This window comes from Apodemus sylvaticus, chromosome X (assembly GCF_947179515.1).
Source record: "Apodemus sylvaticus chromosome X, mApoSyl1.1, whole genome shotgun sequence".
Classification (NCBI taxonomy): domain Eukaryota; kingdom Metazoa; phylum Chordata; class Mammalia; order Rodentia; family Muridae; genus Apodemus; species Apodemus sylvaticus.
Window position 1 is genome coordinate 46,921,511 of NC_067495.1, and position 72,089 is coordinate 46,993,599.

Sequence of the window (72,089 nt, forward strand, 5' to 3'; positions counted from 1 at the left end):
TTCTTTCACTTTAATAATTGTTAACATGATTTGTATAACAAAAATCATTTATAAGAAATTCCTTATACTTCATTATCAGTACATTTGTAATTATCAGTAATGTTTGATATATATACCTAGATTACATACCTAGATTACACACACACACACCAGAGAGAGAGAGAGAGAGAGAGAGACAGAGAGAGAGAGAGAGAGAGAGAGACAGAGACAGAGACAGAGACAGAGACAGAGACATAAATTCCTAGGGAAAGGTAACATTTTCACACATAAAAGAGTCACATGTGGAAAATAATTTAAAAACTTTGTTTGCATGATGGTTCTTATAAAACTAAGTATATGTTGAAGTGGGAGATAGAATATAGGGAGAGGTTCAAGGTGAGTTTCTTAGTTCTTTATTACCAAGAATATCATGTGTAGAAATCATGTATGTGTACAAATCAGAGCATAACTTGAGGGAGGTGGTTTTCTCTTACTCCTGTGTGGGTCCATGTGATGAAATTCAACTCATCAGGCTCAGCAACAAGTGGCTTTACTTACTGAACCATATCACACCCCCTGAAGGACTCCATTTATCTTATACAAAATGTACAATGGGGAATTAATGGTACCGCTTTCCATAGTCTTTCTTTCTTTCTTTCTTTCTTTCTTTCTTTCTTTCTTTCTTTCTTTCTTTCTTTCTTTTTCTTCTTCTTCTTTTTTTGTTTTTTTTTAGATTTTGTTTTTCAAGACAGGGTTTCTCTGTGTAGCCCTGGCTGTCCTGTAGACCAGGCTGGCTTCGTACTCAGAAATCTGCCTGCCTCTGCCTCCCAGAGTAATGGGATTACAGCTGTGTGCCACCACCGCCCAGCTCTGATCCTTTTTATTGACATTCAAATTATAATGAGAAATCTTCCTATAGTCAAAGGTAATTATTTCCAGAATACAGAATTTCATTTCTTAATCATTGAAATTCCTTCAGGATCTACATTCTTTCTATACTAAGGTTAAACTAATTTATCTGCAAGCAAAAATAAGAGAGCATTTTTAAAAGATTTTTTTACCATATATTGCACTTGTGTGCTTGCTTGCATGTATGCGCGATGCACACAGAGGCCACAAGAGGGCACTGGTGGTTACAGGTGCTTATGAGCTGCCATGTGAAAGCTGGGAACCAAACTTTGGCCCTCTGCATGAATAAAAACCACTCTTAACTGCACAGCCATCTCTCTACTTCCCCTCTTTATAAAAAATTAATACATACATAACACTTACATATTCATGAAAACTGATCTAAAGGCATTAAAAAGAGACACTGAAAGGCTAAATAATTTATTCAAAATCTGTAACAAATAGTAGTACAGCCAGGATTCAAGCAAAAAGTGTTTGGTTCTTTGATCATATACTTTAAATGCAGCATTTTCCTCTCTAGATGTTATGAGGTAAATATTCTCCATGAATTGTACTTTTTTTTAACTTATAAAATATCACAGATTTATCATCTGCATTTTTTCTTTGGTAAAAAGCATCTTGGCCTATTTCTATTGTAAAGGCATAGTACTATAGACTTTATTTTGGCTTGGGATTTTGGTTAACAGTATAAGGGCTACATGGAGTGTGTGTGTGTGTGTGTGTGTGTGTGTGTGTGTATGTGTGTGTGTGTCTAAGAGAGAGAGAGAGAGAGAGAGAGAGAGAGAGAGAGACCTTTTCTCAGAAAGCCATTAGTAGTTAATTACAGAATCTTTACCTTGATGATCTTATCTAATCAAAGGCTGCATCTTTAAAACAGCTGTAAAACATCTTTTAAACATTCATGGATCACTCAACAGTGACCCCGAGTCCGAAGTGTTTCAGATCACAGAATTCACCACAGCCTCACTGCAAGAAAGGTTTATTTCAAAAGTTGAAGAAGTCTTGAATGACTGGAAACTGATTGGACACTTTCTGGGGAAACCACGGGAAAAGGCTCCTGGTTTCTGTCTGTACCCGGAGCTGATCCTCTGTCATAGTCATCCTTACCCTAATACCACCTGGAGAAAGTAGGTCTCTCAGGAGTGCTGACAAGCCTGTGAGCACAGGTCAGACCGCCACATCAGCTTACAGGGTCACACCCAGAACCCTCAGATTTTAGGAACCCAAAAGCAGCCTGGGACAGGATCATTCCGGTTTCCATCTGTACCCGGGGCTGGTCTGTGCCACAGCTCTCCATTCCCAAATACCTTCAGGAGAGACAGCTGGTCTCCCTGGAGTGTGCTGACTCTCCTGTGAGCACATACAGGAAGCCTACAGAACTCCAAACAGACTGGACCTGAACAGAAATACCACCCGTCAAAACCCCAAATGCACCAAACAAAGAAAGAATATTAAAGGCAGTAAGAGAAAAAGGCCAAGTAACATATCAAGGAAGACCTATCAGAATCACAGCAGACTTCTCACCTGAGACTATGAAAGCTAGAAGATCCTGGGCAGATCTCATGCAGACTCTAAGAGAACACAAATGCCAGCCAAAACTACTATATTCAGCAAAACTCTCAATCACCATAGATGGAGAAACTAAGATATTCCATGACAAAACCAAGTTTACCCAATATCTATCCACAATCCCAGCCCTACAAAGGATCATAGGAGGAAAACACCAATACAAGGAGGGAAATTTCTTATTGTTCCTAACCCTTTTCTTTTTTTTTATTAGATATATTCTTTATTTACATTTCAAATGACTTCCCCTTTCCTGGAATCCTTTAAGAATATTTTTGAGAATATATCTGCTCCTATAGGAAAAGAAGTATAGAAAACCAAAGCCATAAATAACATACAAATTTATTGTACTTCTATTAGCTCTTAATGCACTTTTCTGTTAGCTTCAGTGGTCTAAGGAAAACTTGGCATGTTAACACAACCATTTGTCCTCATAATGCATGGGTTGGCTGAGATGCCTATGCTTCATACTGTAGGTTGACTGGCACCAAAGTGTGCCTGGATTTTTTTTTAATTTATGAAAATAGTGACAATAGCTTAACACTTTAATATACAAAGCTATTACAAGCTCCATCAAAAGCACAGTTGGTCAAAACAAATCACAGCTCTGAGCCCAAAGATAATAATATGGTAATTACCATCTTCCCATTGCTTGCTCATGACAAGTACAAGCATGCAAAGAGGGTAAAGAATTTGAGCCATTAATTTAATCTATCAAAATGCATTTCACTCATCAATGTGTGTGTGTGTGTGTGTTTGAGTTTGGTTCCCAGTACATCTGAATACTAGCCTGGAAAGGCAGCTCATAGACCAGCCAGATTACCTTGGATTCTATCTCAAAAATTAAGGTGCAATGTGATTAGGGAAAAGATTCAACATCAACATCTGACCAACAATCACACATGCATATGTAATAACAAGTATATATGCATACACATAAGCATGTACGCACACAGAGACCATCTCTCATACAAAATTCTAAGAAGAAAACCATTTCTGAGAAAAAAGTAAGGCTGTTTTTCAAAGTTCTTTATACACAGAAACAGTCTCACATTTTTCTTTGACTACTGTTAAATAATATTTTAAACATTTTATAGTTTATATACAATAATTGATCATTGTTTCATTTGTTTATTATTAGGATGAAATTTATTTAAATTCTTACTTTCCTATTTCATGAATTTTCTATTTCTTGGACCCTTATAACATGAGTTTCTTTAAATAGATCATATATAATTAAGATTATAAATGGTCTTAACAGTCACCCTGTCTCCTTGCCTTCCATGCTGGTGAGTCACTCTTAGATATCCCTTATCTACTAACTTAACTACTAAGTACTAATTATTCATCTTAGAAATGTAGATGTTAGTTCTACATTCCTGGGTTTGGAAATAGCAAACTTCTGTGGTCAGGCTTGGTATCGAGCATCTTCACCACTGAACTACCTCACTGGGCTCTAAACAAATTTTTATAGTACAGAGTTAAGAAATTAACTCCTTTCTTACTAAAGATTCTTATAAGATTGAAAAACTCTTAAAATGCAGAGGGGAATGTAATGCATACAGTCTTGCTTAAGAAAACTGGATGCTGTTTGTAAATAGTGTTATTTATAAAGTTAGTGAACAATGCATCTCATAATGTAATATAAATGGAAATACATATTATATACACATAATACATATTTTACAAGACAGGGAATCACACTGTAGCTGAAGCTGGATTGGAACTAACTGTGTGGCCTCCCAACTCTTGGCCATCTGCCTACTTTAACTTCCTAAGTATTGAGTGGCATGTGCCACTGTATCTGGATTTATGAAAAATATCATTCTGAACATACACTACCTTTTGTTTATGAGGTTTAACACTGTATGTTGTCTCTTGAAATCATTGGAAGAATATTTGCTTCCAAATATGATTAAAGATGAGGAACAATCCTTACCGTCACACCAGAAACAATAGCATCAATACTAGGTAAAATATATGAAAAGCTCTATGCGTATGACTCTATTTGAATGATTACTGAAACTCGGGTCCAAGCCATTTAAAATAAATAGGGGTTTCTGGGAGCAAAATGACAGAATTAAAATTTCTTCCGTATAATTCTGAATGGAAAGTTAGGTGTGACTGTGAATCTTATTGCTATTATGACTGGATTTATAGTCACCTAGGTGACAAACCTTTGGGAATTTTGAGGTTATTTCCAAAAAGGTTTAAATGAAGTAGGAAAACCCACACTGAAAGTGGGTAGCATTAGTCACAAGAATAGGGGTCCTATACTGATGAAAAGTTGGCAAAAAAAAAAAAAAAGGAAAAAGTGGGCTAAGCACCAGAATTTACCTTTGTGGACTGCAGACATATTCTACAATTGCTCTAAATTTTCTTACCACAGTGGAGTCTGTGTAGTCCCAAGGGGAGACTGGTGCAGTGCTTAAAAGACTGTCAAGCCTAAAGACACCAAGGAAGTATCCCCATTGGTTTTCCTAGAGGATGAAATCTTGCCTAGGATGCTGCTTCTTCTTGGCTTCAATCGCCAGTGCCAAAGAAATGCCAAGACCACCTGATCCCATCCCTCTAAAGGCATCTGCCTCACATTCTGCTCACCAACCTCTTCCAGCTGGCCAGGTGTGCTATACTCAATAACTACCTGGGGACATTCACCAGACCCTGGTCAGCTATGTTTGGGTGTGTTCCAGGGACAAGCCCATTCCAATGTGTTCATTAAGGGGAGTGCTAGATCCTTCTCTCATCCAAGATGTCAGCTATGCAATTTAGCCACATACTTGCCTGAAGAGGAGGGCAAGCCCCTCCATGATTGAAGAGAAATTAATTATAAAAGACATTTTCTCTTCAGAGTCAGACTGCTGCCCAATTCAGATACAGCAACTGATGGCTGCTGAAGCCAAAAAGGAGAATAGCTCTGCACATCAAGAGATTCAAAGCAGCAATATATTAAGGAAAAAGACTGCTTATGTTATGGGGCAAAGAAACTGAAACAGAGAACAAATCCTCTAGCTCACAGAAACTGGTTGCTCTCCCCAAGACCTCCAGTGGGGAGGAGGAGCGGTTGTGGCAATGATGCACTTCCAGGCTGACATAGAAATTCAAGTACAGAGTACCTCAGAGAAAACCAATTGGCAGACCAGGCTGCCAAACAAGTTGCCTCTATCCTCCCATTACTCCCTCCCCTCGAAAATAAGTTTTATACTTCAAGGACTTTATAGAGCTCTTCTCATATACACCGAAAGAAAGGGAAAGAGCAACTCATAAAACAACTACTGAGAGCTTGCAAACTGGTACAAACACTTAGGAAATCAGTCTGGCAGTTCCTCAGAAAATTGGACGTAAAACTGGACATGAGGGCCCAGCTATACCACTCCTGGGCATATATCCAGAAGATGTTCCAACATGTAATAAGGACACATGCTCCACTATGTTCATAGCAGCCTTATGTATAATAGCCAGAAGCTGGAAAGAACCCAGATTTCCTTCAACAGAAAGGGGAATGGATACAGAAAATGTGGTACATTTATACAATGGAATAATACTCACCTGTGGAAAACAATGAATTCATGAAATTTTCAGGCAAATGCCTAGAACTAGAAAATAGTCTCAGTGAGGTAACTCAGTCACAAAAGAACACACACAGTATGCACTCACTGTCAAGTGGATATTAGCCCAAAACTTCTGAATACCCAAGATTAAATTCACAGACCACATGAAGCCCAAAAAGAAGGAAGATCAAAGTGTGGATGCTTCAGTGCTTCTTAGAAGGGTGGACAAAATACTCACAGGAGGAAATATAGACAAAGTGTGGAGTGGAGACTGAAGGAAAGGCCATTCAGAGGCTGTTCCACCTGGGGGATCCCTGCCATATACAGTTACCAACCCCGGACACTATTGCGGATGCTGGGAAGTGCTTGCTGACAGGAGCCTGATATGGATGTGTCCTGAGAGGCACTGCCAGAGCCTGACAAACACAGACGTGAATGTTCTCAGCCAACCATTGGACTGAGCAAAGGGTCCCAGATGGGGGAGTTGGAGAAGGGACTGAAGGAGCTGAGGGGGTTTGCAGCCCCATGGAAGGAGCAAAAGTGTCAACTGGCCAGACCTCCTGGAGATCCCGGGGAGTGGACCACCAACCGAAGAGTACATACGGAGGGACACGTGGCTCTGGCCGCATATGTGGTAGAGGATGTCCTTGTTGAATATCAGTAGGAGGAGAGGCCCTTGGGCCTGAGGGGGTTCAATGCTCCAGTGTAGGGGAAGTCCAGGGCAGAAAGGCAGCAGTGGGTGGGTGGGGAGAGGAGCACCCTCATAGAGGCAGGGGGAGGGAGGATGGGATAAGGGGTTTCTGAAGGGGAAACCTAGAAAGGGGAAAACATTTGAAATGTAAATAAAGAAAATATCCAATATAAAAGCAGGAAAAAAAAAACAACTACTGAGAATCAGGAGAACAGGCTGGTTAGCACAGATAGGGAAATAATAATTCCAGAGATGACAGCTCCTAACAGCTCTGGCCAGCTCATGAAATAACCCAACTGAAAAAAAAATAATGCCCTAACAGAATTATTAACAAGATATTTGGTAGTCTGGAGGTTTCCAATATTGGTCCAACAGGCCAGCAAAGCCTGTCAGCAGTGTGGCCAGAAGAATCCCAAGTAGGTACTCAAGACCCCCATGCTTATATAAAAACAGAGATCCCACTCATTTAAACATTTATAAGTGTACTTCACACACATTCAACTCAGAAGAGGGTACAGATACTTGCTGGTTATGTTGTGCACTTTTCTGCACTGGGTAGAAGCTTTTTGTTGTCTGCAAAGAAATTAACTTGGAACTTACAAACATGGGTACAACACCCAATTTTCAGGCCTCACTGAGAAAATAAACAGAACTATATAAACAACAATGGCCAAACACGGACAATAAAGCAAGCCTCCCTTGATGAGAAATTCTCTCACTTGTACTGTCTAGGGTGCACTGCATGTCCTGTAAATGTGGTTAGTCTCCTGCTGTGATCAAGTTTGGCTACCCACCTCCACTACTCCCAACGTTCTCAAGAGACCTCAGAAACTATGGACACACCTGCCTCCTGCTATTCTTGAAAGACTTGGCTGACACCACACAAAACTTGTTCCCTCTTCACCATTCCCTCGGTTCTTAAAGGCTGCAGACGTCAAGCAGTAGCTATACCACACCCACAATAAGGCCTCAGGGGACCTGAGCCAGGAGTGGGCCATGAAATCCAGCATGGATGAGCCTAGGACTTCAGAATGGGAAATGACATCTCTGCTTCTGTTCTGATGTCCTTCCCGGTCTCACAGATGTGTACCAGAGCCAGTCTGGAGAGCAACCTTGTCCCACCGCAACTTCAATTCCTGTATACTTATCAATGTAGCTTCCCCTCAGAGGGGTTATGCGCTTCAGGTGGTGGCAGGAATTAGCCATCCATAGATCATCCCCCAGACCCTCATCATGCTGTGACAGTACTGCCCATGCCAGAGAAGCAGACTGTGGTTCCTTTTGGAGGGGAACCTAGCTAGTGACAGTCTAATTTTGGCCAGGAGACACAGGAATGATTGTTGTGAACCTGGGAGAAATAATATGGGAACTACCTATTTCATGTGAAAAAGCCAGGTCTCAAAATTCTGGCTTTAGTAAGTGCTGATCATGTGTCCCTTAAGCTAGGTCACACCTGTGCAACTGGGTTACTTCTACTGCAGCAAGCTGGCAGTTACACATGCTAATAACACTCTGGCTATAAGAGCAATAGCTCCTAACAGCACATATTTCACTGGCCCCAGTGATATCCATTACCCAGGAGAAAATTGCAGTCTGGTGCCCCCCCCCCCCCAATTTAGGTATGCTCCTAAGAATCAGGATCAAACAATATTTACATTTTTTTTAAAACAATAAGAACTCCTACACTTAGACCAGTTTTCCTAGTAACAGTCCTGAACAGAGTTCATGATCACTGGTGCCTGTATATTAGGCCCCTTACAAGTTCAATAGAGCCAGATGAAGAAGAAATTGATGACCAGGAAAGCATAGTTAACCTTCAGAAACCAATAGATTCACTGGCAGTAATGGTCCAAAACTACAGCGGCTAAATTGATTCCTACTGAAATCTGATTACTACCGAGGAAGGCCTATCATGGTTTTAAATGTAGAATGCCTTGTTTATGTTAATCAGTCAGAATAATATGAGAACATGCTGAACAGCTATTAGAGGACTGCCGTGTCTCGTCTCATTTCGGGAAGATCCACCTATTCCTGTAGAGATTTTATGTCCCAGGGAAGGGGGTTGCTGGGGGTGGTGAAGTGGGCATGAGTGGGTGAATGAGAGGGGGTAGGTGGGTGGAGGGTGGAGGAGGTGAAGAACTTTGGGAGGGGGAACTGGGAAGGTGGGCAAAATTTGAAATGTAAATAAATAAAATAATTTAATAAAAAAAGGATTAAAGCTGTGAGTACAACTGAGAGCTAATAAAACACAATGCGGATGACACACCAAGAGTACCAACTCATTTCTTTAAGATAGATTCACAAAGTGTTATGAAAAGGAGATAATGAAGTAGAATAAGGTTAAAAAAACACCAATTATTAGATACTGGCATATTGATTGATTGGTTCACTGATTTGCCTAAAGCACTGCTTGTGTTGCCTATTTGCCAAGCATGACTTCGCTTTCTTATGTGGAACAGAGTGGGCTGGAGAAATAGCTGAAAGAAAGGCCATTGCCCTGAACCTGCTGACTGCCATGTGCATTTCTGTAAAATATCCCTGGCTTACCTTACCTTGTGGCTTTAAGCTATAAAATGAGAATATAAATTCGATCCAGGATTGAGGCTTTTCAGAAACTATTCTGACTTCCAGTGACATCTTCTCTTTTCCACTTACATTGGTGTCAGAATGCTTATTCCCACAAGCCTTCCTCTCTGCCTCTGTGGCTCACTGCCAGGCAGGCCTGGGAGCTCTAAGAGAGGTCAGCTGGCCATTTCAGCTCTGTGCCTTTGTCCTTCATTCATGACACTTTACTACAGAACAGGTTCAGAAATCGGAGACGAGAAGGTAGAATGGCGCGCTTACTCTGCTCCTCTCTCCAGCACAGAACTGAGGATTGTTCGCACTCCACCTCTCTGATGAACTCGGAGCAGATGTCTCGCTTGTCTCTGGCCCTTTCTTGTAATCAGTCTGCCTACTCTGATTATCCTTCAGCTTCAAACTGTAAACACCTACTGAGGCATATCCCAAACCTATTCATAGCAACTCTTTAGGCTCATATACCTGTACCCTATCCTTCTGTTGCTGTATATACTTTACACTGAACTTTACATCCAGGATTTTAAACACTAACTTCTTTGGGATCCTTCAATTTCAGCTAGTAGTCTGCTCATGGAGTCTGGAAATTGCTACCCACTCTCAAATCCCCCAGATGTTCACCACTACTTGAGATGGTTCTATGCAGAGCTAGTTGCTGGCACAAGGTAATTGTAGCCATATCTCTGCATTTCAAAGCAAAAGAGGTTTTGAGTACATTTTGGAATATTAAGGCATATATAGAAGAATTCTGTTATTAAAACGTCACTGCAGAAATCTAACCTTATGTAGGTGATGTATAGATTCAGTTAATTTTATACTCACCCTACTTAGGAAACAACAATATTAATTATAATAATGGTGATATAATATTCACCCTCAAATGAAAAAAACTTGAGAAAATAATGCTGTAAGACTATAACATAACACCACAGTTTAATTTGTGGAAAATAGTTGGTACTGCAGGACTAGGGGTGTGGCCCAGTTAGTAGAATGCTTGCCTAGTATGTATGCATAAAACCCTGGGTTTGATTCTTTCAGCACAAAATAAACTGGAAACTGGGCCACACCTGTAACTCCTACATTGCAGAGATGGAAGCAAGAGTCAGAAATTCAATGTTATTCTTCTTAGGGCTACCTACAAAGTTCAAGACAAGTCTGGAATATTTAATCAAAAAAATCATAGAATTTTATGGGCAAATTTTAACAATACTTATAAAAGTATAATACCTATAAAATCTCACCAATATGACTGGCCAAGTATGAGCTGAAAAATGGAAATAGCAATGAATATTCTAAAGTGGGTGGGGGAAAACAGAGGGTCTCAACTCCACACAAAGAACTACAGGCACCTGGGGAAAGTTGGGAGTGGGAGAGGGTAGTTCTTCCCCAGGGAAATGAATATCAATTGATTTTCCACTGACAAATGGTCAGTCCTGAAAGCACACATACAAGTATCACTATATGGGCTGATCAGGTTATACTTAGGAATATATATTTTGTGTGTCAACTTGACACAGGCTGGAGTTATCACAGAGAAAGGAGCTTCAGTTGGGGAAGTGCTTCCATGAGATCCAGCTGTGGGGCATTTTCTCAATTAGTGATCAAGGGGGGAGGGCCCCTTGTGGGTGGTACCATCCCTGGGCTGGTGCTCTTGGGTTCTATAAGAGAGCAAGCTGAGCAAGCCAGGGGAATCAAGCCAGTAGGAAACATCCCTCCATGGCCTCTGTATCAGCTCCTGCTTCCTGATCTGCTTGAGGTCCAGTCCTGACTTCCTTTAGTGATGAACTGCAACGTGGAAGTGTAAGGTCAATAAACCCTTTCCTCCCCAACTTGCTTCTTGTTCATGATGTTTATGCAGGAAGAGAAACCCTGACTAAGACAATATGTGTCTTAGGATTTCTACTGCTGTGAAGAGACACTATGACAAGGTAAACTTTCATAAAGGAAAGAACTTAATTAGGTCTGGCCTACAGTTCAGAGGCTTAGTCCATCATGGCAGAAAGCATGGCGGCATACAAGCAGACATGGTACTGGAGTAGGAGGTGAGAGTTCTACATCTGGATTCACAGGCGAGAGAGAAGGTGGGGAAAGGGAGAGGGAGAGAGAGAGAGAGAGGAGGGAGAGAGAGAGACAGAGACAGAGAGAAGACAGAGAGACAGAGACAGAGAGACAGAAAGACATTAACATTCTTCCAAAAATTTGCATAGCATATCTATTAATGAATAAGCCTTAAATGATTGTGTACTTTTGAAAAGGGGGATGAATTTTTGGAAGAATGTTGCAAAGAAAAAGGACTGTGATCAATTTGTGTTGAGATTTCTATGACAAGGATAGAGACACTATTAGCTTTGCCGGTAAAATATTGAAATAGGCCTAACAAAATACCAGTTGTCTAATACTGAGAAAACCGATACAACAGGAATAAAAGAAATGAAATACAGACATTTTAAATAACAACACTTTAATTCTTGCCCACACTAAACCTGATGTGGTTTATCAAGGCTATCTGGTATTGTGGACCCAGAATGGTCTATTGTGTGGCTTCACTGTCCAAAATGAGTCATCTGTATTTCCTACTGAGCAGAATAAAATATATAGAGATCACTGAATAACTCTTTAGAGTATTGTCATAGAAGTGACAAGCTTGTTTCAGTGACAAGAGTTTGTCACATGACACCTTATAACTATAAGTAAGCAGGGAATGTATTTTCTTGCTATGGACAGGAATAACATAGTACAAAGCAAGGGAGCAAATACTGTTGAATAGTAAGTGCTCAAAATTGATTTTGAGCCTTCATCCCTACTGATGAAGTGTTCATGGTACTGAAATGTACTCTGCATTGCTACTGGAGAAGAAAGATAAATAACAAACCAACTACAAATGCTTTGCTCTACAATGGTGATCTGACTGCAAAATACATTGCTACAATAGTGGCACAAAAGTTGTGGTGAGGCAGGAGTGGGTAGGTGGGTGGGAGAGCACCCTCTTAGAGGGAAAAAAGGGGGATGGGATAGGGGGGTTGTGGAGGGGAGACTGGGGAAGGGAACAGCATTTTAAATGTAAATACATAAAATAACCAATTAAAAAAATTACCACTACTGACACTCTGCTGTACATGCAGATCAGTGCCTTCCTCAGCCATCATCAGAGAAGCTCCCCACTTCAGCAGATGGGAACAAATACAGAGACCTACAATTAAACAATGTGCAGAGAATAAGAAACCTTGGAACACTCAGTGTAGGGTTGTGGGTCCTGCATCCGCTCCATCACAGGGCACAGCCGCTTGGGAAGACAGGGTCCTCAGGAAGTGTCATGCCCAGTTTTCTGAGGAACCGCCAGACTGATTTCCAAATTGGTTGTACCAGCTTGCAACCCCACCAGCAGTGGAGGAGTGTTCCTCTTTCTCCACATCCTCGCCAACACCTGCTGTCTCCTGAATTTTTAATCTTAGCCATTCTGTCTGGTGTGAGGGGAAATCTCAGGGATGTTTTGATTTGCATTTCCCTAATGACTAATGATGTTGAGCACTTCTTAAGGTGCTTCTCGGCCATCCGAATGAAAATTCTTGTGTAATTTTTGTGTAACCAGGTGAAAATTCTTTGTGTAGATCTGCACCCCATTTTTAATAGGGTTATTTGGTTCCCTGGAGTCTAACTTCTTGAGTTCTTTGTATATATTGCATATTAGCCCTCTCAGCAATTAAAAACAATGAATTCACGAAATTCTTAGGCAAATGGTTTGATCTGGAAAATATCATCCTAAGTGAGGTAACCCAATCACAAAAGAATATACATGGAATGCAATCTCTGATAAGTGGATATTAACTAGCCCAGAAGCCCTGAATACCCAAGGCACAATTAGCATAACAAATGACTCCCATGAAGATGTAAGGAGAGGGCCCTGATCCTGGAAAGGCCCGATCCAGCATTGTAGGGGAATACCAGGACAGAAAAAAAGGAGGGAGGTGATTGGAGAATGGGTGTAGAGAAAGCTTATGGGACATATGGGGAGGGGGGAACTGGGAAAGGGGAAAGCGTTTGGAATGTAAACAAAGAATTTAGAAAATAAAAAAATAAAAAAAATAAAATAAAATCAAGAACAACAACAAAAAAGCCTATGTGACCACAGGTCACATCTCTTTTATGTGAGAAGCATGGCACCTGTTCCATGTCAGGAGTCTGGCAGGAAGCTGGGAGTCAGCTAATCCTCAGGTGTGTGCCCACCGAGTCTCAGGGCCTTGACCTGCTCTACCTTACCAAACTTCCTGCATGGTTTTATGCCCCACAACTCAGTACTAATCCATCAAATACCCCCTCCCCCAACCACCACCCTGTCTCAGGGAACTCTGCAGAAAAGGAAGTAGAAAGATTGTTAAGAGCCAGTGGGGATGGCAGACATCAAGGAAACAAAAGCCTTCTGGACACAACAGGGCTGACAAAAAATGAGCTTACAGGAACTACAGCAGTTTGCATAGGGCATGCAAAGGTCTCTACCAGATGGGGTCCCAGTACTGACAGAAGTAGACACAAGTCTCCATCATTATCCCAGAAGCTATCTCCAATTGATAACTTCCCCCAATGGAGAAATTCGTTCTAAGGGAGATAACACTGGGTATACAAACCACACTGAAAGGAAGGCTCCATGCCCCGAAATGTGTGAAAAAATCAAAATGAACTTAATGTTATTTTTTCTTTTTTCTTTTGGTCTTGTCATGCTTTGTCAGAACTCTCTTTTAAAATAAGTATTCTGCTTATTTTTTGTTTTCACATTTTTATGGGATTTCTGCATATGAAAATTTACTTCTCTAAAAATTTGTATTTTCCTGCCCCTTTTCTTTGTTTCTTTTTTTCTGACCATCTGTTTGTTTTGTCCTCTTCAGTTCTGTTGTTTGTATTAAATTTTTCCTTTATTTCCCCTTAGATGTCCTTTCTCTCTAATGATTACAGGGGACATCAAAGGGTGTAAACTCTGGTGGGTAGGAAGGTGGGGAGGATCTGAAAAGCCTTGGGGAAGGGTAACCATAATCAGAATATAGTACACTAAAAGTTTACTTTCTTTTTTAAAAGGTTTATTTATTATATGTGAGTACACTGTAGATGTCTTCAGACATACACCAGAAGAGGAGGTCAAATCTCATTACAGATGGTTTTGAGCCACAGTGTGGGTGCTGGGATTTGAACTCAGGACCTCTGGAAGAGCAGTCTGTGCTCTTCACCGCTGAGCCATCTCTCCAGCCCTAAAAATTCACGTTCAATTAGAAAAAGTGACTATTATGACAAAAATCCTCATTTTTGAAAGTTCTATGAAAGCCAAATTCATCTTTTAATTTGCCAAAAATTCTAGTTACTACTATGATTCATGTTTTTCAAATACAAATTCACACTTGATTTTCAAAAGTTTTTGTAATTTTTGTAAGCATAGTTCTTTGATTAATCATGATCACTTTTCTGCAGAACCCTTTACAATATCCTGTGCTGTTTCAGGAAGCTGAGAATTTCCTTCTGTCTTTTAGTACATTATCATAATCATAACATCCCACCATCAGAAATGTCTGAGCAGTTTCAACTGACCAATGTGAAAAGAACAGAATTTTTCTCTTGGGAAAGATAATAGGGAAGAATATATGGAAGGATGGTAAATGATGAGATAGTGATGATGATGAGGAGGAGGAGAAGGAGGAGGAGGAAGAGGAGGAGGAGGAGAGGGAGGAGGAGGATCTTTTATTTAAAGCTACAATGTCTGTCAAAGAAACATTTCCTATCTTTAAGAATTCCAAGGACTCTTCTGGATTCATTCTCAAAAGATATCCTGAGTGAAGTAACCCAGACCCAAAAGGGCAGGCATGGTATATACTCACTGATAAGTGGATATTAGCCAAAAATTTCAAAATACCCACGATATGATTCACAGACCATAAGTTTAACAAGAAGGAAGGCCCAAAAGAGGATGCTTCATTCCAACTTTAAAAGGGCAATAAAATAATCACGGGAAGCAAAGGGGGAAAGGACTTAGGTGGGAGAGGAAAAGGGGAGGGGAAAAGGGGTAAGATCAGGTATGGGGTGAGACAGAACAGAAGCTCAGCGGGCCAGGGGAATGAATGAATACATGCAGCTGCTGGGAGTGGGGGACAGAAGCACTTCTAAGAAATCCCAGAGACCTGGGATGTGAGAGGCTCCCAGCACCCAATGTGGATGACCATAGCTGAAATGCCCGACAGTGGGGAGATGGAAGCCCAAAAGACCACCTCCAGTAGTTAGACAGGGCCTTCAGTGGAAGGATTGGGTTATCAACACACATTCAGAATTTTTGACCCAGAATTGTTCCTGTCTAAAAGAAATGCAAGGACAAAAATGGAGACGAGATTGAAGGAAGGGTCACCCAGTGACCAGCCCAACTTGGGATCCATCCCATGGGCAGGCACCAAACCCTGACACTGTTACTGTTGCTATGTAGTGCTTGCCTCTTTGAGAGGCTCTACCAGCAGCTGACTGAGGCAGATGCAGATACCCACAGCCAAAGACTGGACTGAGGTCAGGGACCCCTATGCAAGAGTTAGGGGGAGGACTGAGGAGCTGAAGGGCAACCCCATACGAAGACCAACAATGTCAACTAACCTGGACCCTTGGAAGCTCCCAGAAACTAACTAATCAAAGAGCATACACGGGCTGGTCCTTGGCCCCTGGCATATATGTAGCAGAAGACTGCCTTGTTTGGCTCCAATGCAAGATGATGAGCCTAACCCTGTTGAGAGATGTGATGCCCCAGAGAAGGGGGATGCTGGGGAGGGGGAGGGGATGCAGAACTCTGGGGAGGGGTGCAGAACCAGGAAGGAGGCAACATTAGGAATGTCAATAAATAAAATAAGTTTTAAAAAGAGTCTTGCCTATACATTTGATCTTACTGCTTTTGTCAATTAGAAGGGAGATTTTGGTCATTGCTAACTGAGGTCCATTCACCCACTGGCACATATCTTCAGTGTGCACTCTCCATTGAAATCCCCACTTAAAATTCCTTTGCAAAAAATCAAACTGATTATATATATATATATATATATATATATATATATATATATATATATATATATATATATATATATATATAACTCCTCTCTGGTCAAGAACCAGTTTATCTGAGCTAATCCATGCTCTACCTCACCAATGGATCCAAAATCACCTTGAGAGTGAGGTAGAGGCAATCAGATGGGAAAAGAGCAGTGCAAATTGCCACTGTCTGAAATGAACACTTGTATGAAAGGAGCTCTTAACATCATAGGAGATCCACAGGAAGGGTTAGCACCTGCAGCGACGACTTGGAAGCTTCTAAATAAAGGAGGAAGCAGGGGAATTACCGCTGCTGCTCTTCTGGCAAGAGCAGAGCAGGTACATGAGCTGGAGGAGTTCAAGAAGAGCTGGCTCGGAGGGCAATTTCAGTGTGAATAAGGGGAACACACAGGAGAAGAATAAGGGGAAAAGGTGTTGTAAGGTGGGAAAGGGCCAGGACTGGAAATGGGTATGGGGTCTAAGATAAAATCAAGTCTCAAGGATCCCTGGAGATGGGGTTAAAAGACTCGAAGGCAAATGAACCTGTTTCGTTTTCACATTAATCTGATTTGCTGAGGAATATTATTCATATTTTGACCACAGGATTTTTAGTATGCTTTCATTAATTCTTTGAGAATTTCATATAAGTTATTTTGTCTTCCTACTTGCTGCTTGCAAGCTCACCCACAGTTCCCTACCCTCCCTAACTTCATATCCTCCTTTTAAAAGCATCCCATCAAGTCCAGATATGCTTAGGAGTGCGGCCATCCACTGGAACATGGCCTATCTACCAGGGGCTACACCCTCCAGAAAGCAATTGTGACTCTCCTTCCTCTAAAATCCATCAAGTGTTCAGTAGTAACTCACATAGGGGTAGAGGCTGGTGAACCCTTTTCACTTCTATGATAGAACTTTTGATTGATTAGCTTGTTTTCAAGATGGCCAAGGTTTCTTTTTTAAAATGTACAATTAGGATGGGAACGGTGAGTCAGCAAATCAAGATGCGTACTGCACAAGCTTAGTGACCTGAGTTTAACCCTCCGAACCCTTGTAAAGGTAAAAAGAGAAAAATTACTCCACAAAGCTGTCCTGTGACTTACACATGCACACACATCACAGCATCTCTTGCCACCTTAAAAAGAATTTTAGCAATATTGACTTTTATTGTCTAATAGACATTGTATAGTGAAAAGGAATAAATACACAAGAGGTGCATGGGGTTGGGGAAAATGAAGCAGTGTGACGCTAAGAATCATGAACACTATTTTGGTTGTAATCCTCTCACTGACCAGTCACAAAATATGTTCACTCTGCACTGCATAAAGACTCTGGTAAACTGCATCTTGTAGGATTATTGGTGTGTGTGTGTGTGTGCACGCGCGCATGCGCTTATATGGCACCTGACAAAATGAGTTACAACCATTTGACCTCTGGTAAAACTACATTCCTATATTAGGACAGGTTACCCTTACCTCTATGAAGGTTTGTATTTTATACAGAAGTCATACCAAAAACAAAAACTTTAAATCAACTGAAATGCTGATAAACAAATACTGCAACTTTCTCAGTAAAACTGTATTATTCAACATGAAGTGAGGAAGTTTACCAGAATTCATCTCAAAACCTGTGATCCCTGCTTCAAAGCATCTCTATTCCTGATGCTTTACCTAAAAAAATAATAAAAATGTGTCTTCACCACTACAAAATTTAGTCCAATTGTGGAAATTTACTTAATTAATGGAATAGGGTATGGGTAGCTCTCCAGACTCAGGTCAAGGACTGCCAGCCCAGTAGCCACTCAGTATTTCTCCTCTAGAGTTTATCTTCAGCTGCTATTTCTCCAAACTCCTGAAAATATGCATAAAACACTAACTTCTACACTATGTTAAACTATGCTAAGACAGGAAATCAGAGCTTTTTTTTCCTACTCCATGCAGAGAATCTCTCTGCTTTATAATTTTACCAATCAAGAGAGCTTGCAATTTCATGTTTAGTTTTTCAACTATGAGACTCACCTCATGTGAATCTGGCACCTGCTCACGATTATGCTAGTATTATGTAGACTTTATTCAAAATAACCTCTGTAAGTACACTTCGACCACGTAGCACAGTAGGGTTGGCTCTGGTGGTGTGGGTGTGGATGTGAGTGAACTGGCTCCTGAGGACAGAAGAGCTGCCCTTTGCCAGCTGCAGCATTGGGTAAGCTTGCCTGAGTAGTGCTAGAGCGCACCCTGGTGGTGCATGTGCAGGAGAGCTAACCAACTCAGTTGCCACCCAGGCCCAGATTCAGGGTTTTGACTTGGCCCACGCCAACATCTACCTCCTCTATGAATTAGTGGAGTGCGTGCAGGGACCCATACTACAGTTCCAAAGATTATTCAATGCAAAAGGAAGGGTCAGTTCTCCAACCCTCATGCCCTTGGGGACCAGCTTACCTGTACACACACCACCATATCCAAAGTGTGTGAAGGGGCCCATCCTGCAGAATATCCATAGGATAACGGAGAAGACTCCTGGTGAAGATCCAGTATTGATGGTGTAGCAGAAGCCAGAGGTCTCAAACCAGACCAATGACTCACTGAAATGAATGTTTGCAAGTAAAGGTGTGTGGACAAAAGGGTATACAATGGGACACATGGTGACACACTACAGTTTCTAGGATGAGGTGTTTTCTGTGATTTGTTTTATTTCTATTCTTTTCTGCAAGAGCAGAAGGCAGATACAAAGGAAAAGGAAAAGGAAGTTGGATTTCAATGCATGATGTTAAACTCACAAAGAATCAAAAAGATTTTAAAATTAAATTATAAAATAAAATGACTTCTAGTGGGGGATACATGGATCTCCCTGGGAAGCAGGTATAGATTTTGCAGGTGGACTAGGAGCTAGTGGGAATAAAATCAGGAGGGATCCATGATTGGAGTGAGGAGGGACACAGAGATAGTAAAGGGAGAGACTATTGGAATATTTTGGACATTTAAGGGGGTGATGTGCTAACCATTTTCAATAAAAGTGTAAACTTCCTAGAACCTAGGAGGTTAATCCTACTGAGAACTCCTAGAAATGGATGATATGGAGCCTCAACTGGCCATCTTCTATAACCAGATTAGGCTCCCAGTAGTGGGACTGGGACACTGACTCAGCCACAAGACCTAGAACCCACAACCTGTTCTGCTTGATATATAGTGGGGAAACAGCTCTGGCTCAGAGCTTGTGGGAGTAGCCAACCAATTATTGGTCTTACTGGAGACCCAAGCAGAGAGGGAGCCCAGGCCTGACACTGCCTGGATAACCAGGAACCAGAAGCTCAGAGACCTAGGGTAGAACCAAACACAACTGACAAAAAGTCGATGAAATGTCTCCTAATGATATTCTGCTATAGTCAGACTGGAGCCTAGCATAATCATCAGGATGCTTACTCTGGCAGCTGATAGGAGCAGATGCAAAGATCCACAGCCAACCATTAGGTGGCGCCCAGGGAACCCAGAGGAAGAAGGGGAAGGATTGTAGGAGCCAGGGGGTCAAGGACACCAGGAAAACATGGTCCATAGAATCAACTAAGCGGGGATCACTGGGGCTCAGAGACTAAAGGGGCAACCTTGGAGTCTGCATGAGTCTGTGCTAGGCCCTATGAATACATACAATCTAAAATCTCCATGTCTAGCTTGGATATTTTCTTGGATCCCTAACAGTGGGTGTGGGGGTGTCTCTGAATCTTTTGCTTGCTGGTAAGACCTTTTATCTCCTACTGAGTTTGCCTTGTCCAGCCTTGATAAGAGGGTTTGTGCCTAGTCTTTTACATCTTGTTATGCCTCATTGGGTTGATATCTCTGGGAGACCTAATCTTTTCTGAAGGAAAATGGAGCAGTAGATGTGAGGCAGAGGAAAGCTGAGAAGGTCTAGGAGGAAGAGACAGAGTGGAGTCTGCAGTCAGGATGCATTATGAGTATAATGAAAAATCAAAATAAATAAAATAAAATGATCTCCAAACAAATAATTTATAATGTCCCAAACCCCAAAGTACCTTATCTTGGGAATTTACATTTGACCATCTCTCATCTACACATTACTTGCCATTGTCCTGACTTTGTTCTATGTGAGTGTACCATACCATTTTATATTATAATTCCTCTTAGACTCTAAAACCTAAGGTTAGGAGAAAGGGCCTCTTAAAATTGTCACTACTAGCAGAGTCTTCCAAGAGCAAGTAACCAGTTAAGGAGAACCAATGATCTACTGAGCAAAGAATAAGACCTTTTTCTTTTTGCAATTTTATTAAGCTAACAACAATTGAGTACATTTCTTCAAACTTTACCAAAAAGTGAAATAAAAACAAAAGTGAATAAAGGAAAATGACAGTTTACACATTTTGCTTTGTTTTCCTCTATTTTAAGAAACAAATTACACTCTCACACATTTCAAAGAAAAACTCCATTACAAAGTAGTGGTTGCTTGCTCATCAACTTAAAGATTCGAGGAGTTTTACAATGTAATACAGAATACCAAAATTCTTATACTTAAAATCTTACAGCAACAAATAGTATGATATAGGTGATTTATACCTACGAGTTCTGAACCTATATAAGGATTCTAAGAGAAACACTTAAAAATACTAAAGCACAATAAGATGTGTATTATAAACTATCAGCCTCTTGCTACTTTTAGGGTGGAAAACCTGTTCCAAACCTAAAGGTATATACTTCTAATCTTTGTAGGAGCAAGAGGAGTCAGCAGGTACTTTTGAATCTGCCTTATCTTTGCAAGAGGAGTCAACAAGTGTGACTTTAGACTTAGCCTTATCTTTGCAAGAGGAGTCAACAAGTGTGACTTTAGACTTAGCCTTATCTTTGCAAGAGGAGTCAAGAAGTATGACTTTGGACTTAGCCTTATCTTTGCAAGAGGAGTCAACAAGTGTGATTTCAGACTTAGCCTTATCTTTGCAAGAGTCAACAAGTGTGACTTTGGACTTAGCCTTATCTTTGCAAGAGGAGTCAACAAGTGTGATTTCAGACTTAGCCTTATCTTTGCAAGAGTCAACAAGTGTGACTTTAGACTTAGCCTTATCTTTGCAAGAGGAGTCAACAAGTGTGATTTTAGACTTAGTCTTATCAGAGTCAAGAAGTGTGATTTTAGACTTAGCCTTATCATTGCAAGAGGAGTCAACAAGTGTGACTTTAGACTTAGCCTTATCTTTGCAAGAGGAGTCAACAAGTGTGACTTTAGACTTAGCCTTATCTTTGCAAGAGTCAACAAGTGTGACTTTAGACTTAGCCTTATCTTTGCAAGAGGAGTCAAGAAGTATGACTTTGGACTTAGCCTTATCTTTGCAAGAGGAGTCAACAAGTGTGATTTTAGACTTAGTCTTATCAGAGTCAAGAAGTGTGATTTTAGACTTAGCCTTATCATTGCAAGAGGAGTCAACAAGTGTGACTTTAGACTTAGCCTTATCTTTGCAAGAGGAGTCAACAAGTGTGACTTTAGACTTAGCCTTATCTTTGCAAGAGGAGTCAACAAGTGTGACTTTAGACTTAGCCTTATCTTTGCAAGAGGAGTCAACAAGTGTGACTTTAGACTTAGCCTTATCTTTGCAAGAGGAGTCAAGAAGTATGACTTTGGACTTAGGCTTATCTTTGCAAGAGGAGTCAACAAGTGTGATTTCAGACTTAGCCTTATCTTTGCAAGAGTCAACAAGTGTGACTTTAGACTTAGCCTTATCTTTGCAAGAGGAGTCAACAAGTGTGATTTTAGACTTAGTCTTATCAGAGTCAAGAAGTGTGATTTTAGACTTAGCCTTATCATTGCAAGAGGAGTCAACAAGTGTGACTTTAGACTTAGCCTTATCTTTGCAAGAAGAGTCAAGAAGTGTGATTTTAGACTTAGTCTTATCAGAGTCAAGAAGTGTGATTTTAGACTTAGCCTTATCATTGCAAGAGGAGTCAACAAGTGTGACTTTAGACTTAGCCTTATTGTTGCAAGAGGAGTCAACAAGTGTGATTTTAGACTTAGCTTTATCATTGCAAGAGGAGTCAGCAAGTGTGACTTTAGACTTAGCCTTATTGTTGCAAGAGGAGTCAGCAAATGTGACTTTAGACTTAGCCTTATCATTGCAAGAGGAGTCAACAAGTGTGACTTTAGACTTAGCCTTATCTTTGCAAGAGGAGTCAGCAAGTGTGACTTTAGACTTAGCTTTATCATTGCAAGAGGAGTCAGCAAGTGTGACTTTAGACTTAACCTTATCATTGCAAGAGGAGTCAGCAAATGTGACTTTAGACTTAGCCTCATTGTTGCAAGAGGAGTCAACAAGAGTGACTTTAGACTCAGACTTATTGCAAGAGGAGTCAACAAGAGTGACTTTAGACTCAGACTTATCACTGCAAGAGGAGTCGACAGGTGTGGCTTTAAACTCTGCCTTATCTTTGGCAGTAGTGCCAGGACTGCCTTCAGCTTCAGCTCGGGCTCTCTCTTCCTGATCTCTCAAAGCCTCCTCATAATGAGTTGGGAAGGCCTGAGGAATGGTCTCATTAACCTTGGCTAAAAACTCCAGGACTTTCATCTTGGTAGTTTCAGCATGGGCTCGGGGACCCCAAAGGAACTCAAAGGATGGAGGATTAGTGTTGGCCTCCTTTTGGTACACCAGGTACTTTTCCTTAACCAAATCTTTGGTGATAAGCTTCCGGGGATCCCCAAAGATTATGTGTGCCTTCCCATCATAAATTCCCAAAATATTAAGGAATTCCCAGATCTCTGCCTCAGTGGCACGGTTGCCATTTAAGAAAATCACACCCAGCAGAGGCATCAAAAGCCCATTCTGGGGAAATGGCAGGCTAGTGGTCAGATTACCACCAACACTGGGATCTACCTTGCTAACAAGGGTGTAGTAGCCACCGTTGGGCTTAATTTCCTTCACCTCAAGACCAAAAACTAGCTGAATGCGCTCAGAAGCTTTCTTGAGAATCTCAGGCAACTGTTCCTTAAACCTTCTATTGATAACTTTCAGCATTTCACCCTTATTTGCTGGCTGTTTCATTTTGTACTTGCAGAGCAGGTACTGCATCAGGATTCCTGTCTTCCTTGTTAGAAGATCATTCTGGGGGTTGTCATTGAAGCGTGGGACCCTAGAGCAACTACTACTTTCCTCTCTTGGGCCCTTGATACTTTTACGAGATCTTCTACAGGCACCACGTTTCCTAGCAATGCTGGGGGGTAGCCCACCCTGAAATTTAGACTTCTGCGGGAAGCCAGCAGTAGAGGTGCTTGCAACAGCCTCTCCAGAACCACGATCAGAGCAGGAGGGTGACTCTCCTTTCTCTCCTGCCTTAGCTTGACCATCCTTGAGGCCCTGGGCTTCCTCTTGGACCTGGCGGCGCTTCTCTCGGGCACGAGCCTTACTCTTTTGTCCCCTGGGCATGATGGCTGTGGTAGGAGACAGCAGATAGGAGTGCGGCCTGGAAGTCAAGTACTTTTGGGACCTAGAGGAAGGATAATGAGATCCTGTAAGTACTTTCAGGAGGATCATAGAATGGTGGCTTTTAACAACCTGCCTATACTCTACAGGTTCCTGTACTAACACAAGATCACTAATCTAAGAATCCATGTGGCTCATCATAACCTCAGAAAACAGTGAAGGAAGTTATTATGTGTCCAGGATGCAGCCAGCCAGGCTCCCCTAGAGCTGACTTAGTAATAACAGTGGCTGACAGGGTCCTCTCAGTTCACAATGGTACTTTTGGCAGGTTCTAGAACCTCCTTCCTGTGCTGCTCAGCAGCTGAATGCTCAACCCCAAGTCCCAGGAGCTATGAAAACAAAATGCAGGAGAGTTTTCCTCCCACTGCTCCTATAAGGAGGTACTGCTAACAGCTCCTTGGGGATCTCTTATTCTTATTTCTAGGCTCCTTCTCACTAAGAATTCTCATTTTGTCTAAGACCAAGAACTCCCCTTACTCCTGTACCTTCACACACAGGATATCATTTCACTTAAATGGGATACAAAGTAATGAGAGACATCCCAGCTGACAAACTGTGCTCTGAGGCTCCAGAATCCGGAGCCAACAAGACGGCCTCGTACTACTGCTTCCTTATACTGGGATTGAGGAATAAGTACCTTCAGTCCTCACCTACTGTTTATACACTGAATCCTTAAGTGCCTAGAACTGTATCCCCTCTCTCTATTTAAACCTCACTGACACCTAACAGAGGGTGTGAGGGTCCCTCTGGGTAGCCATATTTTCACCCCATTTTCCAGAGGTCCAAAGCTGTAGCAGGCAGGTTAAGGCCCGATCACGTGTAGTTTCATTCACGCTCTCCAGGTCTTCAATTTGAGTCTTAAGAAGGCCTAAATTCTTCCCCTTGCAGATTCCTCACACTAAGGCCCCCATTTTCCAATTAGTCTTGGTGAAAAAAACTATAGGGACTTCTATGTCTGAGGTCTTGTGGGGATGACATAAGGAGGGACTATGTGGGAGCTCTTGCAATGTGGGCTATTAGTACCTTTAAAGCCAGATTACTATTTTTACCTGCCTCAAAACCCTGTAACAAAATATAACATGGGATACATCCAGCCATCTGTACTCTCCACAGGACCCTACTGTTAGGAGGTCATGATTCTCTTTAGCACTCATTCAGGCAAGCTATAAGCTCACTCCTCAGGCCATCTGATTCCTCCAGCCTTACTTCAAAGCCTTCATTTTTCTAACTCTCCAGGGATGGATGAAAGAAGGCAATATATCTTGAGAGTTCTACTTGGAGGTTCCAAATATAGAGGGAAAGAATTGTGGATTTTACTTTCTTATTAGATACTTCTCTTAGTCCACCCCTAATCTACTCCTTGTCTTTACATACTGCTTATCTGCTCAAACTAAAGGTTCTCACGTTTCTGAGACTCAAAATATTTCTTAGCAGGCTACAGTCTCACCAGCTTGCTGTAGTCTCCCAAAGCTGACTGATTAACCAGGAAAAAAAATGTGTGCTATCTTATTGTGTGGTGAGTGAATCCTACATTTTTTCAGACTCCTTTTCTTGGCTGCTGGAACTAACTGGGAATTCTCTACCTGTTAAACTGATGTCACCCATTCACCATCCTTATGTGCTTTAGAAAAGCTTATGAGACCTATGTTACCATAGCCACACCTTGAATGACTAACATGTGGGGATAAGTATTTATGTGACAGAAAGGCCTCTTCACACCTATACCAAATTAATTGTTAGGAACCAGTTCTCCTACAAAATGCTGAATGGGTGCTTTCCAATAGAATCAAATATTAATGTCTCTGAGACCCTGCCTGAATAAAATTAGGTGGTATTTAAACCTGAGAATGATAACCATGAATTCTCAAAGCTGAACCTGAAAAATGTGTCCCCGAGACTCTACCTGGCAGCTGAGCCAGTTTCTCTGTATTATATATTGAGAAGAGGCAGGCCTGGGAGATGGCTTAGTGGGGAAGCCTAAACACCCAATTTGAGACCTGGAACCTAATGGTGTATAAAGAAGACTGACTCCTGAAAGTTGTCCTGTCATTCCCACACTCACACACCAACACATAAACATAACCATACCTGCAAATATAAAGTAAACAAAAAAATATTTTGAATAGGTCAGTAAGGCAGCTCAGCCTGATAATCTGGGTTTGGTTCCTGGAATATATATGTGCACTGCATCTGGTGTGTGTGTGTGTGTGTGTGTGTGTACCCGCGCTCACAAACACACACTAATAAATAAATGCAAACTATTTTGAAATTAATTTGAGCAGACTCCTCCATTTCTACACTCAGGCACGCTCACCTTCTGGGAATTCTGTTCTGCTCTCTAACACGTGCAGGGAGCAGGAATAGGACTCTTAGATTAACTGTGTTGGAATCCAGTTTTCAAGCTCCACACACAACTAGTAAAATTTAGAATTTCCCCCTCCACTGGCATGAGTCTCCAATTTTCAAATCCAAGCCAACATCTTGCTAAGTCATCAGAAGGGAAGTATGTCCTAGGTCTCACTACCCTGCTGAAGATTCCCACACCTAACATCAGGGGCCTTTGTTTGTTTCCATATTTTGACTATTGGCCTAGCACCTGGCACTCTGGACTGCTTCTGCCTGGCCATGGCAGCTCATGCCTTTAATCTCAGTCCTCTGGAGGCAGAGGCAGGAGGATCTCTGTGGGCTCAAACTCATCCTGGGATACACAGTTGAGTTCAGGGCCAGCAGAGCTACAAACTAAAATAAAATAAACAAAACCAATAAACAAACAAGTTTTTAAAACCCCAAAGCAAAAACATCAAAGCAACAGGACAATGTCCACTCATATTCAGCAGCCCCTCCCCCTCTGCTGTCAGGCTTTCTTCTTGCAAAAAATTAAATATTTACCTTGAGGGCGTCAAGGGGCTTGTGTGCTCTGGCCCACAGGAGTGTGAGTCAGAGAGCAGAGTCCTTTCTCTCCTTCCACCTTGCGTTCCTAGGCGATGGTTCCTCAGGCCTACATGAAAAAGACAGGAAAAGCTGGTCATCTGTTTGGCCCAGCTGGTCTTTTCTGAGGGTGCGGGGGCGGGGAGGGGAATGAGAGGGGGGAGGAACGCAGTAGTGTGGAGGGACATGGAGAATGTGGGAGGTGGTAATGGGGTACAAGTGAAGTGTGCACTGGGTGTGGGGATTCCGTGGAGATCTTCCATGAAGACTAGCAGCCATGGGGTTATGCTCTGCTGTGGGATCTCATGGAGGACAGAAAGCACGGGTGTATGGGACCGAGGGGGTGTGGGCCACCGCTGGTGTCTGGTGGCATGGGGGTTGTGGGCAGGTGGGGGGTGCCGGGGTCCTGGAGAACAGAAAGCAAGGGTGTGGGAGATCGTACAGGGCAGAATGCAAGTGTGTAGATGCACGAGAAGGGGTTGGTGTGTGGTGGCATGGGGGTCGTGGGGAGGTGGGTGGGGGTGCCTGGGTCCTGGGAGACAGAAAGCAAGGGTGAAGTTGTCGTGCAGGGCAAATTGCTAGAGTCCGGATGCACGAGGGCACAAGAAGAGAGTGGTATGTGGTGGCATGGGGGTCTTGGGGAGGTGGGGGGGGGTGCCGGGGTCCTGGGGGACAGAACGTAAGGGTGGGGGTGTCGTGCGCGGCAGACTGCAAGAGTCTGGAGGCACGAGGGCACGAGACGCGGGTACTGTGTGGTGGCATGGGGGTCGTGGGGAAGTGGGTGGTGGTGCTGGGGTCCTGAGGGACAGAACGCAAGGGTGGGGGGTCATGCGGGGCAGAATGCAAGAGTCGGGAGGCACGAGGGCACGAGACGCGGGTGCTGTGTTGTGGCATGCAGGCCATGGGGAGGTGGGTGGGGGTGCAGGGGTCCTAGGGGACAGAACGCAAGGGTGGGGGGTCGTGTGGGGCAGATTACAAGAGTCTGGAGGCACGAGGGCACGAGACGCGGGTGCTGTGTGGTGGCATGGGGGTCTTGGGGAGTTGGGTGGGGGTGCCGGGTCCTGGGGGACAGAACGCAAGGGTGGGGGGTCGTGTGGGGCAGATTACAAGAGTCTGGAGGCACGAGGGCACGAGACGCGGGTGGTGTGTGGTGACATGGGGGTCGTGGGGAGTTGGGTGGGGGTGCCGGGTCCTGAGGGACAGAACGCAAGGGTGGGGGTGTCGTGCGTGGAGACTGCAAGAGTCGGGAGGCACGAGGGCACGAGACGCGGGTGGTGTGTGGTGGCATGGGGGTCGTGGGGAGTTGGGTGGGGGTGCCGGGTCCTGGGGGACAGAACGCAAGGGTGGGGGTGTTGTGCGTGGAGACTGCAAGAGTCGGGAGGCACGAGGGCAGGAGACGCGGGTGGTGTGTGGTGGCATGGGGGTCGTGGGGAGGTGGGTGGAGTTGCCGGGATCCTGGGGGACAGAACGCAAGGGTAGGGGGTCGTGCGGGGCAAATTGCAAGAGTCTGGAGGCACGAGGGCATGAGACGCGGGTGCTGTGTGGTGGCATGGGGGTCGTGGGGAGGTGGGTGCGGTTGCCGGGATCCTGGGGGACAGAACGCAAGGGTGGGGGGTCGTGCGGGGCAAATTGCAAGAGTCCAGAGGCACGAGGGCACGAGACGCGGGTGCTGTGTGGTGGCATGGGGGTCGTGGGTGGGGGTGCCGGGTCCTGGGGGACAGAACGCAAGGGTGGGGGGTCGTGCAGGGCAGACTGCAAGTGTCCGGAGGCAAGAGGGCAAGAAATGCAGTTGGTATGTGGTGGCATGGGGGTCCTGGGGAGGTGGGTGGGGGTGCAGGGGTCCTAGGGGACAGAACACAAGGGTGGGGGTGTCGTGCGTGGAGACTGCAAGAGTCCGGAGGCACGAGGGCACGAGACGCGGGTGCTGTGTGGTGGCATGGGGGTCGTGGGGAGTTGGGTGGGGGTGCCGGGGTCCTGGGGGACAGAACGCAAGGGTGGGGGGTCGTGCGGGGCAAATTGCAAGAGTCCGGAGGCACGAGGGCAAGAGACGCGGGTGGTGTGTGGTGGCATGGGGGTCGTGGGGAGGTGGGTGGGGGTGCCGGGGTCCTGGGGGACAGAACGCAAGGGTGGGGGGTCGTGCGGGGCAAATTGCAAGAGTCCGGAGGCACGAGGGCAAGAGACGCGGGTGGTGTGTGGTGGCATGGGGGTCGTGGGGAGGTGGGTGGGGGTGCCGGGTCCTGGGGGACAGAACGCAAGGGTGGGGGGTCGTGCAGGGCAGACTGCAAGTGTCCGGAGGCACGAGGGCAAGAAACGCAGTTGGTATGTGGTGGCATGGGGGTCCTGGGGAGGTGGGTGGGGGTGCAGGGGTCCTAGGGGACAGAACACAAGGGTGGGGGTGTCATGCGTGGAGACTGCAAGAGTCCGGAGGCACGAGGGCAAGAGACGCGGGTGCTGTGTGGTGGCATGGGGGTCGTGGGGAGGTGGGTGGGGGTGCCGGGTCCTGGGGGACAGAACGCAAGGGTGGGGGGGTCGTGCGGTGCAGACTGCAAGAGTCGGGAGGCACGAGGGCACGAGACGCGGGTGCTGTGTGGTGGCATGGGGGTCGTGGGGAGTTGGGTGGGGGTGCCGGGGTCCTGGGGGACAGAATGCAAGGGTGGGGGGTCGTGTGGGGCAGATTACAAGAGTCTGGAGGCACGAGGGCACGAGACGCGGGTGGTGTGTGGTGACATGGGGGTCGTGGGGAGTTGGGTGGGGGTGCCGGGTCCTGAGGGACAGAACGCAAGGGTGGGGGTGTCGTGCGTGGAGACTGCAAGAGTCGGGAGGCACGAGGGCACGAGACGCGGGTGGTGTGTGGTGGCATGGGGGTCGTGGGGAGTTGGGTGGGGGTGCCGGGTCCTGGGGGACAGAACGCAAGGGTGGGGGGTCGTGTGGTGCAGACTGCAAGAGTCGGGAGGCACGAGGGCACGAGACGCGGGTGCTGTGTGGTGGCATGGGGGTCGTGGGGAGTTGTGTGGGGGTGCCGGGTCCTGGGGGACAGAACGCAAGAGTGGGGGTGTCGTGCGTGGAGACTGCAAGAGTCGGGAGGCACGAGGGCACGAGACGCGGGTGGTGTGTGGTGGCATGGGGGTCGTGGGGAGTTGGGTGGGGGTGCCGGGTCCTGGGGGACAGAACGCAAGGGTTGGGGGGTCGTGCGGTGCAGACTGCAAGAGTCTGGAGGCACGAGGGCACGAGACGCGGGTGGTGTGTGGTGACATGGGGGTCGTGGGGAGTTGGGTGGGGGTGCCGGGTCCTGAGGGACAGAACGCAAGGGTGGGGGTGTCGTGCGTGGAGACTGCAAGAGTCGGGAGGCACGAGGGCACGAGACGCGGGTGGTGTGTGGTGGCATGGGGGTCGTGGGGAGTTGGGTGGGGGTGCCGGGTCCTGGGGGACAGAACGCAAGGGTGGGGTGTCGTGCGTGGAGACTGCAAGAGTCGGGAGGCACGAGGGCACTAGACGCGGGTGGTGTGTGGTGGCATGGGGGTCGTGGGGAGTTGGGTGGGGGTGCCGGGGTCCTGGGGGACAGAACGCAAGGGTGGGGGGGTCGTGCGGTGCAGACTGCAAGAGTCGGGAGGCACGAGGGCACGAGACGCGCGTGGTGTGTGGTGGCATGGGGGTCGTGCGGAGGTGGGTGACTTGGGGGAATGCGGAGGTGGAGGTGGGGGGACGGCATGGGGACGGCATGGGGACCCGTCTACTATCTGAGACCTTCTGACTGGACATACCTCTCCAGTCTAGCTCAGCCCTGGCCCAGGTCCTCTCCAGCGCCTGCTGTGAAGAGGGCTATGGAGTAGGCTTTGGAGAAGTTGGTTAAGGGTGAGGGATAGAGGAGGACAGACAAAGCGACAAGAGTCGGGAAAGAACACTTTCTGGGGTCTACTCTCTCGTGGATGATGGGTTTCTCTCTTCAGGGGCCTTACCTTGATTCCTGAGAGAAAGCCCCCCTCAGCAGACCAGGCGGACAAGCCGGCGGCTGCAGCGGAGGCAGAGGCAGCAGTGGCAGCTTCTCCTCGTGCAGACTGCCCGAGATCCTCGCCCGCGCCTGCCCAAACGGAAATGAGGAAGATCTAGATCCGGTGATGTTGGCCTGGGGTCTCCCAGGGCTAAGGGCAGGGGTGCGGAGCTCAGGGACCACCCTGCTTCACAATCAGTGTTCCTATTGTATGGATTGATAGAAGAGCTGGAAATGTCTCGCTGTATCCACCCAAGTCTCTCAACATCCCCACCAAGCCCAAATCAGCCTTCCGCAACCCCTACATCGGCCATGGAGGCAACCCTGAGAGAACGCCCTCTGCAGGAATCCATGGGCAAAGCAGCAGGACAAAGACGCGGAACTCCTTTTGGGGAACAGGCCCCGAGAATGGCCTATACACACCCTCTCTCCTATTCAGATTTTCTATGGAATTCTTCCGTGCTTGAACTAGGGCCCCACCTACTAGAAATCAATATGTTTGGAGATATTTCAGGCCGACAAAGGATTACCTGTGTCTAATAAATCTGTATTGAAAATCGAAATCAGATGGGGATTTGTTATCTGACCCACAACTTAACACAATGTTGATCCCCAACAGAACACCAATCGTTTAGGCGCGAAGATCAATAATTAATAAATGGGACCTCTTATAACACAGTAGCTTCTCTAAGGCAAAGGACAGTGTCAATAGGACAAAATGATGAGCTATATATGGGGAAAAGATCTTCACTTGCTATATATTCCAACAGAGGGCTAATATCCACAATATACAAAGAACTCAAAACAATAGACTTCAAGAAAAACAAATATCCCATTTAAAAATTAGGGTCCAGAGATAAACTGAGAATTCGCAACAGAGGAATCTCTAATGGCCATGAAGCACTTTAAAGGTCGTCATCCTTAGTCATCATGGAAATGCAAATCAAAACAATCCTGAGATTCCACCTCACACCAGTCAAAAGGGCTAAAGTGAAAAAAAAAATTCAGGAGGAGTGAGGTAACCCAGTCACAAAACAACACACATGCCATGTACTCATAGATAAGTGGATATTAGCCACAAAATTCGGAAGGCCAAAAATTCAATCCACAGACCACTTGAAGCCCAAGAAGAGGGACAACCAAAATGTGGATGCTTCAGTGCTTTTTAGAAGGGTGGACGAAATACTCACAGGAGGATATAGGGAGACAAAATGTGAAGCAGAGACTGAAGGAAAGGCCATCCAGAGACGGCTCCATTTGCGGATACATCCCATAAACAGCCACCAAACCCAGACAAGATTGTGGATGCTGGGAAGTGCTTGCTGACAGGAGCCTGATACGGATGTGTCCTGAGAGGCTCTACCAGAGCCTGACAAACACAGACTTGTTGAGCGAAGGGTCCCAGATGGAGGAGCTGGAGAAGGGTCTGAAGGAGCTGAGGGGGTTTGCAGTCCCATGGAGGGAGCAAAAGTGTCAACTGGCCAGACTCCCACCCCTGGAGTGCTCAGGGAGAGGACCACCAACCAAAGAGTCCACGTGGAGGGACCCATGGCTCTGGCTGTACATGTGGCAGAGGATGTCCTTGTTAGACATCAGTGGGAGGAGAGGCCCTTGGGCTTGAGGGGGCTAGATGCCCCAGTGTATGTTAAAGCCTTGGAGTTAAGACAGGGGTGTGTGTGGCGGGGGGGGGGGGGAGAACTGTCAGAGAGGAAGATGCAAGAGAATGAGTGTGCCAGTTACCTTGTTTTTTTTTTTTTTTTTTTTTTTTTTTTTTTTTTTTTTTTTTTTTTAACAGAGCTGAGGACAGAACCCAGGGCCTTGCGCTTGCTAGGCAAGCGCTCTACCACTGAAAGGGAGACCTGGAAAAGGGAAAACATTTGACATGCAAATAAAGAAAATATCCCCAAAAAGTTTTACAAGGAAAAGAGAATGAAAGGGAAGAGGAATATCTTGATTATTATAACTGGATGTTTTCTCTTAATCTATAGAATAACTAATATAGTGGAGTGAATAAATGTTATTCATGATTTTCTTCCAGTTACAATTTTATATCCAACAGAATTTGCAAGTTTGAAATTTCATACATATGAGTTTTAAGAAAATAATGGATTAAATCTGGTTTTCTTCTCTATCTCATGACATGTTATTTTGTATCACAATTTTGTTTTCAAAACAAATCTTTAGAAAAGTGAAAAAACTAATATGACAACACATGCTGGTGAGTAAGGTGACAGCACATGCTGGCGAGGATGTAGACAAAGTGGAATACTATTTCACTGCTAATGATATGGCAAACTGGTACCACCACTGTGGACATCATTTTGGTGGTTCCTCAGAAAATTGGAAATAGTACTACCTGAAGACCCAGTAAGTTTGATAAGTCCCGGACCTATACCCAAAAGATGCTCCATCATTTTCACAAGGGTACATGTTCCACTATGTTCACAGAAGCCCTATTTGTTATAGGAAGCAACTCAGGTGTCCCTCAATTGATGAACGGATACTGTAAATGTGGTTCATTTACACAATGAAATACTATTCAGCTACTAAAAAACCCGGACATCATGAAATTTGCAGGCAAATGGATGGAACTAGAAAATATCATCCTGAGTGAGTTAACCCAGACACAAAAGGACATGCACAGTTTGCATGCACTGATAAGTAGATTTTAGGGAAAAGTACAGAATACCCATGATACACACCACAGTCCTTAAGAAATTAAACAAGAAGGAAGGCCCGATTGCAGATGTTTCAGTCCTACATAGAAGATGGAACAAAATAATCATGGGAAGCAGAGGGAGGGAGAGACCTAGAGGGGAGAAGGTAGGGGAGAGGAAAAGGAGCAGGATCAGGTAGGGGGAGAGACAGGAGAGCAGCCCAGGGGGCCAGGAGAATGAATGGAAATATGCAGCTGCTGGGGAGGGGAAACCTCTAGAAAGTCCCAGAAACCTGAGATGTGAGAGGCTCCTAGGACTCAATGGGAGTGGCCTTAGCCAAAATGCCCAACAGTGGAGAAATGGAATTTAAAGAGATCACCTCCAGTAGTTAGCTTATCACATTTTATACACAGTCACCTTTCTTAAGTTTCCAAAGGATTCATATATCGTGGTATGACTGTCTCCTCAATCCTCATTAATACTGACAGTTGCCTATTGTTTAAGGGTTTTGAGGGAAATTACATAAGCCTGAAGAAACTTGACCAGTTTGATGATTGCAAACCTTGAGGAGAAGTCCCTTTCCCAGGAATGTGAAGTCGAGAAATTTCATCAAAAGACAGGACATACAGTGACTTAATTGATAACTACGCCCTTTTCTTATCAAGTGCCTTCTAAGTGATAGTATCAAATGACATTAAAAACAACTTGAGGTTCTAGAGAGATGTCACAAAGGTTATGACACTTGCTCTTCCATCAGATCTGAGTTTTCTTTCTAGCACCTACATAGTGGCTCAGGACAACCTCCAGTTCAAGGGAGTCTAATACTCCCTTCCATCCCCCAGGATCACAAGGCATACACGAAGTGCACATATATACATGCAGACAAAACAGCAGTACTCATAAAGTTGAAATAAGCAAAATCTCTAAAAACTTATATCTTAAAGCTGATATAACAATCTGAAAACTCACAAACTGAATTGAAATGGAAGAAAAGCAGTATTAAAATATATTAACCTCCTTCTACCCCCGCCTCCACCACCACCAGCCCCTTTCCTTCTGCTGTGGTAGACCCCTGCCAGTTCTGTCACAAGTAAGGCCCTATCTCTTGATACTTTCTAGAGAACCAGTAGCATGCAGGGCATTCAGTAAGAAACAGCCCCACCTCTGGAGGCCCAGAGCAGCTGGCTAGGATTCACTACCCAGCAATCACCAAACAAACAAACAAACAAACAAAACCACCTTTTCTCCCTCAAGATTACTACTCCCCTTCTGTTCCCCTCTATGCCCTCCTCTGCTGCCGCCTGCCCATTCCTTCCGCCATGCTAGACCCCTGCCAGTTCTGCCACAGGGAATGCCCCATCTCCTTATACTTTCTAGAGAACCAGCAGCACACAGGACATTTAAGAACCAGCAGCACACAGGGCAGTTGTGAGCCAGCAGCACACAGGGCATTTGACTTTTTCCAGGTCTTCTGCAGGGAAGACCCCATTTCCTGATATTCCTGGAGAACAAGCCATATGCAGGGCATTTGAGAGAATAGGAATTCCATGAGTACAGAAATGCATGCTTGCAGGAGAGGGAATCCACAGTCAGAGACAGCAAGACCAGCTAACACCAGAGATAACTAGGAGGCCAAAGGCAAACACAAGATCACCACCAATAGAAACCAAGGCAACATGGCAACATCAGAACTCAGCTCTCCCACAGCAGCAAATCCTGGATACCCCATAACATCAGAAAAGCAAGAGCTGGATTTAAAACCACATCTCATGAAGCTGATGGAGGACTTCATGAAGGACCTAAATAATACCCTTAAAAAAATACAGGAGAACATGGGTTAACAGGTAGAAGCCATTAAAGAGGAAACACAAAAATCCCTTAAAGAAAAACAGGAGAACATGGGTCAATGGGTAGAAGCCCTTAAAGAGGAAACACAAAAATCCCTTAAAGAATTTCAGGAAAACACAAACAAACAAATGAAGGAACTGAACAAAACTATCCATGATCTAAAAACATAAGTAGAAACAATAAAGAAGTTGCAAAGTGAGACATCTCTGGAGATAGAAAACTTTGGAAAGAATTCAGGAGTCATAGATGCAAGCATCAACAACAGAATACAAGGGATAGGAGAAAGAATCTCAGATGCTGAAGATTCCATAGAAAACATGGACTCAACAGTTAAAAAATGCAAAATTCAAAATGCATGTAATCCAAAACATCCAGGAAATGAGAAGAACAAAACTAAGGAATATAAGCATAGAAGAGAGAGAGGATTTACTTCGTAAAGGGCAAGTAAATGTCGTCAACAAAATTATAGACAAAAACTTCCCAGACTAAAGAAAGAGATGCCCATGAACATACAAAAAGCCTAGAGAACTCCAAACAGATTGGACCAGAAAAGATATTCCTCCTGTCACATAATAAAAACACCAAAAGCACTAAACAAAGAAAGAACATTAGAAGCAGTAAAGGAAAAATGTTAAGTAACATATAATGGACAACCTATCAGAATTATGCCAGACTTCTCACCAGAAACCATGAAATCTAGAAAATCCTGGGCAGATATCATATAAACCCTAAGAGAACACAAATGCCAGCCCAGACTACTATACCCAGCAAAACTCTTAATTGTCATAGATGGTGAAAACAAGACATTCCATGACAAAACCAAATTTACCCAATATTTTTCCACAAATCCAGCTCTACATAGGATAATAGGTCTAAAATACCACCACAAAGCAGGAAACCACACCCTAGAAAAGCAATAAAGTAATCATCTTTCACCAAATTCAAAAGAAGATAGCCACACAAACAGAATTTCACCTGTTACAAAGAAGATAACAGTAAGCAACAATCACTTTTCCTTAAATCTCTTAACATCAATGGTCTCATTATCCCAATAAAAAGACACAGACTAACTGGATACATACAAGAAGCCACCTCGGTGACAAAGGCAGTCACTACTTCAGAATCAAAGGTTGGAAAACAATTTTCCTAGCAAATGGTCCCAAGAAACTAGCTGGAGTGGCCATTCTTATATTGGGTAATATTGACCTGCAACCAAAAGTTGTCAAAAAAGATAAGGAAGGCCACTTCATACTGCACAAATTAAACGCCTACCAAGATGAACTCTCAATTCTGAACATCTATGCTCTGAATGCAAGGGCACCCACATTCATAAAAGAAACTTTAATAAAACTCAAAGCACACATCGCACCCACACAATTATAGTGGAAGAATGTAACTCCCCAGTCGCAACAATGGACAAATCATGGAGACAGAAACTAAACAGAGACACAGTGAAACTAATGGAACTTATAGACCAAATGGATCTAACAGATATTTGTAGAACTTCCATCCTAAAGCAAAAGAATATACCTTCTTCTCAGCACCTCATGGTAACTTCTCTAAAATTGACCATGTAATTGATCACAAGACAGGCCTCCACAGGTACAGAGATACTGAGATTATTCCATGTATCTTATCGGATTACCAGGGCCTAAGTCTGGTCTTAAACTCAAACACAATTGGAAAACACACATACACATGGATTTTGAACAATGCTCTCCTCAATGATAGCTTGGTCATGGTAGAAATAAAGAAAGACTTCTTAGAATTCAATGAAAATTAAAACACATCATTCCAAAACTTAAGGGACACAACGATAAAAGCAGTGCTAAGAGGAAAACGCATAAATCTAAGTGCTAACAAAAACAGAATGGAGAGAGCTTACACAAGCAACTTGACAGTACACCTGAAAGCTCTGGAACAAAAAGAGGCAAAAACACCCAAGAGGAGTAGACAGCAGGAAGTAATGAAACTCAGGGCTGAAATCAACCAAATAGAAACAAAAAGAACTATACAACAAATCAACAAAGCCAGGAGCTGGTTCTTTGAGAAAATCAACAAGATATACAAACCCTTTGCAAGACTAACCAGAGGGCACAGAGGCACTATCCAAATTAATAAAATCAGAAATGAAAAGGGAGACATAACAACAGAAAATGGAAATTCAAAAAATCATCAGATCCTACTACAAGAGCTTATACTCAACAAAATTAGAAAATATAGACGAAATGGACAACTTACTAGATACATACCAGGTGTCCACTTTATAACAGGATCTGATAAACCATCTAATTAGTCCCATACCTCTTGAGAAAATAGAAGCAGTTTTTAATAATGTCCTACCAAAAAAAAAAAAAAAAAAAAAAAAAAAAAGCCCAGATGGGTTTACTGGGGCATTTTATCAGATCCTCAAAGAAGAGCAAATGATGATAGTCTTCAAACGGCTCCCAAAATAGAAACTCAAGGAACACTACCTAACTCATTCAATGAAACCACAATAATCTTTATATCTAATCCAAAAAAAAAAAAAAAGACCAAACAAGGAACGAGAACTTCAGACCAATGAACATCAATGCAAAAATACTCAACAAAATTCTGGCAATGCATCTGCAAGATCAAGTCATATGATCTATCTTATAAGTTTAGAAGTGTGCACTTAGTGTTTGCAAAGAACCAAGCAGCATGCCTGGCATGCACTGAGACTTTGAGGAATGTCTACTATGACTCCCATTATTACAGTTGTTTTAACCACAGAAGATACCATTCAACACTGATGATTTTTTAACCCAGAAGATAACAAAAGTTTTAACACTCTAGGACATAAAATAACAAATCACCTGAAAATGCTACTTACAGAGAAAATTTAAGAACCAGTTCCATTATTAAATCACATTTTCAGTACAGGCGTCTTTCCAAGATAAATCTTCTAGGATTCAATTTAAAGACCAAGTCTGACTTTCTGCCCCAGTGGGCCAACCTTTAGATATTGCAATATTATGCGGTTATTTGAAAGTGTACTGGGCCACATTCAGAGATATCCTGGGGTCCACGCAAGCCTCTAGCTACAGTTTGAGTACACCTAAAGGTGTTCCATTTCTCATTTATTTAACCATTACCCCCAAACCTGTATCTGCTTATAGACACAGACACAGACACACACACACACAGACACAAACACACACACACAAACACACACACACACTCACTAATAAATGCAAAATATTTTGAAATTAAATATTGAGCAGATTCCCCCATTTCTACACTCAGGCACGCTCACCTTCTGGGAATTCTGTTCTGCTCTCTAACACGTGCAGGGAGCAGGAATAGGACTCTTAGATTAACTGTGTTGGAATCCAGTTTTCAAGCTCCACACACAACTAGTAAAATTTAGAATTTCCCCCTCCACTGGCATGAGTCTCCAATTTTCAAATCCAAGCCAACATCTTGCTAAGTCATCAGAAGGGAAGTATGTCCTAGGTCTCACTACCCTGCTGAAGATTCCCACGCCTAACATCAGGGGCCTTTGTTTGTTTCCATATTTTGACTATTGGCCTAGCACCTGGCACTCTGGACTGCTTCTGCCTGGCCATGGCAGCTCATGCCTTTAATCTCAGTCCTCTGGAGGCAGAGGCAGGAGGATCTCTGTGGGCTCAAACTCATCCTGGGATACACAGTTGAGTTCAGGGCCAGCAGAGCTACAAACTAAAATAAAATAAACAAAACCAATAAACAAACAAGTTTTTAAAACCCCAAAGCAAAAACATCAAAGCAACAGGACAAAGTCCACTCATATTCAGCAGCCCCTCCCCCTCTGCTGTCAGGCTTTCTTCTTGCAAAAAATTAAATATTTACCTTGAGGGCGTCAAGGGGCTTGTGTGCTCTGGCCCACAGGAGTGTGAGTCAGAGAGCAGAGTCCTTTCTCTCCTTCCACCTTGCGTTCCTAGGCGATGGTTCCTCAGGCCTACATGAAAAAGACAGGAAAAGCTGGTCATCTGTTTGGCCCAGCTGGTCTTTTCTGAGGGTGCGGGGGCGGGGAGGGGAATGAGAGGGGGGAGGAACGCAGTAGTGTGGAGGGACATGGAGAATGTGGGAGGTGGTAATGGGGTACAAGTGAAGTGTGCACTGGGTGTGGGGATTCCGTGGAGATCTTCCATGAAGACTAGCAGCCATGGGGTTATGCTCTGCTGTGGGATCTCATGGAGGACAGAAAGCACGGGTGTATGGGACCGAGGGGGTGTGGGCCACCGCTGGTGTCTGGTGGCATGGGGGTTGTGGGCAGGTGGGGGGTGCCGGGGTCCTGGAGAACAGAAAGCAAGGGTGTGGGAGATCGTACAGGGCAGAATGCAAGTGTGTAGATGCACGAGAAGGGGTTGGTGTGTGGTGGCATGGGGGTCGTGGGGAGGTGGGTGGGGGTGCCTGGGTCCTGGGAGACAGAAAGCAAGGGTGAAGTTGTCGTGCAGGGCAAATTGCTAGAGTCCGGATGCACGAGGGCACAAGAAGAGAGTGGTATGTGGTGGCATGGGGGTCTTGGGGAGGTGGGGGGGGGTGCCGGGGTCCTGGGGGACAGAACGTAAGGGTGGGGGTGTCGTGCGCGGCAGACTGCAAGAGTCTGGAGGCACGAGGGCACGAGACGCGGGTACTGTGTGGTGGCATGGGGGTCGTGGGGAAGTGGGTGGTGGTGCTGGGGTCCTGAGGGACAGAACGCAAGGGTGGGGGGGTCATGCGGGGCAGAATGCAAGAGTCGGGAGGCACGAGGGCACGAGACGCGGGTGCTGTGTTGTGGCATGCAGGCCATGGGGAGGTGGGTGGGGGTGCAGGGGTCCTAGGGGACAGAACGCAAGGGTGGGGGGTCGTGTGGGGCAGATTACAAGAGTCTGGAGGCACGAGGGCACGAGACGCGGGTGCTGTGTGGTGGCATGGGGGTCTTGGGGAGTTGGGTGGGGGTGCCGGGTCCTGGGGGACAGAACGCAAGGGTGGGGGGTCGTGTGGGGCAGATTACAAGAGTCTGGAGGCACGAGGGCACGAGACGCGGGTGGTGTGTGGTGACATGGGGGTCGTGGGGAGTTGGGTGGGGGTGCCGGGTCCTGAGGGACAGAACGCAAGGGTGGGGGTGTCGTGCGTGGAGACTGCAAGAGTCGGGAGGCACGAGGGCACGAGACGCGGGTGGTGTGTGGTGGCATGGGGGTCGTGGGGAGTTGGGTGGGGGTGCCGGGTCCTGGGGGACAGAACGCAAGGGTGGGGGGTCGTGTGGTGCAGACTGCAAGAGTCGGGAGGCACGAGGGCACGAGACGCGGGTGCTGTGTGGTGGCATGGGGGTCGTGGGGAGTTGTGTGGGGGTGCCGGGTCCTGGGGGACAGAACGCAAGAGTGGGGGTGTCGTGCGTGGAGACTGCAAGAGTCGGGAGGCACGAGGGCACGAGACGCGGGTGGTGTGTGGTGGCATGGGGGTCGTGGGGAGTTGGGTGGGGGTGCCGGGTCCTGGGGGACAGAACGCAAGGGTGGGGGGGTCGTGCGGTGCAGACTGCAAGAGTCTGGAGGCACGAGGGCACGAGACGCGGGTGGTGTGTGGTGACATGGGGGTCGTGGGGAGTTGGGTGGGGGTGCCGGGTCCTGAGGGACAGAACGCAAGGGTGGGGGTGTCGTGCGTGGAGACTGCAAGAGTCGGGAGGCACGAGGGCACGAGACGCGGGTGGTGTGTGGTGGCATGGGGGTCGTGGGGAGTTGGGTGGGGGTGCCGGGTCCTGGGGGACAGAACGCAAGGGTGGGGGGTCGTGTGGTGCAGACTGCAAGAGTCGGGAGGCACGAGGGCACGAGACGCGGGTGCTGTGTGGTGGCATGGGGGTCGTGGGGAGTTGTGTGGGGGTGCCGGGTCCTGGGGGACAGAACGCAAGAGTGGGGGTGTCGTGCGTGGAGACTGCAAGAGTCGGGAGGCACGAGGGCACTAGACGCGGGTGGTGTGTGGTGGCATGGGGGTCGTGGGGAGTTGGGTGGGGGTGCCGGGGTCCTGGGGGACAGAACGCAAGGGTGGGGGGGTCGTGCGGTGCAGACTGCAAGAGTCGGGAGGCACGAGGGCACGAGACGCGCGTGGTGTGTGGTGGCATGGGGGTCGTGCGGAGGTGGGTGACTTGGGGGAATGCGGAGGTGGAGGTGGGGGGACGGCATGGGGACGGCATGGGGACCCGTCTACTATCTGAGACCTTCTGACTGGACATACCTCTCCAGTCTAGCTCAGCCCTGGCCCAGGTCCTCTCCAGCGCCTGCTGTGAAGAGGGCTATGGAGTAGGCTTTGGAGAAGTTGGTTAAGGGTGAGGGATAGAGGAGGACAGACAAAGCGACAAGAGTCGGGAAAGAACACTTTCTGGGGTCTACTCTCTCGTGGATGATGGGTTTCTCTCTTCAGGGGCCTTACCTTGATTCCTGAGAGAAAGCCCCCCTCAGCAGACCAGGCGGACAAGCCGGCGGCTGCAGCGGAGGCAGAGGCAGCAGTGGCAGCTTCTCCTCGTGCAGACTGCCCGAGATCCTCGCCCGCGCCTGCCCAAACGGAAATGAGGAAGATCTAGATCCGGTGATGTTGGCCTGGGGTCTCCCAGGGCTAAGGGCAGGGGTGCGGAGCTCAGGGACCACCCTGCTTCACAATCAGTGTTCCTATTGTATGGATTGATAGAAGAGCTGGAAATGTCTCGCTGTATCCACCCAAGTCTCTCAACATCCCCACCAAGCCCAAATCAGCCTTCCGCAACCCCTACATCGGCCATGGAGGCAACCCTGAGAGAACGCCCTCTGCAGGAATCCATGGGCAAAGCAGCAGGACAAAGACGCGGAACTCCTTTTGGGGAACAGGCCCCGAGAATGGCCTATACACACCCTCTCTCCTATTCAGATTTTCTACGGAATTCTTCCGTGCTTGAACTAGGGCCCCACCTACTAGAAATCAATATGTTTGGAGATATTTCAGGCCGACAAAGGATTACCTGTGTCTAATAAATCTGTATTGAAAATCGAAATCAGATGGGGATTTGTTATCTGACCCACAACTTAACACAATGTTGATCCCCAACAGAACACCAATCGTTTAGGCGCGAAGATCAATAATTAATAAATGGGACCTCTTATAACACAGTAGCTTCTCTAAGGCAAAGGACAGTGTCAATAGGACAAAATGATGAGCTATATATGGGGAAAAGATCTTCACTTGCTATATATTCCAACAGAGGGCTAATATCCACAATATACCAAAACTCAAAACAATAGACTTCAAGAAAAACAAATATCCCATTTAAAAATTAGGGTCCAGAGATAAACTGAGAATTCGCAACAGAGGAATCTCTAATGGCCATGAAGCACTTTAAAGGTCGTCATCCTTAGTCATCATGGAAATGCAAATCAAAACAATCCTGAGATTCCACCTCACACCAGTCAAAAGGGCTAAAGTGAAAAAGAAAAATCAGGAGGAGTGAGGTAACCCAGTCACAAAAGAACACACATGCCATGTACTCATAGATAAGTGGATATTAGCCACAAAATTCGGAAGGCCAAAAATTCAATCCACAGACCACTTGAAGCCCAAGAAGAGGGACAACCAAAATGTGGATGCTTCAGTGCTTTTTAGAAGGGTGGACGAAATACTCACAGGAGGATAAAGGGAGACAAAGTGTGGAGCAGAGACTGAAGGAAAGGCCATCCAGAGACTGCTCCATTTGGGGATACATCCCATAAACAGCCACCAAACCCAGACACTATTGCGGATGCTGGGAAGTGCTTGCTGACAGGAGCCTGATATGGATGTGTCCTGAGAGGCTCTACCAGAGCCTGACAAACACAGACGTGAATGCTCAGAGGCAACCATTAGATTGAGCGAAGGGCCCCAGATGGAGGAGCTGGAGAAGGGTCTGAAGGAGCTGAGGGGGTTTGCAGCCCCATGGAGGGAGCAAAAGTGTCAACTGGCCAGACTCCCACCCCTGGAGTGCTCAGGGAGAGGACCACCAACCAAAGAGTCCACGTGGAGGGACCCATGGCTCTGGCTGTACATGTGGCAGAGGATGTCCTTGTTAGACATCAGTGGGAGGAGAGGCCCTTGGGCTTGAGGGGATTTGCAGCCCCTTGGAGGGAACTAACCTGTCACATGGCCAGTGTCCACCCCCTGGAGTTCCATACCTCCTTTGCTTCTACACACACCCACATACACACACAAGCAGGCACACATACTTGCATGAGATGAAAAAGTTAAATATCCTTTCAGTTGAATGGACTTTGCAGTTCATAAGAAACATTATTTTCCTGGTGATTTCTGATTTCCTAATCTCAGAGAGCACAGAACATTTTGTCTGCGTGCCCCAGATGGAGATTCTCTCTGTTCTCCACCTAGAATCTCAGCGCTGAACATCTGTCTACATTCTCATCTGGCTGCCATGCAGTCAACTTAAATGTTACTATTACCTTATTGAGGGAAGGCTATACTAGGTGTCCTCATTTGGAACCTCTCACATTTTTTTCTCTTCTTTAGCTTCTCTAAAAAAGTACCTTCCTTCTATTATGGATTTTCTATGTGTCTTTCTTTTTATTTTATTCGATATATTTTTTATTTACATTTCAAATGATTTCCCCTTTTCTAGACCCCCACTCCCCGAAAGTACCATAAGCTCCCTTCTCTCCCCCTGTCCTCCCACTCACCCCTTCCACTTGCCTGTTCTGGTTTTGCCCTATACTGTTTCACTGAGTCTTTCCAGAACCAGGGGCCACTCCTCTGTTCTTCTTGTACCTCATTTAATATGTTGATTATGTTTTGGGTATTCCAGTTTTCTAGGTTAATATCCACTTATTAGTGACTGCATACCATGATTGATCTTTTGAGACTGGGTTACCTCACTTAGTATGATGTTCTCCAACTCCATCCATTTGCCTAAGAATTTCATGAATTCATTGTTTCTAATGGCTGAATAATACTCCATTGTGTAGATATACCACATTTTTTGCATCCATTCTTCTGTTGAGGGATACCTGGGTTCTTTCCAGCTTCTAGCTATTATAAATAGGGCTGCTATGAACATAGTGGAACATGTATCCTTATTACATGCTGGGAAATCCTCTGGGTATATGCCCAGGAGTGGTATAGCAGGATCTTCCTGAAGTGTCTTTCTATGTGTCTCTGTTTCTGTGTATCTCTGTCTCTCTGTCTCTCTGTCTCTCTGTCTCTCTCTCTCTGTGTGTGTGTGTGTGTGTGTGTGTGTGTGTGTGTGTACGCTCAGATGTGAGTCTGTATGAAGGTGCATGCACACACATGTAGATGCCACTGGTCAGCCTCAAGTGTCAATCCTTATGCACTGTCAAACATGATTTTTTTTTTTTAGACAGGGTCTTTCACTGGCATGGAGTTTACTGTGTGTGTTACTGGTTAGTAGGTGCCAGAAGTCTGTCTTTACTTCTCCAGTGCTATCATTACAGATGGTCATCCAGACACCCACTTGTATGATGTACACTCTTTAGACTCTTGACACTTTAGACACTTGATATACAAGAGTTGAGCCATTTTGCTTTGCTTCTTTTGTGTTTGCTAATATCCTTTCATAGAATATTCAGGTAACCAAAATACAAATATGTACTAATTGAAATTTGTTACTTTTTCTTACATTCCTAAAACAGCCAACACAATCTATATACATGCACTTAGTTTCTTAGAAAAAAGACTAAAAGTAATAAAACAAAAAGCCACGATTTTAGTACCATTTTCATATTTTTTACTGCCTCATGTTGTCCTTAACTTTATTGAAGGACAGGTTTTCTTTTTTTTCTCAGAGTCATTATTCTGATGCTGCATTCCTTTTTTTTTTTTTTTTTTTTTGGATCACACATATGTAAATATGTTTGAATTGTTTTATACAATATCAAATTTCTTATTGTTCAACCTGATAGATTAAAAAAATTGTCATCAGTGCCATTCAGAAGGTGGAATTGTGAAAATAAACTTTCAGATAAAGAGCACTTTAGAAAAAGCCTCTAAATATCCAATTCACTTATATTTTACACAAACACATTATAGACTTTGTTTCCATCAGATTCACTTGGGTCTCCCACTAGTTAACAGCCTAGCTGCTTTCTTTATAAAAAACTGAATACCTTGCTTCATATTTCACTGGGACTGAAAGGATCCCACAGCCATTACAGCAGAATGACCCTAGTTCTGGCAGAAGTGAGACGCTTCAGCTTATACTCTGGCTCAGGTTTCTCTCCATCATCTTGTGAAGTCTCTTCATGATGAGATGGATAGACCCAGGGAATGGTATTCTTAAACTTGGCCAATACCTCTTTAACTTTAATCGTGCTGTTTTCAGTGTGAGAGCTCAGGGATTCCACACAGATTGAGAGGATTGAGGCTCACTGCTTGGGAACTCTTGCTACTCTTGGTATTTATATCCCTGAATCTTGAGTGATAAACTTTCAGGATTCCCCAACGTTTCTTATCTTCCTCCTTTCATAGAACTCCATTATAACAACATACTCAGGACAAGTATCAGAAGTCCATTTGTGTGCATATATACATATTTGTGTATATGTACAAGTATATATATGTGTTTGCACATGCATTTAGATATTCCTCTGTGAATGGAGATGCAAGTTGTCAACCTTAAGTACAATTCCTTGGGAGCTGTTCATCTTATTTTTGTGACAAAGGATTTATCATTAAAATTGAAAAAGAATGAAACTATACAAGAGTAAAAAAAGTGAACCCCCTGAAAAAATAGATGACAATGTTTTGTTATATATACTTTGTACCTTTTCAGTAAAGTTTAGTATTTACAGTGAATGATTTATAGTCTTAGTATTTGCAGTTTATATTGTATATACAAACAGGATATCTCATCTATTTTTTATACTGGTCTTGTGACATGCAACCATTTCTTATTCTCATTTTATGGCTAATTGACTCAGTCATATACTAACATAACTCACCAGACTAAAAGGAATCTTGACTCTTTGGGTTACTTAAATCTATCTATTCTTCTACCCTAGATTGACTATTGTGTAATGTAGGGATGGTCTGTCTGATATAAATAAAATATCCGATTAAAAGGTGGGAAAGAGCAGGGCAGTGGTGGCATACACCTTTAATCCCAGCACTCTGGGAGGCAGAGGCAGGTGGATTTCTTTCTGAGTTTGAGGCCAGCCTGGTCTACAGAGTGAGTTCCAGGACAGCCAGGGCTACCCAGAGAAACTCTGTCTCGGGGGGGGGGGGGGGAAAGGGGGGGGCGAGAAAGGCTTGCCAAGTAAGCAGGCCTAGCTTAACAACAGGCTTTAGGGAAGTACCCTTATGTCTCAGCATTCAGTGCTGACATTATGAGTGCATGTCACTGTACCTGTTTTGTTTTTTTTTTTTTGTTTTTTTTTTCTGAGTAGATAAAAACTCAGTTTATTTTTTTAGATATTTGCCTTATTTACATATCAAATGGTATCCCCTTTCCTTATAACCCATCTGAAAATCCCCTATCCCATCCCTCCCCCCTGCTTACCAATCCCCCTCCCACTTTCCTGACTTGACATTCCCCTACACTGGTGCATCCAGCCTTCACAGGACCAATGGCCTCTCCTTTCAATGATGTCTGAAAAGGTCATCCTTTGCTACATATGTAGCTGGAGCCATGGGTCCCTCCATACGTCCTCTTTTGCTGGTGATTTAGTCCAGCTCTTGGAGTACTGGTTTGCTCATATTGTTGCTCCTCCTATGGGGCTGCAAACCCCTTCAGCTCCTTGGATTCTTTCTCTAGCTCCTCCATTGGAGACCCTGTGCTCAGTCCATTGGTTGCCTGTGATCCATCTGTATTTTGATCCTCCATCTAAGAAGGACCAAAGTATCCACACTTTGGTCTTCCTTCTTTTTGAGCTTCCTGTGGTCTGTGAGTTCTATGTTGGGTATTACAAGCTTTGGGGCTAATATCCACTTATCAGTGAGTGCATACCAGGTGTGTTCTTTTGTGATTGGGTTACCTTACTCAGGATGATATTTTCTTTTTTTTTTCATTATTTTTTTATTCGATATATTTTTTATTTACATTTCAAATGATTTCCCCTTTTCTAGCCCCCCACTCCCCGAAAGTCCCATAAGCCCCCTTTTCTCCCCCTGTCCTCCCACCCACCCCTTCCCACTTCCCCGTTCTGGTTTTGCCCTATACTTCTTCACTGAGTCTTTCTAGAACAAGGGGCCACTCCTCCTTTCTTCTTGTACCTCATTTGATGTGTGGATTATGTTTGGGGTATTCCAGTTTTCTAGGTTAATAACCACTTATTAGTGAGTGCATACCATGATTGATCTTTTGAGACTGGGTTACCTCACTTAGTATGATGTTCTCCAGCTCTATGCATCCATTTGCCTAAGAATTTCATGAATTCATTGTTTCTAATGGCTGAATAGTACTCCATTGTGTATATATACCACATTTTTTGCATCCACTCTTCTGTTGAGGGATACCTGGGTTGTTTCCAGCATCTGGCAATTATAAATAGGGCTGCTATGAACATAGTAGAGCATGTATCCTTACTACATGGTGGGGGAATCCTCTGGGTATATGCCCAGGAGTGGTATAGCAGTTTTTTAAAATCATGGGTTTTGGGAATCAAGCACAGATCACCATGCTTGCATAGCAAGCACTTTAGTGACGTTGTTACCTGCCCCCCCCCCACTCCTTTTTGAGAAAGCCCAAGCCACCGATAAGACTCTCAAATTGATAGAATTTTACTTAGTGACTAGTATACAGGAAGGAGCTGACTTCCTTAAATTAAAGACCAAATATTAGTCACATGTTCTACTATGAATCTCAGAGTCGTGTTCACTATGACTTGGATGTGGTTGAAAAATATTCACCAAAGGTTTGTCCCCAATGACATCATTATGTCATTGACATCATTAAGGTGGTGGAAACTTTAAGAAACTAGATCTAGCCCAAAATAATTCAGTTGTTGGAGAATTACCTTCACAAGGGACAACTGATACTCATGGTTTAAATTAGCTTTTGTGTCAGTAGATTAAAAAATGAGGTAATCCCCTCACTCACACCCATGGCTTTTTTAACTTTGATCATTCCTTTTCCATTTGTTCTATTGTAATTTAGTCATGGTACCCTTCCAAGATGCGAGAGAAAACTTTATATTTACCACTCATATTTTCTTTATATGGTAATTAGTTTTAGGTACTTTACTATAACAGTAAAGAGACTAATATGGTGCTCTTTGCATTTTTTGTTGAAAATCTCTATCACTGATGATTTTATAATCAGCATTTTTGTTTTATATTTGTATGGCAGATACTTCATAAATATTCTTGCTTTTCTACTTTGTGTGAGCTCTCGGTGAAAGTTGGAGACTTGGAGGAACTCACACTTTCACCATGTTGACTCTTGACACATTCATCAAATCCTGGACATGGAGAGTCTGCAGCAAATGTGATAGCAAGTGGAGCTCTAAGAGGATCCTTGAAATGCAATCACTAGATATACTCTGAAAACATGAACTGAAATAGGAGAGCAAAAGAAGTGTTATGTGGCAGCTGTGTTCCCCAGTGCCTCTGTAAGAACAAATCTGGCTATGGTGCAGCCTGCATTACCAAGCAGGAAAGTAGAATATTTTGGAGATGACAGCACCTAAATGCAGTTTGACAGTGAAAGTTAACTTTGGACCAGCAATCATAATGCCATGGCCAAAAACCAGAGTAACTCCCGTTTTTCTTCAGTTTCTTGAGGTTCAATTTTTCCCAACTTCATTTTTATTACTAATTGATTATTTTATGTACATTCCAAATGTTTTGCCCTCTCCCAGTCACCTCCAATCTTGCTGTTCAGATGTATTAGGGCATCCAGGGCTTGCTGTGGTGGGGGAGCTCGGTTCTGATGGTGCCAAACCACATTGATGTCTGTTGGTTATGTTCTTGCACTTGCCTTTTACCATTTGGTTATCTCTGGTGTTACCTGGCTGGATGTCTAAGATTTGAGCAGACCTCCTTGGAGGCAGGTTGAACTGTTGGTCCAGGATAAGACAGGCTTCCTGGGGGCATCTGTGTTTCTGAGTTGAGCTGGCCTCCTATGCCCTTAGTTAAATCAGTTATCCTGTGTCCCTGCTCTAAGGGAAGACCTCCTGGGAGACAGGTAGGTCTGTGAGGTCAGGAAGCAGGCATGCTGATCTGGCTAAGTGCAGTTGGAGGTAATAACCAGAAGGGCGATGGAGCTCTGGCAGGGCAGGACATACCCTATGTCTGCTGGGCTCTGTAGAAGTTCCCGCTAGTGTGGATATTGGGAAAAGGGTCTCACCTGTGTCCCTGCTTAGAGCAGACTTTCTGGGAGACTAGCAGGGCTGTGGGATTGGGTAGCAGGCTTTCTGATATGCCACGGGTACAGGTAGAGGTGCAGACCAGCAGAGTAACCCTTTTGACCAATGTAGTTAGGACCAATGATGGCTTCTGTGGGTATTGTCCCTTCCATCTGATATCACCAAAGCTTCCTGGATGGAAAAGCCCTAGAAACCTGGTGACAAGGAGATTCATGAACCTGTATCTTGGTTCCCACTGTCAAACCAGCCTGGGAAGCCCCAGAGAAAGTCTCTATTGATGCCATCATTTTTGGAGGCTGCAGATCCAAAAGGGTATGCCTAGTGTATGAAGCCTTCACCTAGACTCACGGGATATCTGTGGATAGCTCCATGTTAACAAAGTCCACTGCAGCTGCTGAACAGATGTAAGACATCAATTTGTCATGTGGATTTTTTCTGGTTAAATTTTGGACACTACCTGAAACACTCACTGATCATAGAGAGACCGAAAGAAACCTGGCTGTTCCCTATCTTCCTTTTCAACTGGTTCCTGCAAGATGAAGCCACGCAGATTCCTATGACCAGGCTTTGGAAAGAATGCTCTTAAGCTGGAGTATATCATCAATAAAAAGGTAGTGCTCAAGAGATACCTATTTGGCTACTACCAAGGAAGGAGTCCTGGATCTCAGTGCCCTCAGAGTCATAGGCACCATTCAACTATTATCCACTCCAAGGACTTCTGGGTAAAAGAGATTTTTGATATCCAAAGCTACTTGACAGAGCAGGTCAACCAGGATCTGCCTAGGGAGCTGTTGGCTGTATCTAGAGGGACAGGTTCATGGGATGTGACCTAAGGCTCTAGACTAGCAAGAGCACAACACATTCTTCTGGAGTTATGAAACTTGCAGGCTTGTAGAAAATATGAGCAATTTGAGTTTAATAAGTGAGTGCCAGAAGTCCAGGCCATGGACTTTATGCTCTATGATAAGTGATAAGTGTTTAGTTTATACATCTATGCTGCTTTCACTTCCCATTTGTCTTCATAGGCTTTCTTCTAATACAAGTCTCAACACTGGTCCATGTAGTAGGAACATCTGCAAAAAGTCATTACTCTTCTCATCTTTAAAGTCATAACCTGGTGTGGTAGTGTACATCTTTAATCCCAGCAGTACTTTGGAGGTAGAGGCTGGTTAATCTCTAAAAGTTTTACACTGGCTTTCTGGGTCTATGTAGCAAATGTTAAGTCAAACAGGTCCACACAATGGGACTCTATCTTAAAAAAAATAAAATAAAATAAAGAAGAGAGAAGGTGATTCAGTTACTTTGATAGAACACAATGAGGTCATGTGAGCCAGTGCATCAGGAGATATTACTTTTTCTTTTAGGAAGATTCTCCTGCAGGTTTCAGGGTAAGCATTGTTCTGGCATCCAACTGATTTCTTTGTCTTATTCAGTTTGTACTTGATAGACAATAAGACACAGCCTCTGTTGAAGAGTGCTGATGTTTCTTTAAGTTTGACTTCAGTAATTTCATGTTAACTCTTGACAGGACCTGGCCTTCCTTTCTGTTACAGCTCTGAGGTTGACAATTTATTTCTGTGGGTTGTTTATTTAGTTGAGACAAATCTCATTAGATAACCCAATTTGGCCTCAAATTTGCAGATATCCTACTTCAGCCTCCCAAGTGCTAGGATTACAGGTGTGTGCTACTTTGCCTGGCTCTGAAGCTCATACTTGAAAGTTTCTTTGAGAATTCCTGTGCTTAGTGGTAGATGGTTTGTTTAGTGTATGGGATTCTGGGGTGATTCCTCCCTGTTGCAAACAGCAGCAGCAACAACAACAACAAAAAGACCCTATAAACTGCTCTGATAGATAAAATCACAAAAGATATGTCAAAGCCAGAAAGACAAACACGAAATATTTCCTTTCATCAAAAATATCTAGACTAAAAAGAAAAGACATTAAAGTAGAAACGGAAATATTGGGGGCAAAGGAGAACATAAGGATGGTGAGTGGGATAAGATCCAATGAATGCAGGACACATATGATTACATACTTAATACATATATAAAATATTATGTTGAAACTATTATGTATAAAACTGCATACTCTTAATAAAAAGTAAATAAAAGGAGTTATCATTCTCACCATCTCTCTCCCAGAGAAAAGAAGCTTTCTGGAACCTGAACAAGGAAGTGTAAGCATGAATCATCCAACCATCCCTGCCAAGGAACATGCAGTGATGATAGCTCAGTAGACCCTGCCTGTCTTGAGCTCCTCGGGCCCTAAGTCCTTACTCAGTGTCCTCATCTAAGCACCCTGCAGGGTCATGGTCCTTCTTGTTCACTGATGACTGCACATTAAGACTAATGGTTTCATTTCCTCTAGACCTGAGGCAAAGAACAATGGGCATCCATGCACCAAATGATATATTTGCCATCACAGAATTAAAACACATCCCTTCCCTACCAAAAATATCATAAAGAGAATAAGAAGACAGCTCACAAACTTGGAGAAATAAAACTTTTTTAAGGAACTAGTTGATAAAGGGCTGCTTCGTAATATTTGAGAGTATCTACAACTCAGTGATAAATACAAAATTCAATATAAAATGGAGAAAAGATCAGAAAAGATGTTTCCCCAAAAGATACAGAATATGAATATGGATGTCCTGACATCACATGCCCTAGGAAAATGCAAAATAAAATAAAAATGAGCATGTTAGAAAATGCCAGTAACAGCTCTGCTCTGAAAATATCCTCCAAGACAGAAAGGTAGGAAAAAGTAGGAGTTGGGGACACTTGGAGACACTGGATTTCAGCTTGGGCTTAGGAGTAGTTCTCACAAGCGTGGACATGGCCCTTATCATCTTGAGACAGAATGACTAGTCAAAGACACATGACAAGAGTGTGAACTGAAGTATAAGTGATGTAGGCACCTAAATATTGTGCAACAAAAGCCCATGATCATCCCTGGTAAGGATGGAAAATGGTACAATCAGTTTGGAAAACAATTTGGATGTTTTCTACACACAGACTTTTACCATAGAGTACAACCATTATGCTCCTTGATATATACCTGAGTAAGTAAAAAACAACATCTATGCAATAATCTGCACAGAATGATGTATGACAGTTTTATTTGTAGTTGCCCAAACTGGTGGCAATCATGATGTTTGTCAGTTTGTGATCAAATCAATTCGTGGTACATTTGAACTATGTTGTTTAAAAATAGCGATTTGTCCTCTAGTTATGACTTAACTACTTCAAATGGATGCAACTTAAACAAATATTGTATGCTAAAGGCGCCACAAATTGACTTTTTTTTCAAAAAATAAATGAGTTATTAAGCCATGAAAACATACAAAAGAAAATTATGCACATATTACTTAGTGAAAGAAATCAATATGGAGACGATTCATGGTGAATATGCTATCCAAGATTATAGGGAAAGGCAAAGCCATGGAGATAGTGAAATGTCAGCAGTAACTAGCACTCAGAGGGAAGTGTGACATGAACATAGAGAGTAAGGCATGTGTTTCAGTGAAGTGATGCTTTAATGAATATAAATTATGAAATTTATCAAAACCCCATACAATATATAACACTAAAAGTGACGTATCACATAAACTATGGACTTTAGAATCTAATATAATGATATGTAAATACAAATTTACTAATGTATAAGAAATGTGCCACTATACTGTGAGATGCTGAGAGCAGGGAGGTTGGATAGATCTTGGAACTCAAGTTGTACAGGAACCCTCCACATTCTGTTCCGGTTTTCGTAAACTTACAACTGCTCTAAAATTAATTCAGTTCTTTAAAACCATATGAAATCTTCTGCCTCGTTCTTTTCTCCTTAAAGGACTGAATACAACGGACCAAGGGGCCAGGCCACTTGTTTTCTCATATATTCATTTGTACATTATGACCTCAGTTCTCCTTCACTGTACTTTATTAGATGTCTAGCAGGGTCTGAGACTTCCTATTTATTGACCCTAAAGTCATTCCTATAAAAAAGAAGTCTAAGTAACAAGGAAGGCCCAAAGTGGCAGGTGCTTGAATTTCAATGAGAAGGAGAACTAGATTAGACATGGGGCGTTAGGGTGGAGGGAACATGGGAGGGAAGCACTGGGGATGGTAACAAGAGGAATGAGATGGGGGAGAATAGAGAGAGAGTGTGTGTGTACTCAGAAAGACAACTGGATTGGGAGATGGCATCTCTATGATGAGCTAGAAACATAGGACAATGGAAACTCCCAGGAATACATAAGTGTGACCCCAGCTAAGACTCCCAGTAATGGGGAATATGGAGCTACCATCTCCTGTAACCAGGCAAGACTTCCAATAGCTGGACCAGCGCACCAATCCAGCCACAAAATTTCCTACCTACAGTTTGTTCTGTCTACAAGAACATAGAGACTGAACTGCCAACTGGAGAGCATGCATGGGAAAAGACCTAGGCTCCCTACACACATATGTAACAGATGTGCAGCTTGGTCTTCGTGGGGACTCTGAATAGCAGAAGCAGGGACTGTCTCTGACTACATTGCCTGCCTTTGGATCCCTTTCCCCTAACTGGACTGCTTTGTCTAGCCTCAGTAGAAGAGACACCTAGTCTTACTGAATCTTTATATGCCAAAGATGGTTGATATCTATGGGAGGCCTCACCTTTTCTGGGGAGAAGGGGAAGAGGGGTGGAGAGGTGAGAGGGAAAGACTGGAGGGGGGAGAGGAAGGAGGGGAAGCTCGATGTGGTGTAAAGTAAATAAATAATTTAAGACTCTACCGTTTGTGTAGCTCTCATTAATGGGATTGAAGGTGACTTTCTTTATCTTTCCACAAATATCCTTCATTTCTAAGATGTGGCTGACAAGAGCTGAAAAGACATGTCAGTCAGCAAAGCATATACCTTTGAACCAGAGTTCAGTTCCCAGAAGCTGAGTGTGGTGTGCTCTTGTAATCCTAGCCCTGGGCTGGCAGACATAAGCAGATCCAGGGGCTTGCTGGCCAAGAACTAGGCCAGGAAAAAGGCCTGAGGACAAAACAAAAAAAAGTGGACAACAAACAAAAAGCATAGTTGACCTCGTCAACCACCTGTCTCCACTCCAGAAATGTCAGACAGATTGCTGCTGTGTGTTGGATTTCTCATTGGAAGTCCTAACTCACAGTAGGACTTTTCTTCTGCTAAGCAGGGTTTGAAGGCAGTTTTGTCTTATATTTATGCCTGAAATCTCTAATGTATGACTGAGAATAATATAAGGGTCCCACTGAGAGAGGTTTTGTAGTTTTAGCACTATTCAGGGTGTTCACTTTGTACCTAACATACTTAGAAAATCCTCCATCTCAAGGTTTGGAGTCAGCCAGGCCTGAGACCAAGGTCTTCATTTTCCAGAGCCTTCCAAAGGAGAAATTAGTCCCAGTCAATGGAGGCTGTCTGTGAACCCTGCCTGACGTGCTCTGTATCTTCTATTTTAGGAATCTCTTTCATTTTATTCATATTCCTGGGTTACAAAATCACTGGGAAATACTACATTATATGATCAATTTCTCTGTACTATAGGGAAATCATAACAAGGCAGAGAGATCATGGACAGATATTTCTTTAGAAAAACACAAGATTGTTCTATTTTTTTCATTAAACCTCAGATTTGGCCTCATATATTTACATTAAAAAGGCTATAATTTTCTAAAAGGAAATTGTACAGAATGATGGAATATGAACACATTAGCTTTTGATTTTATCTGATTTGCACATGTAATCACCATTTTACCAGTATTTTCGCTCTTTCCTTCATTCTTTCCTCTGCCTCTGAGACATTTTATTGTTCTAGTTACGTATTTCAATCTAGTGGATTAGACACAAAATCTCTCCTTTAAAAATATCATGATCGGGCTGGAGAGATGGCTCAGCAGTTAAGAGCACTGAATGCTCTTCCAGAGGTCCTACGTTCAATTCCCAGCAACCACATGGTGGCTCACAACCGTCTGTAATGGGATCCAGTGCTCTCTTCTAGTGTGTCTGAAGACAGCTAAAGTGTACTCACATAAAACAGACCGACAGACAAATCTTTTTTTAAAAAAAAAATGAGGATCCTTTGGCCGAGTCTAGCCAGGTGGGTTCACCTTATCCTCTTCCCAATGCCCAGGCTAGCCTGGGTCCCACACCAGTTTCTTGACCTAGTCTGGTCACTCTTGCCCAAGCTGTTCCCAAAGTCTCCAATTCTGCCAAGTTCTACTCTGACTGTCCCAAGCCTACCAGGACCTCCAATACCACATCTAATCTCCATGGTAAACCAGATTCTGAATCGCTTTTTCCAGAGCCCAGGACCTAGTTAACCTACACCTAATCTGGAGGCTCTATTTGAGGCATATCTTACCTGGTAAGACAGCCATATCCTGCACATACTTCATCAGGGTCTTGTGGGGCACATTTGCCACAACACCATGCCACAAAACAGAAGAACTAGTAAAGCTGAGCAGGCCCAAACCCCAGGGAATCTCAGAATTGAGAAGGGCAGGCGTGGGGCCAGCTCCCTGCCAATCTCTACTTGTTCCTGAACACATGACCAGGATGCCCCACTGAGAGGGCCATGACTACCTGTCATGTAGGACCAACACCCGAAGTCCCTTCCCATGCAAATAGAGCATCCCAGACAGCCAATGAGCAGCATCTATCCCTGGATCCTACACTACTCCCAACATATTTATAAGGTCCCTGTCTATCTACATGGTGTGTAGTACATGAGTGCATGAGTAATTTCACCAATTTCACGACAGTGGTTGTTTTATTGAGCTATAACACTCTTGGGAAGAGTTTTCTTCCCCGAAGAATTCATTGCTGGACCTTGAATCTACCTAGCAGGCCTGGCTCATGTCCCCGATACAACCGCTGCAGCTACCGGCTGTCCACAGCTACCCATAGGCACTTGCTGTTGAGTGCAGCTACTTCCCACTGCCTGCTTGACTGGCAGCTCCAACCGTGGTTCTCAGCTGCTTGCTGCTGCTCAGCCTGTCACCACTGCTGCCACTGGCACTGGCACTGCTCTGCTAGCCGGAGAAAGCTCCCCCTGGTGGAATGAATAAGGAACAGCTAGCAGACTGACCAGCTTAGGTAACAAGGCTCAGATCCACAGCTTTGACTTCACCCACTCCCAAATCTACATCATTTGTTAACAATTGGGGTGAGTGAAAAGGCCAGTCCAGCTGATCTAAAGCTGCAGGATCTCCACGACACAGGGCAACAACAGGATAAGCAGGAGGAGTCCTGGTGTGGATCCAAAACTGATGATGTCACAGAAACCAGAGACCTTGAATCAGACCAATGACTCATTGCAATGAACATTTGCAAATCAAGATGTGTGGACAAAAAGATATAATGTGTATGGCACACTATGATATATTTTCTATACTGTGTGTGTGTGTGTGTGTGTGTGTGTGGATGTGTGAATTTTATTTTGGGGGAGAGGTTCAAGGATAGAGTGGGATACAAGGAGATGGGGAGATGAGTGGTACTGCAGTGCATGATGTGAAACTCACAAAGAATCAGTAAAAAGGGATAGCCCATGGAAAACCGGATACAATCATTAGTCACCACAGAAACGTCAAGTTGAAGCACATACAAAATTGGATCCTTAAACTCACAGTGTAAGCAGGAAAATGGAAAGGAGAACAATTTCGTTCACCCATTAGATCTGCATGAATTCCAGCTTAAGGATAACACCATGTTCAGTGGGAAAATTGAGTAGTGAATCTTTATATTGTTTGGGAAAGACCTGGCACCACCAATATAGGGAATGATATGATAGAATCTTGTAAAGCTGAAGTTGTTTAATTGTTATTATTTGGCAAATCAATTCCTTAGTAAACAAATGGGTTTGGAAAACTCAAAAAAAGTTAAATGATATGCATTCTTAAGTCTCCTTGTAAACCAATATCAAACCACTACAAATTTGGAAAAATAAAGCATTTTATAGAAAAAGAAGTGAGGTGGCTCAATAGATTAGGAAACGAAATTCCTCTATCTTTTGTCTACAAAAAAAAATCATAGCATTAAATATAAGGCCCAGCACTGCCATAAAGTGAAGGGATAGATCAAAGTCCTCCAATCCAACAGGCACAGGAACCAAGGAGACGTTGCTATCCTAGTATCGGCTACTATATCACACCAATGGCCTTTGTTCAAGCCCTGTAGTCTACTAGTTGTGTGAAACTGCACATTACCAAAATCTGTGAGCTTCAGGTCTTTCATATATGAAGCGATTATGAAAAGCCTCATCTTCCAGGAATGCCTAAGTGTGTATTAAATATGTAATATTATGGTACTATTTTTTTTAAATACAAATTCTTGTTATGATTCATTTTCCTTCGATATTGTAGTACAACACACTATTTTTTAAACCAGTAACTATGTTAGAAATTATATCATAGTTCAGGAGAAAGAAAACCCTCTCAGGCAAAGTGAAACTTATCAAGAGAAACTATGTACTATTGTTTTTTTTTCCTTATGAAAAATCAATTTCAGTGTGAGGTCAACTTCCCCAATTGATACAACATAAATTTTTTTATCGTTTGTTTTGTTGCTTTGTTTTGGAGAGAGTGTTTCAGTGTGGTCGTAGCTGTCCTTGAACTTGCTCTGTAGACAGGGCTGGCTTTGAACTCAGAGATGTACGTGTCTCTGCCTCCACAGTGCTGGTATTAAAGACATGTGCCCCCACTACCCAGGACAGCACAATATTTTTCAAAACATACTTAACGGACCCTGAAACTTCCCTTCCCTGGAGTTGGCGGTCATGTTAAGCCACTTCAACTTTTATCCCTCTAACCTCTACTGAAAATATTTGGAAGTTACCAAATCGCATACAGTGTAACCAGATGAATGACCTTTTAAGAAACATGCTGTGGATGTCCCAGTCCATGTCAAAGAGTGCCAGCACAGTGTCTTCTAAGTGTCCTACTTTCCTTGAGGAATCACTCCTTTCTTGGATTATGAGTATAGAGAACACTCAGGGCATTCAGTGACCTTTAACTCCTGGCACAGCCTTACAAGATACTTCCTATTCTTTCCAGTTTTTCCCCAATTCCCCCAAATTAATGTCCAGGGCATTTTCCCTTTCACAGCTTCATTTCTTAACGCTGAGGGTCTCACTCCCACATCCTAAGCTAGCCCTCCCTGGTAACCACATTTAAATTATTTCCCACTGATGAGGTTTCCTAAGACCCAACTTCGTATTAATCAAATAATTGCTAGTTGATTACATTCTTGTAAAATCCTCTTCCTTCTCTTCCTTTTTCTGGACAGTATAATTAATTGTATGTTTATTTATTACATCTTCGTTATCTTAGCCCCCTCCCCCCAGTATTAGCATGTAATCGCTAAGAGTAGGTGGTTAACCTATGTTTAGGGAACAATTAAACCTTTGAGCATTTGGACTTAACTGAATATTACTTATGTGCACAATTTTTAATTGAAATATTTTCATACAATAAATTTTGATAACATTTTCCCCTATTCAACCTCCTCCCAGATAAATGAAGCAAAGACATTTAAATGTTTGTATTTTTATTTTATCATATAAAGAGAAAAGTTTTGATGCAATTATTAACCACATTACCATTTTTCTATTTCTCCATCTCATATGTTTAATGATGAATTACTTAAAATTCCTCATTAAAACAAAGTTTAAAATTATTTTAAACAAAATAACAATTCTGTCTTATATTGAGGTAGGTAGATTAACAAATACAGAAGTTTCTCTGATTTCTGTTATAACGAAACTTACTCTGCATAAAGATGAATTTGTATGAAAACATAGTATATTGAGCTAATCAGATTGATGCATAAAAAGAACATTTGAAAAACTGAAGGAAACAAAAAATGCAGATAACTTTTCAAACTGCCCATATAGATCAGGAACATAAAGCTCTTCACTACACTTCCTCTAGTCGCAAACAGTCCAGCATCATCCCTTTCTCTCACTGGCCTCTTGAACTTCAAGGTAAAATCAAAAACTCTTAACTTCACTAGGTATGAGAGGACCTGTTTGGCATGGCTGTGGGACCTTTAATTGGTATCAGCTGTTGTGTCACCAAGGACTGCTGCTGCTCCAGCTCTTTCTTCCTCATCTTTTAAAGCCTCATCGTACCGGGACTGGAAGGCACTTGGATCTATATGGTTGATCTTAGCCAAAAACTCCAGGATTTTCATCTTGCTTGTTTCAGCATGAGACCTTGGACCCCACAGAAATTCATACCTTGCAGGATGGCTGTCAGGTACTTGCCGATACTCCAGGTATTTAAGCTTCACTAAATCTTGAGTGATAAGCTTCCTGGGTTCCCCAAAAATGAAATGTTTCTTCCCATCGTATACTTTCATCTTATTCAGGAATTCCCAGATATTTTCCTCAGTGGCACAGTTTCCTTTCAGGAAGATCACCCCTAAGAGATTCATTAGCAGGCCAGTCTTGGGCAATCCCCTGCCTCTAGTCACAACGCCATTGTTAGGGAGATTCATTTTGCTAACCAGGGCATAGGAAGGCTTAGTAGAATCCACTTCCTTTAAGTCCATCCCAAGCACCACCTCTAAGCTGAACGAAACTCTTCTGAGGATCTCATGGAATTGTTCTCTATGGGGTTTGGAGATTATCTTCAACACATTTGCTTTTAGAATGGGCCTTCTTATTTTACACATGTGCATCATGTAGCTCACCACCAGGCGGACTGTACCAATGAGAGACTTTCTAGGGCGCTTCACAGTAGGGGGAAGAGCCTGGGAAGAACTTTGTTTTCTCACAGTTTTGTGCGTAGCTCCTTTATATGATCTTGTGAGAGAAGTACACGTAGACTCAGTGGTAGAAAGGGCTCTCTGAGGCACCTTGGAAGTGCTTTGTAACGCAGAAGCAGACTCCGTATGGGTAGTAACCCCCAAATGAGGAGAAGATGGAGGGGAATAGCTTTTCTCCTCTGCTGCAGGTTCCTGGCCACCCTGGAGAGCCTGGGTCTCACCTCCAGCCTGGTGGCATTTTTCTCCACCGCGGAGCTTTTTCTTCTGACCCCGAGGCATAATGATCTTGCTCAGTGTGAGCTAGCAAGCCAGTGATTCTGCACCTGGAGAGAGATTGAAATTGCATAAATATCTCCATAGAGTGATAGCTTTTGGCTCTAGGGAGCCAATCTTTACAGGATTTGGTAAAAGTACTGCCCTAAGAACCCAGTGTGTCCTTGTTCTGACCAGACTGCCCTCTGATAGATAACCCTATGGAACTAATTAAAGTGTGCTTTAGACTGCAGCCTGCCATCACTTTTTGCTGTGCACTGGGAATGCAAGTGGTGGTGGAAGGTTTAATTCTCATGGATCTCCTTCAGTCTAAGATAGGAAGATCAGCTTCAAAGCCAATGTCATTATCATATCAAATTGTGAGTTTGCCTGGGCCCCTTCCTTGTGCAGCACTCATTTTGGATAACTCCATCTAATGCTCTCATTCCCTTCCATTGGCCTTTAGGAAGAAAAGAAAGAGTACCCAAGCCCTCAACACTTTCCACAGTTTACTCAGTTCTAAGAGCTGACATGGGATCACCAAGAATGCATGCCCAGAAATATTCTGCCCACTGAATCTGACACCTCTGTTAGATAACAACTCACTCTCTGAAACTTTTAGTGCAAAACTTAGTGCAGCAGGTTTACTGGGATCACATAGGGCTGGGGAAATCCCTTAGGGAATAGATTTAGTGGGACCCTATAGACTGTGAGACTGGAAATGGTCTCCTTAATCCAAATTCAGGGTCTTAAACCCAGATAACTTTTAGAAATTCACATCCAATTGATTTGACAGATGCTGAGTTTTTCTTCCAAAACTTTTGTCCCATCACAAGGGAAATGAGGATGATCTATATCCTGTTACTGTAACCTGGGGTCTCTCCATACTGACAAGTGTTGCTAAGGAACATTCACTAATACAGAATCCATGTTTTTAGGTCCTCAGCATATCAAGTGGAGCCCAGTTCTCTGTGCTGTTCTGACATAAGTAATGCAAGCTTTAAATGAAACCTAGACCTTATTCAGTCACCATTAGAAGTGATCATTTTAAGTTTCAACAGGCTAACTCCTGTAAAGCTTCTCAAATGTTACAAGAGATACAGAACGCTCTGAGACTACCTATTTGTGAGATATGTCCTTTAATCACCACTTAAGAGTCTCACAACTGATTTTGAGGAAGACTCTCCCTTGCTAAACTGGTAGCCCGCCCATTAAATCCACTTACACAGGATTTTGTGACTTTCCAGGCACAAATGAGGGACATTTCAGTCAGGGAATTCTGTCAATTGAATGTTTTCTCTGCATCCTAGGATCCCTTCTTCTACCAACACAGGTTCACTACTATAAACATACTCCTTTCCTTCATTGGTCCTTAGAATGAAAATACAGGAGACAAAAAGGATTCCTCACTGTACTGATTGAAGTGCCTTTAGTCTCCAAAGGAAGCCACAGGCTTCTTCCCAACAAGAAGTCCTGTAGGTGGGACTTGTGGGTTTAAGTGAGGGCACACAACAAGGCATGGGCAGAAATCTGTGAAATTTGTGAAAATCGTTGTTTAGGGAACAATTCTATTTTTATTCTCACAAGTACCTGTCAACTTTATCTTCGTTTTCAACAAGAACCAAGAAATGGGTTACCCACCCATTATAATCTATTAGGTTGTTGCTTTGACCATCAGGGCAGAAATGAGGAGCATCACAAACTGTTCATGGGCAGGAGAGGATTCAGTGGAGCAAGAATCTTCCCTCTACTGATTCAAGGCTGCTGCCCTGAAATGTAATACTCACCTTGCTTAGTTCTTACACCGGAAGTCTGGATATGTACAAACTAAATGGTCAACACCCAAATGGAAACAGAGTTGTTGTTGTTGTTGTTGTTGTTTTTGATAGATCTCCATCCCCTCCTCCATTTTTAGAGAGCATCCTCTCTCCAATACTGACCTGAATCACACACCTCCTAAACAAAATTTACACTTCCCTCAGTCAATAGGATCTGGGCAAACACACACTTCCCAATAACTGTTGATGGCCTCTAGTCAAAAAGACTCCTCCCTCAATCAGCTTACTGGATCTGGGCATGCTCAAACCTTCATTGAACCCCTGGGCGAGTATCACTTTGCTCCTCCTTCTGGAGGTTCTTAGGGATGTCAGCAGATTGGGTACCCTGGCTTTACTATTTTCGACCAAGACCTCTCTTGAAAATAGGGGGCTCACAAAATGCTATTAGGCTGCTTTTTGCGACTTTCCAGACAGGATGGGGGTGGGAAACGTGGCGACTTTCCAGACAGGATCGGGGTGGGGAACATGCTCCAGGAACATGTTTGCTGGCTTAACAGAGTGGATTCCAGGAATCTTGTGTTTCCTTGCTCTATAGACTCCAGTTCACCAGTATCAAACATAGTCCTCATCTTCCTTAGTCCAAACACAGTTCTCACCTTCCTTAGTCCTTTGAATGAAAATCAGTGTATATTACAAATGGTAACTACAAAACTATGTTGCCTGCCTTTGGCCAGCCAATGCTATTGCTATCACTGTGTACAAGAGATGCTACATGGCTATACTACTATGTAGAGTTGACTGATAGCAAGTTTGGAAAGACTTCCAAATGATGCCATACATTTTATGGTGGTGCATATTTTGTCCCATTCATTGGGGAAGTGCCTCTATGCTCCTGTGTCTTAAAAGTTTCTTAGAAAACATGCCATTTCTAAAAAAATACTACATAGATTTCTTTACGGTCCACGTCCCAGGCTTGGAGTGAGATCAAGACACTGCTATACCAAGCAACAGGCCCAGAACAGGTAATCTTGAGAAGAAAGTAAAAATGATGCTGTTGATTCCTTGTATCCAAAAGTCAGAATGAGTCACTTATATTACTTCTATTTTCGTATACTTACCTATTTTGTGGGAAGGACATTTAAAAGATGCTTGCTATGCTTTTGAATATGTTTGAGATTACCTGACTTTATATATGTAGAGTCATGCTGTCATCATGTATTGTATTTTCTCTTCATTTGAAAATAGTTCTATTTGTATTGGTTTTTTTTTTCTTTCTTTTTGGTTTTTCCAGACAGGGTTTCTCTGTGCAGCCCTGGCTGTCCTGGAACTTACTCTGTAGACCAGTGTCAGGAGCCATAATGGGACAAGCTAATATACTAGCAGATGATCATCCTGAAATGCCTGCCTCGGATTATTATATAATCTGCAACAGGTGAGCCCCCATTCAGCAAGGCTATGGGGGACTAATTTTAAGAAAGATTCCTGCTATTTATATGCTTTTCTTGTTATTATACATTTATAACAATCAAATAATAATAGCACACCCCTTTGGAGCAGATCTCTGCAGATTCACGAAGACGTACTGTCTCATAGTGATGCTATGTAGACAAATAGATGACTTAAGTTTTATTGACGATTCTATAAGAATTCCTAAAATTATATCTGTGATTATTAAGCTCTTTCATAATGGGGCTGCTACTAGGATCTTTTTCTGATAATCAAGACTGGAATGAGAACTCTGCCAGTCTCCCAAGTGTCACAAGTTAATTCCTCTTGGATGGCAACCAGACTTTCTCCTACTCAGAGCACATTGCAAGAGGTTGTAAAACAATTAACCAAAGGTCATAAAAAGGGAACTAGGATTTATTATAGGTGTTAGGACAGAAGATAAAATATTGACTGGGTTTATCTATACAAAGCTTCACTTATAACTTAGTTATGGTTTTAAACTTTCTATGAACCTGTAGAGAAGACAAATGATAGCTAGATAATTACTCCTTATGGATATGCATGTAAAGATTCTCTGTTGTAAACTTCTGTTTCAATTTATGACTTGGTATTTTGTGTGAACATATGATGAACTTTGTAACGTGATCATGTATTCTGAAATATGTTTAAGGGCTGAGGACAAGAGAAATCAGACCAGAAGAATTGAGTGAGAGGAACAGAGCTGAGAGAAGAACTGAACTGAGGAGAAGGTTTTAGTCAGAAGAGATCAAGATTAGGAGCATGCAGAGTCAAATAACTTAGAAACTATAGGTAACATAAAATAACTAAGAGCAGAAGGAGCAGGCAGGCTTCTCCTTACCATGGGACAGGACAGGTCCCATGGTAAGGACAAGACAGGTTTAGTCTTATTAAGAGAAACAAAGCCTTTTTCTTACAAATGTGGATTTAATTCATTTAGCATTGAAAGGGTAGAAGCTTTTTCTTTCTCGATGCAATAAATATTGGAGTCCATTTTTCATCCAGAATGAGTGAGTTCTTTCTGCAGCAGTGCTTGGTATTTTGCTCCATATGCATATGTAAGTATGGATGTATGTGTAAGTATGTAATTGTGAGAATGTACCATGTGTGTGTGTGTAAGTATGAAATTGTGAGAATGCATGCAAGCTGAGCCCAGCTGACTGAGTGAAAATATGTATGAAGCTGTATGTATGAATTTATGTGAGATTATGCAAATTCACTTATGTAGAAGTTTTTCTTTCTGCAAGTGTTATTCTCTTCTCCTGGTTCAGTAGAAGTTTATTGCTCCTAACTTCCCCCTAGATGACAAGCAAGAGGCATCTGGACAATAGGGAAAAGGCTCTAGCAACTAATCCTTTACTTCACCTCCTGCTGTTTTAGGATGAGGTGTTAAATGCCTGAGACTGCAGTCTCTGGCTTCAGAGGAACACGGAAGGCGGGTCAGCTACTTTAGCATAGACTTAGGTAAGTAAACTTTTTATTATACAACCTAGCTAAATTTTCCGTAAGAGAAAGTCTTACCCCAGAAGTTCATAAGACAAAGTCTTATCCCCGCTGACGCTCTTCGCTCCCTCCACTGCTTCAAGAAGAAACACAAAGAAAAAAACACCTCTGCTGGGGCTGGCACCTCTGCTGGGACTGGTCAGTCTGGCTTGAACTCAGAAATCCACCTGACTCTGCCTCCTGAGTTCTGGGACTAAAGTCATGTGTCACCACCACGTGGTTTATATTAATATTTTTATTTAAAAAATATTTATTTCATTTCATGTGTATGAGTGTTTTGTCTGCAGGTATGTGCACAACGTACATGTGTGGTCCCCAAGAGGTTAGATGAGGGTGGTTGGATCCCCTAGAACTGGAGTTATACCATCAAGAGCTTCCATATGGGAGTTGGGAAACAAACCTGTGTCCTCTGAGAGAACAAAAAATGCTCTTAATTGATGAGTCATTTAACTAGCCCTTTATGAAAGTGTTCCTACTCTCCCAGGGACAAAACCATCAACCAAAGAGTACACATGGAGTTACCCAGGGCTGCAGACACATCAGCAGCAGAGGGTGGCCTTGTTGGACATCAAAGGGAGGAGAGGCCCCTGGTCCTGGAAAGACTTGATGCCATAGTATAGAGGAATACTAGGACAGGGAAGCAGGGGGAGGGTTGATTGGGGAAGGGGAGATGGCTTATGGGATTTTGGCGGAGGGGGAACCAGGAAAGGGGCCAACATTTGAAATGTAAATAAAGAATATATCTAATTAAAAAAATTAAAAGTGTACCTAATAGCTTCATCATTCTAGTTCAATTCCTTTAGGCACAAACTTCTGTAATCCCTTAGGGAGTTGGGTTTAAGACTAGAGATGTGCTGTTTTCTATGAATACTGTTGGTAATATTCTATTGCACAATGGAAATTCCCTGAGACCTTTGTGATTATTTGAAAGAAAAGGGAATTAGTGGATACACTCGGACAAGTGATGGTTCAGTCTCTGCTTGGCTTCTTTTAATTATATATATATATATATATATATATATATATATATATATATATATATATATATATATATTGTATTGGCTTGGTTCGGGTTTTTTAAGGGCAGATTTTCATGTAGTCCAGGCTAGCCTTGAATTTACTACATAACAATGGGTGACCCTAAACTCTTTTTTTTTATTCGATATAATTTATTTACATTTCAAATGATTTCCCCTTTTCTAGCCCCCCACTCCCCGAAAGTCCCGTAAGTCCCCTTCTCTTCCCCTGTCCTCCCACCCACCCCTTCCCACTTCCCTGATCTGGTTTTGCTGAATACTGTTTCACTGAGTCTTTCCAGAACCAGGGGCCCCTCCTCCTTTCTTCTTGTACCTCATTTGATGTATGGATTATGTTTTGGGTATTCCAGTTTTCTAGGTTAATAACCACTTATTAGTGAGTGCATACCATGATTCACCTTTTGAGTCTGGGTTACCTCACTTAGTATGATGTTCTCTAGCTCCATCCATTTGCCTAAGAATTTCATGAATTCATTGTTTCTAATGGCTGAATAGTACTCCATTGTGTAGATATACCACATTTTTTGCATCCACTCTTCTGTTGAGGGATACCTGGGTTCTTTTCAGCATCTGGCAATTATAAATAGGGCTGCTATGAACATAGTAGAGCATGTATCCTTATTACATGGTGGGGAATCCTCTGGGTATATGCCCAGGAGTGGTATAGCAGGATCTTCTGGAAGTGAGGTGCCCAGTTTTCGGAGGAACCGCCAGACTGATTTCCAGAGTGGTTGTACCAATTTGCAACCCCACCAGCAGTGGAGGAGTGTTCCTCTTTCTCCACACCCTCTCCAACACCTGCTGTCTCCTGAATTTTTAATCTTAGCCATTCTGACTGGTGTAAGATGAAATCTTAGGGTTGTTTTGATTTGTATTTCCCTAATGATTAATGAAGTTGAGCATTTTTTAAGATGCTTCTCCGCCATCCGAATTTCTTCAGGTGAGAATTCCTTGTTTAACTCTGTACCCTATTTTTTAATAGGGTTGTTTGGTTTTCTGGAGTCTAACTTCTTGAGTTCTTTATATATATTGGATATTAGCCCTCTATCTGATGTAGGGTTGGTGAAGATCTTTCCCTAATTTGTTGGTTGCCGATTTGTCCTCTTGATGGTGTCCTTTGCCTTACAGAAACTTTGTAATTTTATGAGGTCCCATTTGTCAATTCTTGCTCTTAGAGCATACGTTATTGGTGTTCTGTTCAGAAACTTTCTCCCTGTACCGATGTCCTCAAGGGTCTTCCCCAGTTTCTTTTCTATTAGCTTCAGAGTGTCTGGCTTTATGTGGAGGTCCTTGATCCATTTGGATTTGACCCTAAACTCTTAATCCTCCTGCCTTTCTCTCTCAAGTGCTAGGATTAAGGTGATTGCCACCAAGCCCATCAGTTCTTATTTTTGGTTTATTAATTTATTTGTAATTTTAGCATACATTAACTGCAAAGATGTTTTGCAGCATACACAGGTTCTATTTTAATACTTATGAATCCCTCATTCCCAGCTCTTATTCACTGCTCATATCCCCTTCTTTTTTACCAGCTACTCTTCCTCCTACTTTCAAGATATTTTTAAATATATATATATAATGTGAGGGAAAATGTGTTTATTTTGTTTTTGAAAAACATTGCACTTAAAATCATAATCTCCAGTGCTAACTTCCTTCTTCCAAACGACAAGAACTATTGAAGCCTTCAGGAATCACATATGTATGTAACCCTATCACTCCAAAATATTTTTTTTCTTTTTCTTCATAGTTCACAGTGAAAGGAGAGTTCTGCTTCATGCTTTTAATCCTTGCACTCAGGACAGAGAGATAGAGTCTCTAGGCTTTGTGGCCAGTTTGGTCTGGTGTTGTGAGATTCCCCCCCCACCCCTCACCCCCACCCCCCACGGTGAAACAAGCACATAAAAAATCCATCCATCATGTTTATTTTGATGTGCTTATGGCTTTCACTGGATATCTTATCCAGTGGCTTGAGTACAGAGAGTTTATGTTTCACTGTAAGACACAGCCTAGAGTCAAGCCTTGTGTTTCCATCATTACCAACAAGACCAATAAGGAATTCAGAATCATTAGGCAAGTCTTAAGTTTGGATGGATGAAATACTGTGGTTTTTGATTTATATTGTGTCATGGAAGAGACTGTCTCTGGAATGCTACACAGAAGCCCATACATTTGTTTAAGGTTAGTGAAGTTTTGCAAGGAGCATCTGTGACACCTGTCTCACTTCTGGAGAGGCTGTTAGAAGCCTACTGGACCTATATACCCATTGGCCCAGAATCACCAGAAAATAGAAGAGCTATAAACATAGTCTTTGCCTTAGTTGGCCCTGAATATTTAAAAGAGCCTCCAGAGGCTAGTAGGATTTGAAGGAAAAATACTGTCAGAGTTAGTGGAAGTACTCAGAGTCTTTAATAATAGAGACTTGTTAGAAAATACAAAGGCAAAAAGGCTAGGAAAGACAATTGTACTAGTACTGGGAGAAACAGGGACGGATGGTCCACGAGAAGGTAATGAACAGAGCTTCCGGAAGCAACCAGGAATGTACCAAGACTACCCAGACCTCCTCTAGCCTGAAATCTATGCGGATATTTCATGGTTAAAAAAGGACATTGGAAAAATGAATGACTGAACCAATGGGCAGAAACAGCCAAAGCAAAACAGCTCCAATTAGAAAATGAAGCTGCCTGGTTGGGGCAGGGCTCAATCCCATCAGCCCCTCACAAGCCTGTGCTTACCTTGAAAGTGGGGGAACAAGACAGTTAGTTGCCTGATAAACACTGGGGTAACTTTTTCAATCCTAAAGAAACCTGACAGACCCCTTGCAAAAGACATAAAACTGCAGGGTACAACAGGGGATTCTGGTGCCTATTCTTGGACAACTGATGGGGCTGTGGACATAGGAAGATGTACCATCACCCATATGCACCTGGTAATGCTTGAATGGCCCTATCCTCCATTGGGCCAAGCAAGACCTGTTACAGAAACTACAAGCCACTATCCCCACCCCCTCCAAGGAAGATGTGACAGAATTAGACTACAAACTCCCCTCTAAAATCCAAGTACTTGTCCAGTTGTGGAAGAATACTAGTGACTATCTGAACCATCCCCAGTTCAGCAGGAATCAACCCCACATCTGGCTCTATTATAAGTGAAATTTTCTGAGGCAGGGCAGAAATAAATCAGAAAACAATACCCATGGGATTAGAAAAAGGAGGAAAAAAGGTGGGCTCACACTTCACAGCCAGAGACTCAGGAAAGCTAGTATTTTAGTTCCTTGCCAATAGCCTTGGAACACCCTTCTCCTTCCAGTCCCCAAAGCCAGCACTGATGATTACAGGCCTGTTGAAGGTTTAAGGGAATGGGTCAAAAACTATTTATCCAACAGTTCTAAAACCATAGCTCTTGGTACTCCACTCCCCCCAAACCACTGGGCCACCATTTGCTATACCCATTAGTCAGGATGCCTGGAAAACACTGGGAGGTGGACTTCACTCAGGCAAAACACGCCTAAATGGGTATAAAGTACCTCCATGTATTTGTCGATACCTTCTTGTGTTGGGTAGTGGCATCTCCTACCAGACGGGAAATAGCACAGGTTATTCTAAAGAAGTTTTTGCAGCAATTAGTCCCTAGCAACGGTTCGGCGAGCTTTCTTTTTTTAATTATAATATTTTATTTTCTACATTCTTTGTTTATATTCCAAATTGATTTTCCCTTTCCTGGTTCCCCGTCCCCATAAGTTCCCTAAGCCCTCTTCCCTCCACCCGTTCTCCTATCAACCCCCTCCTACTTCTCTGTCCTGGTACTCCTCATGGCCCAGCCTGCTCCTTAAAGTGGGAGCCTTTGTGCATTTGAAATTTTTTTGGCAGACCTCTTCTTCCCCTACCTAAACCACAAGATGTACACTTAGCCGAAATTTCTAACTATTCCCTTCTTCACTCTTATCAGGCCTGGCAAAGGTTCTTTAACATGTCCCCCAAACTGAGAGAAACCCAGCCAAGAGAATCTTGTCTGACTCCCCATACTTGCCAGGTCAATGACACTCACTATCTGGATTAAGAGACATTATCCAAAAACACTTGAACCTCATTGGAAGAGACCATTTCCCATGGTCTTCACTATACCTTCGACTGTTAAGGTTGCTGGGTCTGTTCTTTGGATTGGTCGTTCCAGTGCCAGCAGGTAACAGACAATTCTGGGCAGTTCGGTGGATCCTTTAAAGGATAAGTTCACCACACTCCCAGAGGTGGATCCAGGTACACATTTCCAGATAAAATGTAAAAATGCCCTAGTACTATCACATCTTTCTAAGCTTCTTCCCTGCCTGGACTGCCCAATTCTAGAAGAAAAACAAACAAACAAACAAAAAAAAAGGAAAAAATGAAAAAGAAAGAAAATCCCTGTGCTAGGGCAAAATTTACATAGGTAAAACTAGCTTGTATAATAAATACTACTGGCTTCTGCCTTTTTTATAAAAGGGGATTTAAATGTTAAAAGTGTTAGGCACCTGTCTTATTCTTGTTTGTAAACCTATCCAGGATAATGCTTTGCTAACCTAACCATGTTTAACCTTTCATCAGATATTCTTAAACCTATCACTTAAAGATTCTTACAATCAAGGGGTTCTTATTACAAAGTAGAAGATGCAATAGAACTCTATATTTCCTATTTTATAGTATATACAAATGACACATGTGCTACAATGAAAAACTGCATCCAGAAATGTTTACACATACCCAGGGAACAAATAAATTGTTTCCACAGTGAGGTCATATTCAACAGAATAAGCCATATTCCTTTGCCTGAAGGACAATTTTTTACTTATGAACAGTACACTTATAATTATATTCCTGATAACTTGTCTCATCCTACCTACTGATATTTAAGTAGAAAATTTATTATTTTCTCAACAGTCCAGGAAGAAAAAAAGCCCAGTAAGACAGTAAGCCTCCTCTCAAATCTGAGACTGTGGCCATCACACTCTCTGTACTAGGTCTCCACATTCTGGCTATATATACTGATGAAAAGCTTAGCTGGATGGCCTGTAAAATAGCTGAAGGTTTAAACTATACCTCCACAGCTATTGCCTTATTAAACAAAGTACAAAAAGTACATTAACAGGCATAAAAGATAACAGGGCCGCTATTGATTGCCTACTGCTACTGCACCATCAAAGATGGCAAGAAGTTAGGAAACTGCTGTTTTAATCTGACAGTAGCAATTCAATCAATGAAACAAAAAAAATCCTTGATTTATAAAAACTTACGGAAAGGGTTACTCAAGTTGGGTCCTGGGCATATGTAGCAGAGGACTGCCTTGTCTGTCTTTAGTGAGAAAGGATGTACCTAATCCCACAGAGACTTGATGCCCCAGGAAAGGGGGATGCTTGTGAGTAGGGGATGGGGGGAGCACCCTCTCAGAGACAAAGAGGAGGGGGACGGGTGTGAAGAACTCTGGGAGGGAGATCAAGAGGGCACAACATTTGGAATGCAAATAAATAAAATTAATTTAAGAAAAGATAGGTGCTGGGATCTGACTGGATGGCTCACTTCATGGTCAGCAAAACTGTGTAAAGCAGGTGACTTCTCTCTGTCCTATTGTTTTATGGATCTTTTGTGTGTCAATATGTACCCTTTTATCTTCTGTCTCTCAATCAAAGGAAAAAACACTCTAGATATAAGGAACTCTAAAATTAAATTCTACAAACTATGAGCTGACAATTTGACTTATTCTCCTAGTACCAGTGGGGAATATAGTGGGCTACTGAGCTAGTTACACTGTCTTGT

The 72,089-nt window shown here is 43.4% G+C and overlaps 3 protein-coding genes across 3 annotated transcripts; all 3 read right to left on the bottom strand.

Annotated features, from left to right (window-relative positions):
* Positions 1-21,013: 21,013 nt before the first annotated feature.
* LOC127674453 (melanoma-associated antigen B4-like) lies at positions 21,014-23,719 on the bottom strand. Its single transcript, XM_052170232.1, has 2 exons — positions 22,721-23,719; positions 21,014-21,844 (listed from the first exon to the last, which is right to left on the bottom strand). The coding sequence occupies exons 1-2, from the start codon at positions 23,717-23,719 to the stop codon at positions 21,014-21,016; spliced, it is 1,830 nt and encodes a 609-aa protein (XP_052026192.1).
* Positions 23,720-39,915: 16,196 nt separating this feature from the next.
* LOC127674454 (uncharacterized) lies at positions 39,916-41,358 on the bottom strand. Its single transcript, XM_052170233.1, has one exon. It carries the CDS (start codon positions 41,356-41,358, stop codon positions 39,916-39,918), a length of 1,443 nt encoding a protein of 480 aa, XP_052026193.1.
* Positions 41,359-59,549: 18,191 nt separating this feature from the next.
* Positions 59,550-60,548, bottom strand: LOC127674455 (melanoma-associated antigen B3-like). The gene has a single exon (XM_052170234.1). The coding sequence runs from the start codon at positions 60,546-60,548 to the stop codon at positions 59,550-59,552; it is 999 nt and encodes a 332-aa protein (XP_052026194.1).
* Positions 60,549-72,089: the final 11,541 nt, after the last annotated feature.

Bases quoted from the DNA above. Each gene is read 5' to 3' on its own strand.
- LOC127674453 (XM_052170232.1), bottom strand. From the start codon at position 23,719: ATGCCCAGGGGACAAAAGAGTAAGGCTCGTGCCCGAGAGAAGCGCCGC. The intron at 21,845-22,720 runs GCAGAGTTTAAA...TGCAAAGATAAG, and splicing joins GCACTACTGCCAAAGATAAG to GCTAAGTCTAAAGTCACACT.
- LOC127674454 (XM_052170233.1), bottom strand. From the start codon at position 41,358: ATGCCGTCCCCCCACCTCCACCTCCGCATTCCCCCAAGTCACCCACCT.
- LOC127674455 (XM_052170234.1), bottom strand. From the start codon at position 60,548: ATGCCTCGGGGTCAGAAGAAAAAGCTCCGCGGTGGAGAAAAATGCCAC.